Raw genomic sequence first — 72,089 nt, forward strand, 5'->3', positions numbered from 1 at the left:
TCAAGTTTTGCAATGTCGTCTGAACTAGGCAACTGTTTTGAAAGTTTCCAATACAGAAATCACTTATGATTACAAAAGGACTGAGGGCTAGGAGAGAATTGCATCACCAAGGCTTGGCGTACAACCATGCCACTGAGTCCTTACCAAAGCGTGGCATTCCCCCATCCAGCCTTAAACAGCTTGTGCTAATACCCAAATTCGAGCTGACACCTTGGGTAAGAGCCTGCCCTGACAGTTGGTAACAATAACCCCGTGGCAAGCTGGAGTCTCTGCCTTAGTAGAGTCAAAACACTCATGCATCAGGATGCATGCCAAGTGCCAGCCAACAGCACAGGAAAGAAAATCCTTCCACTGATTAGCTATTCCTAAATTGTCCACTTGAAGTGTTTCTTGCTCCTTTCTCCAAAGCTAGAGTGAAATGCAAGCTGTTGGAAAGGAGCGATGATCAGGCTGGCATGATGTGGTACCTCTTGTATACTTGTTTCGTGGTACTAGACATTCGGTGAGCGGAGATGATGGAGGCACACAGAAACAGTTCAGATGACTCAGCCCACTTGAAAGAGTTTTGCAACCTGCATACGCTCTCTGTTGCTAAAAGCCATCATGTGGTAGCAAATAAGCATCCCAAAATGGAGGTGCAGACCTCCTTTTGCTAATCCTTTTGCTAATGAGTAAGGTGACACAGTCGTGGGGCAGTAGGGACTTTGCAAGAGATGCTTCTAGAAGTGCTTCACTGCTGGTGTCCTCTGAGAGCTGCTTTCTTTAGAGGTGGTTTTAGAGTAGCTCATGGACTGCCTGCCACAGCAGTACCTCCAGGGTAGGCCCTGCTACCTGCAGTCTCTGCCCAGCTCAGCCTCAAGAAGGTTTTCCTCTCTAGCAGGCAGACCTTAAGCACAGACACCTCCAGGTCAATCACATTGAGTCAAAAAGCCAGTTGCTGTCCTGGATCTTGCATTTCATTCCCATCTTCAGTGCAAAGCTACATACTAAGGACAAGCCCTTTTTCCCACCTTCCACCAGGAGACAGGGAAAATGCCTGTTCCCTCTCCCCAAACCCTATCGCCTCCTTTTTTCCTGCTCCTGTGGGTTTTCTTAACAGCTTCACTTTGTTACAAACTCAGCTGCCGGGCCTGGTTCGGAGGGAGGCTTGTAACCTTTTCTAGGCCGGGTGTGGGCAGGCGGCCTGCCCCACTCCATGACATAAACATTGTGGTTTTCTTTTTATCAAGAGAGTGCTTGGTGCTTTTTTCCCTCCTAAACAATGAAGCCAGCTATTCCCAGAGGTGGTGGTGACAGCTAGCTGGAAGACCGCCTGGCCGTCGCTTTTGTGCCCAGCAGATAGAAGAGCACATCCCGTCAGCTTCATAAGGGCACGGGTCCTCAGGCAGCCGCCCTCTTGCCTGGCTGACTGGAGTCTGCCAGCAGCAGGCCTGGTCTACGTGGACATGGGTAGCCAAACCCTGGTTTTCAACACGTGTTTGGCCTTTGGTCTGGCAGTCACAAAACTAGTCAGGTGAAGAAGTCCCACTCTCTTGTGCTTTTCTGTATCACTATAAAATTCATGTTGTATGGTCCCACAGAGGTGTTTGCTATCTGAGTGAAGGTTTGGTGCAGCCGTGTCTCTGCTGGAGGTGGGCACCTTAATAATAATGAAAATCACCTTTATTTTGGAAAAAGCTCTCTGAAGAGGACCATTCCCCATATGTCTGCTGCAAATGGGTGCCTTCACCCCCCCAGGCTTTTCCTTGGAGTAGGCAGGACATGCTTTAAAATTGAGTTTAAAATTGGTTTCCAGTTTGCTATCTGGCTGGAAGCTGAGCTCCAGCTTGTTAGCTGGAGTAGAATAGGTGTGTGTAATGACGGTGCCGGCCTTTTTGAATGCAGCCTTTATGTGAGCAAATAAGGAATTTTATTTGCTGTGCCCAGTCAGTCCTCAATCTATTTGCGATTTAGCTTCTCACTCAGAAAGAATCCTATCGAGGCATCCAAATCCCCCGAAATGGGCCGTAGGCAGGGTCAGCTTAACTGTTCATATACAAAAAGCCCAGGTTGCTCAAGTGCAAATTCAGGCGCGGCTTTCCAAGTGCTCAGCACCCTTAGCTTAGGGAAACCTTTTAGACGAGATCCACACACCTTATTATGACAATTCAGGCCAGAGTTTCTGCAGGGATCAGTCTCCAGCTTGCTGGCTCTCAACCCTGGATAGTTATTTTGCTGCTTAGATGAGAACTGAGCAGATCTAACAATGTGGTCTTCAGCAAGCAATGAAAAATACCACGTTTCGGGGATTGCACATCATAGGCATCACAGCTCCCTGGTGCTTGCCAGACTGTAAGTAATCATGCCAGCAGCTAGCAAGCTGTCAGTTACTCGTGTAAGCTGCAAATCTATCAGGCATTGTTTATATTTCACAAGGGGATGGTTATTGAGAATATTCATTTTATTTGCCTTTAAAATGTGTGTATGTGCATGCACACGTGTGTGTGTGGCAGAAGGTCAAGATAATTTTAGAGACAGATTTTTCACTGGTATCCCTTATGAAGCTGGCCCTGGTGGAGTTAACAGCTTATCCTGTGAGCATGGCTGGAAAATGAGAAGAAGGCTCTTTCCCCAGGCTGAAGCTTGCATTATATCCTCCAAGCTCTGCTCCAGCTGCACAAACCTACCACCTAGCACTACGAACATGCTGAGGCAATATCTTTACTGCTGCAACATGTACATGGCTCTACTGTGCTTCTGGAAAAGACAATTGTTTTCCTATACCCCCAAACATAAGTCTGGGGTACAGGTCCCATAAATATTAATCCAAATGAGGAATGCCAGGGCCAGATCATATCCGTATCCAGCATTGTTTTCACTAGATCTGATACCCAGGCATTAGTCTGCATCATAAATTCAAACCCAAACTAATTTCCAAAGCAGCGTCAACCAATGTGCAGTGTGTGCAGGGGACTGAGGATCCACGCTGCTTCCTTCTCATTAGCTATGTACAGATGTGCACGGGCTGGTCCAGGTACGCTCATCAGTAAGGTGAGGGGGGGAGCATTTCAGAGACCACGGAGTCAAAATTATCATTTTTGTCATTCCTTCAGCAGTCGGGATCATGGGCAAGGATTCAGATGGCTGCTGTCTGGCAGAGTGAAAAATGCTAAGTCATTCAGTACACCTGGGCCAAAGTATTCAAGCTTCTAGATCCATCAGTATGATGCTTGCACGCTTTTTTTTCTTTGTCTCCAAAAAATATTTTGGAAAAAGTATGAAAATCTCATTAGAAGCAATAGGGCAGGCAGCAAGAGTAGTATGGCCTGGTGTGAAGTGATGCTGTTATCATTACACTTTCTGAGACAGAAAAACCCACTGAGCTGAAGGAGCTGCTGGGGGACTGGTCAGCAGTGTATTTTCTGCACTCTCTAGTAAAATTCATTTGCTGCGTTTTATTTTCTCAGGTGGTAACTGAATGGACAAAGTGGATCTTGAAACATCTTTAGGATTTTTAAAATCATACAGAAAGGTGCTTTCCAAATCAAGACTTAAGGCAGATTAAACATTCTCAGATGAATCACAGATTTCCATGCAAGCCCGCCTTCTCAGTAGAGTACAGGGGATTTTGTACTGATACCTCCTTCCATTAAGGATCCAATTTTCAATGTAGAAAAAAGGAGGTGAATCAATCCAACACACCCATAAAGCAAAAGCTTTTACCTAAAGCCTGACGCTGCAGCTGCAACCAGCAGTGTTTCACCCCAAATTGCCATCAGAATACCCCATGGGACTTGTAGGTCAGGTGTTTCAGATCACCTTTCTTCACCCTGGTCCAGGATGCTGCTCCTCCTGTGCATCCAGCCGTCCCCTTGCCCGGAGGCATCCTGCTCCTACCGACATTTCATAACCTTTTTTCTGAGCCCCAGACCCATTTCTGATTCACGCTTCGGTTGCTCTGCTCCAGGCTTGCAGAGGGCAGCAGAAAACATGCAATAACTAGGGAGGAGGAACACAGGCACAATCCACTCAATAATTAAGACTGGAGAAAAGCCCCTCAGCCCCGACTCGCTCAAGTTGGTTGTGTACACGAACACCAACTGCCTGGCCTCGGGCTCTCCCTATAATGGCAGGCCAACAGGAGTCAATGAGGCTGGCTCCTTTGATCCCAATTTCTCGACAGCTGTGCAAGTCATGGCCTTTAGAGCACTTGCTGCTGACTCACGATGAATCTCTGTGTGCTGGTGCTATAGAGCAGCCTTAGAGGGCAGAAATTAGGTTTGCATTTGCTTTCAGACCTTTGGAGCAGTATGAAGAGGCCTTTGTACAACCTGGAGCCAGGTTCATTGTGCTTGCATTCTGCTATAACATAAATTAACATTATTTGAGCATTATTTGCAAGAAATGACAATAAATTAAGGTACCAAATTTGTAATTAAGGGCCAGTGAGCTGGTTAATTAATCTTATATCTAATTAGCCCACACTAAATTACCCAGCTAGGACAATATATCTATTCGGTGAGCTCCATTAGCTGGCCCAACAACTATGCATATAAAAACCTTTGCTGTGCTGTTCAGAGCTCCTGGTGCCACACAGCTGCCCTTTGCCTCCCTGCCTGCCCTGATGCCCCACCTTCAGGGCTTCTTTCTGCTCAAAAACTCCTCTGGGCAGAGAGCACAGCTTTGATGTGGCTTAGATCCTCCTAGCACAAAGTTTGGGGGCTTCATGAAAGCAATCAGTTTTCCTCAAATTTAATGCAGGATGAATAGCGTGTTTAGCCTAATCGTTAGTCTACATAAGCAGCTTTAAATTATTATTTTTTTCCAAATTGGTTAGTTACATCATGTGCTAAAGAGTTGTGCAAGGGGCAAGTATGACCAGTTACTGGTATTTAGGCAGATTGCACTCAGAGAATTACTTCAGAGATGTTTTTTAACAGGTTGATGTGTCTTTCATTGGAATTACAGGCTCCACAGTATGCCACATAATATGAATTGCAAGTATTGAAATGTATTTTTATTTTTTTAAGGAAGGCTATGTAGGGCTGCACTTAGCAGGCGGGCAAGACCAGGCAACAGCTAAATGTCACAGAGGTACCTTTTTTTTTCAAGTAGCTCCTAAAGCTTATTTTCACAGGACCTGCCAATACAAAGAGGGATTTGTGACTGCAGTTGAGTTAAGGAGCATAAAAAGTACATGATGTCTCTATGAAAATTACAGCGTCTTAGCTGTGGTTGGCTTAAGGGTCGGCTTTATACAAAATGCTGTACAGCAGCCAAGCTGTGTCCTGAGGCTCTGTGTTAAAACACACAGCAAACAATGAGAACAGATAAAGCCTGTCCCAAGAGCTGCATGCATGACCACAAATGTGTTTTATGGCAGCTTAAGGATAGTGCTTTTATTAACCTACTAAGAGCTGCGGGGTGTATGTGGCCCTAAAAAGAGGGCACACACCCACTTGGGTTAAGACTGGGCTCTGGGAAAGCCAACAGGAGATTTGCCATTGGCCCCCATGAAGCCCTTTGTGTCCATCCCTCTTCTGATGACCATGGGCCGATGTCTCAGCTGGTGTAAAAACTTTGCTGTGTTTGCTGGGCTTCACTGATTGATTCCAGTTGAGGATGTACACCATCTTTCTTGGGCAGAAATGCACATGTGCACTAGTAAAACTCAAGGATAAAGCCCTAAAAGTCTCCTCAAAGAAGGCTCATAGAGGCCAATAAATGAACTGTGGTTTATTAGGCAACTTTAGAAATTCCCAGATAAAGCGAGATTGCCTTAAGCTGGTCCATCCACGGCAATCTGAGAGAAAACATATTAACTAGATCAACACGCCAATCTCTTGGCTGCTATTAATGGATACACCTCCATTAACTTCAATATTCTCTGGCAAAGAACCGGGGCCCTCGCATCAGATGCACTCGAGAGCATTGTCCATCTCACAGTTTGCAAAGTTCTTCATGATTATTTATGTGCAAAGCTTCACTGTCATGGAAGTCATGTGTAGAAACAGAGCTTTGCCAAAGTCTAGCAAACCCCTGCACCAAAGTAAGTTTGCACAAGAGAAGTATAATACAGAGTAAACAAAGCATGGCATGAGGCCATGGAGCTAAATGTTTCCAAAAGAGGTATCTTGTGGGGAGACAGAGGATAAGATGGTATGAAAGAAGATACAGAACTAGAGCAGAGTAAAGAAAAGGAGCCAAAGTTCTGCCTCGCTTTTCTTCCATTATTTCAAGCACACATTTGGAAATGATGGAGTCAGTTTGAAGATCATGAGATTAAAAATAATCCAGGTTCCTCATCTTTCTGAGATGATATTTTCTATTGTTTGTCTTTAGCCTGCTTTTGAACAAACCCTACATCTTGCACAATGACATGTCTTCAGGGTATATCTTTGAGAACAACGAGAAACATCATGAAATGAGCCAGAGCATGGTGTAGATGAAGACCATGGAGTACCTGTGTGTGGCTCAGAGGAGACCTAGCCACAGCAGAGAGACTGGGAAGAAACTGTGGGAGGAAGCCAAGAAGAAGCAGAAATCAGCAGATCTTCCAAGGGGAGGAAAACTTTAAAAAAAAAATAAATCTTAAGGCAGAAGGAAAGGTAGGTAGAAACCAGTGGAGGCCTGCATTGCCACTATTGTCTTCTAGGCCATATTATTGGACCAGTCCTTAGCAATGGGAGTAAACAGAAAGCTTCCACTGTATTTTCAGTAGTAAAAATGTATATTTCAGCAATACATTTTGTGAGCAGCTCTCCTCACCTGTTGAATTCAAATCCAATTCCACCAAGTATTGCCAAAAAAAAAAAAAATGAAGGCCAAAGTACATCACTGGGATCCAGCTGATAAACAAAGTCTCTTTGAGGCCATCAGACATTCAGAGACTGTAAGAATATACTCTTCCCAAAATAACCATATCACATCTTCGCCCATTCTTAAATTCATATATGAACCAGCCCTTTTGGAAATTCTTATAATGCTTGGTTATGCTTTGTTTACTCTCAAATTGGAAGAAAAAACAGTGCAATCGAAGTGGAATTCTAGCTGAGATGAAAACATGGAGACTAGACCGCCCATTCATGGTTTTCAAAGCAGTTTGGCAGATTCAAGGCATTGAGATAGATCTCTGGGAAAAAAAGATCTTATAACTAAAGCTGCAGTAAATTCAATACTGAATCTCTTCCCAGACTCGTGGACCCAGCGCTTCAGCCTTGGGTTTCTGTTCTTAGGGTCAATCCTAATTCCTTCACTTTCAGAGTCAACCCATTCCCCTTCTGGCTCTCCATCTAACCACTTCAATCCTCCTTGGGAATATAACCTTTTTTCTTTCTTTTTTTCTTTCTTTCTTTCTCTCTTTCTTTCTTTCTTTCTTTCTTTCTTTCTTTCTTTCTTTCTTTCTTTCTTTTTTTTTTTTTTTCAGAGACATGCATTGCTTGTGGAGCAATTCTCTGACTAGTTATAGAGCTGTAACAAATGGAAACCTACATATTGTTTTACTCGTTTAGGAGGCACAATTGATTTGCTTCCTTAAGAAAACAAATGCTGACATATCACTTCATTTATCCACAGTTTGGGACACTGAAATCTGTGGTAACTGATTTTTTTGCCCACTTTCAGAAATATTTTGCAATACATACACCTACTCATTAAATTAAAAAAAAAAATAATCCCAAACTCACCCACTTGAGAGATAAAAAAAAATCCATTGCAGTCCAAATCCACAACATGATAACAGGCTTTTAAACAAATAAGCACATTTCTTTAAAAGAATCCATATCTGCTAAATCACTTGTACAGCAGTGTGGTAAATCAGCCCACAGACTAAGTGATACTTGATAGAATAGACAAGCTGGATATAAAAGCTTAAGTTTCTCATATGCAGCCAGCACTAATGTTTGCAAAGCCAAGATCTGCTGTTTAACATTTTGAATGTGCTCTCCGGTTTGACTTTCTCGTTGTTGCAAGTGCCACATGTCAGCATTCCTTGGAGTCTGCATAATGTACATATATGCTGATCTTTAACCTCTGTGTCATCACCCAGACCAAAATCAATACAGGGATATGACACTGGTGGGACCGTTTGCCTATACTAGTTCAAACAAACAGATGGGCTGTTGTACGAGCATGGGGCCAAAGAAATATGGAATTGGTCAATGGGTTTTTATTTTTTTGAAGTGTGAAATGTAGCTCCCCAAAACATGACTCAGAGTGAGGTGGGTACAGCTTCATCATCAACAAAACCACAGAAGGTGCTGTAAACTTTGCACCTTGAGGCACAGCAAGACAGTTGTGTGCCTTTGGGCTTTGCTGTTTTCTGTCTCATTGTACAAATTCCCCCAGGATCCACATAAATATCAATCTCTTGGACTAAACTAGCTCATGAATAATAAAAGAAAGCAGCAATTACCCTCCACAGTGTCTGTAAATTGCCTTATCCTTGTCCTAAAGGACTGATTTAAATCAGATGGTAGGTGGGTGGAGGTAATATAAAATGGGGCTCCCAATGACACAGCAATGTGCGAGGCCATAGAGAGCTGCTTGCCAAAATTCAAGTATCTGTGGCCCTCAATCATCAATTGAGATACACAGGGTAAAGGTGGGAGCCTCAGTGTTTGGGTGAGCAGAGGCTCTGAGAAACCAGCAGAACCTGTGCAATGCCAGCCACAGGGAAGGGTAACTTCACTCCTCCTTGTATCTAGTCAGAGTTGCAAAATGTTCTGCCCTCTGCTTGTCCTGGGTCCCAATTTCTGCTGGGTCTGAGCTCCTGCTTTGGAGTAGTGCCCTTCACCTCCTTGTAGAGGTACTGGGGGGACCCAAGCACAAAGGTGCCTGGAGCATTAACCCTTGAAACATTTTCCAGTTGGAGCGCTACTGTCATTTCTCTCTCTGTATATATCTTCTTTTACCCCTACAGCAGTCCATGACTGAGACTCATGCAGGCACTTTCAACTGTAAAAATAAAAATAATTTTAGTTCACATTTTTAAAATATTTTTTTTTCTTTCCCCAAACAGAGTATAACTTCATAACACAGCCTAGCTAAAATTTATCTTTCATTCTATACTAGCACAACAGCTTAGAAAGATGGGATGAAAAAGGCAGACTGCATTTTAGGAATAGACCACTATTCCCAGGCAAACTGATCTTTAACAAAATATCATAATGAAATCAATATGTATTATTACACGTAATGAAGCAAAATGTATATTTTTACATATTAACTCTATTTGCTTTTACTCTTTACATGTAGTCATAAAAATATTTATTTTTTGTGCTTAGAATAACAAAATGAAAGCTCAGTGTTCAGGCTCTATCTGGCTGGCACTTATTATTCCCATATGTTAGGGCAACAACCAGATTGCTCTGCCAGTTAATTCTGTGACTCTTTCTCTGCCTTTTCATCTGATCCAGCAAAGCTTATTTTCATTGCAGATATTTTTGCAAAGAGGTGACTGATTGCCACTGGGCACAGTTAAAAATGAAAGGATCGATTAAGTTTATTCTTCTTGTGAGAAAAATGCACCTTTGCTCAGAACATTAGAATGCCTATCACTGCCATCTAAGGAGCAGTGATGAGGAAAAACAATGCTTTCAATATTTTTAAACAAGGCTCCCTGTTCTCAATAGCAGTGCTGTATTTGGACTTTTGCTCTGGCGAGAATTCTCACTCCCAACTCTGCTCACTGGAAATGATGGCAAAGCATCCTGTTGACTATAATGGAGCAGGGTCCAAAAAGAACAGGGCAACTCCTGAAGATAAAGACAATAAGATCAAGATTTTTATCCCTGATACATCTGTATCATCTACCATTTGTGTTTGCAAGGTCATTTGGTACTGTGGGTTTTTTTTAAGTGCATGACCAATCTGTCTGTTGGACTTTGGAAATGTACCACCACCATCAAAGGTCATCTGGAGCCAGAGAGCGGGTTCTGCAGAGGGAAAGGAAGTAGGAACATACGGTCTGTCATAATCTGAATTAAAGAGCATTTTCCTTCTTCAAAAAACAACTTCATGCACCTTTGCAAACATCAAGGGCCCAGTTTATCAGGCACATACTGCATTATTCCCCTAAAGAGGCAGTCTTAGGTATGCAGCTCTGCCAAGGCATTAACATAAAGTCAAAGCATCTTACCTATATTGTTACCTGCTGGAGGAGGATCATAACCAAAACAAGTCAGGCACCAAAGGCTCAGTGCTTTGGAGAACCATGGAATAGCACAGTTTTGACTGGCAGCAAACCTTTACGAGCAACTGGTCATCCTGGGGACCTTGCAGGAGTTAAGTGAATGTGGACAGAAGGGTTTTGCAAAATCTTGGCAGGGTCAGCCAGGTTGCGTTGAGCTCCATGCCACTGTGTTCAGATGCTCGCTGTGCCTCGCCCTACACACACAAGGCCAGCCCTGATAATTCTACACATTACCATGACAGCAACAGCGTAGCCCTGACCAACACCTGAGTCTGAAGCCCTTATTTCTTCTCCTGCGACCTTTGAAGAGTCCCCATGGTGGAGCCTGGAACAGCTTCTCAGCTTCCATGACCAGGGACACCCACACTTGTTGTACTGTCTGGTGGGATGAGACATGGACATGCACTAATGCCCACCACTGTGCTCCAGTCTGTCCATGGAGCTGTCAGGAGCCACGGTGCATGCTGGCCTGATCCCTGAGCCATTTGGGAGTCATGGTTATGGGACACGTGGCTATGGGATCCATGGCTACAGGATCATACCTTCCCCTCATTCCAGACATCATCTTGGGGAGTTTGGTGGAGCGTTGGAGCAGGAAAATCAACAGTGTCAGTATTTTGTGTACGTGGTTATGGACCAAGGGGAAACACCAAGGTCAGGTTTCCCAGACCTCCACAGACACCTCCTTGGAGCCCCCCTCTGAACATGCAAAGGGGAGCAAGAGCAGCGCATTGTAGCCTCCCACCCCAGCTGTGATGCTGTCATGAACTGCAAGCAGAAATTACCTCTTTATTTCCACCAGTGCCTCCACATGGCAAGTGCTGAGGAGACGTGGAGCAAGCTGGAGTCAGCGGGTGAGAAAGGGACAGAGAGGAGAGGGAGTTCACGGGAAAGAAAGTAAGCTGAATGCTTCCCATTGAAAGGTGTCATAACCACTGATAGAGTGAGGATATGATGCTTCAGATGTCAACAGCATACCACAGGATTCAAGAAAACCTGCACAGCTTCTCTGCTGCCAAACTGTTTATTCACAAAATAGTTTTTCTTCCTTGTTATCAGGTTAGTACAGACAGTTTTTGTACTGCTTGAGCTTCACTGACCAGATTTCATAGCAGCAGCTGCTCAGGCAGAATCAGGTATCCCAACATAAAGGGACCTTATGTACATATTTCATTCCCTTCCCCTGACAGAGTAACTATAGCTGTATAAGCAACTTTATACTGGCATAATTCATCCCCACTGGGGGTGTTATATCATGTTAGAGAGATTTAGATGGTTAATGTGATAAAACTTATGAATAGAGAAGCTAGTAGGATCTTGAATTAGTTTTTTTTACTCCTTGCACTCTACATGACTCACAGTAAGTCAGACTTGTAAGGATAACAAAATATAAATTGCTGAGGACTAAGTGTCTTTTCTGGTATGAATCAGTTTTTAACTACCTGCATGCTCAAACCTTCCACAACCACAGAAGTCTCGTACAAGGATAACAGGTTTGCATCTAAGCAATATATCCTCTACTGGCAAGCACTGCATATATGCCAAACTTTCTAAAGGAAACCAGTGATTGTGGATTCTTTTATACTTAAATGCCAGTCCTGAGAAAACTTATAAGGTATCATAAATGGGAACTGCTATTTGTAAAGCAAAGAGTGATAAGGGTGCAATCTATGGAAGATACGGATTATTCTGCAGAGGGCTCTTTTCTTATCTTCACGACATTCTTTGGGAAGAGAAGAGAGTAAAAAAAAAGTGCTGAGAAAGAGGGAAAAACATCTAACAGCCAATAGGGAATGGTGAAATAGAAAGGGTGAGAAAGGAGAGTCTTGGAAAGGGGCTGGAAAGGCAAAGACAACAAAGGGGGAAAACAGAGGAAGGCAAGGGGGAGGGGATGGAGAGGGGAGAATGTGTGAGACAAAGGGGAAAGAAAGGGAAGAAGAAATGAAAGTGAGAAGGGAAGAAAAGGCACAGTGCTGGGATGAATGCATTTTCTTCCTATTTATACATTTATATTCCAGTTAGTAGGTGTCTCTGAAGTCTGTGATTTATTATAATTTTTCCTTTTCAGTCTTGTGGAGGAAGGGGCAAAGGCCGGAGGGGGCTGAATTCTTTGCCTAGGGCACAGCTATTCCTCAGGCTGGCCCTGAATTCAGAAAAGTGCTAATGCTCCCCGGAGCTGGAATGCAATTAATTTTCTGTGGCACAATGTTCTAAACAAAGCATATTTGGGGAGGCTCAGGTTTGTGATTCTAGGCTACCCTCAGCCTATCTGTGCAAATAGGAGCTGCGACACCAGCTCTCACACCAGGTTATTATCTTACACTTGGGAAACCAGCACATTTGGGATTTTTGACCCAAAACTGTTTGTTTGCATGACATTTCTTTAAGTGAAGAGGGTGAGTATCACATTTTACCCACGTAAGTACTCCTCTCAGCATACTGGCCAGAGTCCACTCGAGTCCACAGCAAAACCTTCTCTGAATTACCTCCCACTGTTTTTTTTTTTGTTTTGTTTTGTTTTGTTTTAAAACTTCACAAAGGTCAAATTTGGGAGATCTTTTTTTAACAAACACCGAGCTGAGACACTGGATGATTTGGAATAATCAGTTTAAAACCACATGTGACATATAGCCATAGCAGCATACTTTTTCCGTGACAGCTTGTTGTGTGTCACAGGAACATTTGTCACTGATCACTCAATTATCCACAAATTACAGCTTAGCTTCATTCACACTATTTCCTGGTGAAAATCAGGGCAGTCTCTCAAAGCCAATAGGCCCCATCTCTATTCATACTATCACAATCAGTAGATTATTTAACCCACATTTATAAATATCTTAGCTTTAAGACACTTTGCAACTATCTTGCAGTAATTGGCAATGCTTTTTGGCTGCTACACGCTTCAGAAAACTTCAGCATTTTCTAGTAACAAACCTGTTATCTTCATGGGTGACCAGAATTTTCAAAGGGGGAAATTTTCAAAAACATCATTTTTTTTTCCCCCTCTGCTTCATTTGTGCTCTCTCTCTGAAGTTGGGCAGCTGGTCCTTGTACACATCTTGCATCTGCCTTGTTGGTGCAGCTGTTCCTTAGTTCTGGTGGATGGATGGGGACACGGGTGGGTGTCTGCATTGGGGGTATACCCACCTTACATGTGGGGATGCTTTGAGGAAAGTTGGAGTTATGAGACTCGTAGGTGGGTTTTGGCTTTGCTTCGTGCTTGGTCTGAGGTTCCTGCAAGCCTCAAGTAGATAGGCTGATATTGGCAGTGCCCTCCCATGGCCTTTTTGACCACCTCACGTTATGAATGAGTATACAGGATGGCTGGGGCTGGCAGGGACCTCTGGGTCCTTGGGCTCCATACAGAGCAGCCCCAGCTCTCTCAGCCTCTCCTCACAGCAGAGGTGCTCCAGGCTCTTCAGCATCTTGGCGGCCCTCCGCTGGGTTCTTTCCAGTATGTCCATGGCTCTCCTGTACGTGGAGGGGGGCAGAACTGGACCCAGTATTCCAGGTGCAGCCTCACCAATGCTGAGTGGAGGGGAAATAAAACAGGTCAGATTCAAACAATATGAGAAAGCACAAGCCTGCATCTTTTCCCAGGGCAAGAGGGCAAGCAAAGCCTCATGTCTGCTGCTTTTAGCAAAGGTAGCATTAACACATGTGAAAAGGGGCAATGGCATTATTCTGAGACCCTGGTTTGAAACCTCTGCAAAGCAGTAGCCAGTACCAGAAAATGTGTTGTTACTTCTGGACATCTATGCCACATTTTGCTGACTCAATTAGAAAAAAAGAAGAAATGTCTGAGTGCTGCAGGACTCAGCCGATTCCAAGTTCCATTGTTTAATAAATAATTGAAAATGGTTGTACCAGGGAAGTATGACTTCATAGTGTTTGAATAAGATATGTTACCCAGTGGAGGCTGATGGGAAGAAGATAAAATATGCTGAATACCATATATTTAGACTATTGTTTGTTGGTGAAATAATATTTCCTTGTGAGTCACTGACTTTGCTTGTGGATCAATACCGAGGTACGGAGGCTCTAAGTTGCACGTAGCGCAGCTTCCCCCTGGTTGACTCTTAGAAGAGAGGATTTGAATAATCTCTTTGCTGGCACAAACACACTGGCAAAAGCATAAGTTTTCAAACCGTGCTCTGTGTTGTGAAATCTGCTTTGAAAAAGGTGTAGCAGAAGCTAGACAGGCTGGGATTTTAGTTTGGGGAAGGGGCTGCGTGAGGGACAGAAGGGAACAAGCATCCTCATCTGGGAGATTGGAAGTGGAGCTCACCTGGTGCTCCCAGTGGGCACCCTCTGCTTCTTCTGCCACCAAATGTCACCCTAACATGTGCAGGGCTGAAGACCCAGGCCTGGGCTGTTGCCCTCTGCTGTCATCTCTGCTATAGCTGCTTAAATGGGACCAGGTGGCAATTGTCCCTGAACTCCAAATGGAGGGAGATTTTGCCCCTTGGGAAATCCAGCCTGCACCATTCCTGACATCAAGGCGATGCAAGAAGTCTTGGTATTGGACAGAGATCCCTTCCTGTCCTCTCCCAGGCACTGTACTACAGCTGCCAAGGTTGCAGATCTCTTTATATGGCTGCTTGCCCACCAAACCCCTTTCTTTTTCTTGGATCTACTAATATGGAGGCCAAAAGGCCCATAGGAGAGCTACCCCCAGTCATCACTGTGTGAAGGAACAGCTCCATGCCAGCTTGTGAACCAGTCTACATGCTCCTCTAGTCCAGGTAAAGGGATCAGTGCCTCTGTTTTGATTGTTGCTGGCATCCTGGCGATGCCCATCTCTGCCCCTGAGCAGGTCTCATGCAACCATTGCTGAAAGCAGGTGATTGGGGGGGAGGGCAGGTGGCAAATCTTTGACACGTGGCTCTTTTCTCTGGCTCAGCTTGGGTTTTGGCCTTAAGGTGCACAGTACATGGCATCATCTGGAGAGTGAGTGCAAAAGCTCTGAAAGAAGCAAAGGAAATCAGGCAGGGAGCCTCCATAAATCTATCAGAAAGTTAAATACTGTAAAATCTGCACGTTGTTTACCAGCTGTGCCTACAATGAAGACAGAAATAATCCTGGTAAAACATGACCTTTGATCAGCAAGGTGGAGAAATTAGGTCAAGCAGGTTTTTGCTTGGCTGAAAGCATAAGCTGGGGATGGACAGAAATAAAATTCTCTTCCAAAACCTGGTTAGTCTAATGACTGCGCAGAAGGCTGCTGTTCAGCCTCCTGCAGCCAACTTGCTGCACTTAGAAACCTTCCTTGCACCGAGCGCTGAATGCACGGGGGAAAACACATGCACAGGAAGGGAGCATGCCCCATGAGCTGGGTTTTGATGCTTGAATTACATTACAGGGCAGGGCTCTCCCGTGTGACCCTGGGGAAACCCTTCAGTCGGGGCAGACTCGGTTATCTCCGCCTGCCGAGCCGTGCTGTGGCTGTGGTACAAGGTGTGCCTGCCTCGAGTTTTGCAGAAGGGGTGTGCCAGGGTGTCACGGCTGGTGTTGCAGTTGCAAACCCAGGTCTGCGCGTGTGTTTTTCCTCCCTTTGCACCGGGGGTCACAGCACTGCAGTGGGGCCTCTGCTGAGCACCGTCTGTGCACCTCGGGCAAAGCACGGAGCCAGGGCTCTCCATGCTTTGGAAGGGAAAAGAGTTTAGCTCTGTGAAACAGGTCCTGGCTCTTTTATTTACAGGCATGTGAATATGTGAACATGTGTTCTTCTGAGACTGGCACCAGACCAGTGGCTCGTGGTGTCCCACCAGGATCCTGCACTCAGCCTGAGGTCGCCGGTGCTGGGTCTCAGCACCCTCCAAACCCCGTCTTAGAGCTGCTGAGGCTCAGGCAAGCATGTAAGGGAATGACGACGGAGCGCGCTCATCTATAATTAATGGGTAAAAGGATTCTCAGAAGAACATGTAATAAGAAAAATATGTCACCACAGAAAAGGCAGAGCTAGCTGGTCAGCGATTTCAGATGGGACCATCGATCTCTGCCTTCTCCCGCTTCTCTGTGCCCATGTGTTGGGGCCACTGACCTGAGCAAAGCGTCCCAGCCTGAAATGGGTGAAGAAGAGGTCTCTCCCTCCCTGGATATTATTTCAGTTTTGATGACGAATTTGCCAGACACCGAGCTTTCCCACAAACGGCCATTCAGCAGGGCCTGGAGACGGCGCGTGCACTCAGAGGGTTAAAGCAGCAAACGGGTGACACAATTTTACGCCTGTGGGCGGTTTGTTCCAAAGATCAGCTGCTCTCAAAGCAAAAGTAAACGCGCGGTGTTTATTATGAGTCACTTAAACAAGCAAATTATTAGTTGAATCTGATCTGCGGTTATGCGAGCTGTGACCTGAGGTGAAGGTTAATTATTTTTTCCCCCTAAAAAAAAAAGAAATATATACATATAATGTTTACCAAACTCCAAGGTGCTTTAGCAACTGCTGTAGGAAGATGTTTCCTGCACCTATCCCAGAGCCACTCAGCCTGGGTGGCTCCGCGCTGCTGCAGCTTACGGGGCTTGCTTTGTTAGAGAGGACACAGAGCTGCTTTTGCACACTGAGGGCCCAACCCAAAGCCCGCTGACATCCCCAGGAGCTTTTTCATTAACTTCAAGGGGCCTCGCGTGAATAGCTGCAGTTTGCAGTGGGTAGCAATCCCTCTGCCCTCCCCAATCCTGACCTCCCTGCAGAGCTGAGCACATCCAGAGCTCTCTCATCCCAGTGGCATGGCTACTCAGAAATTGCTGCCAGTTTTTCTCAGGGTGGCACCTAATATACAACCGGTGCTGCACAGCCACGCAGGGAGGCCGGGGTCTGTTCGGAGACCATGGGCAAAAAATTAGATCAGGAGCTAAGAGAGGTCAGCGGGGCATTTCCTTCCCCAGCCCCCTGCGGTGAATGTATTTCATCCTCTCCATTGAAAGGAAAGAAATAACCCCCTGAGAACGGAGCCTGGTGCCTGCCAAGCTCTGGGCTGTGGGAGCAGGATGCGCTGGGCTCCCTCCTGCCACCCAGCCTCCCCTGTCTTCAGCCCCAAGCCGTGGCCTCTGTGTCTCATTCAGGTATCTCTAGTGTCAGAAAAAAAAAAAAAAAAAGGAAAAAAAAAAAAAAAGCTTTGCCCTAAAAAGTCTTTAAAGGTTGTCTTAATGCTGCCCTGGTATGGGGGTGCTGCACAGAGGGGCGTGGAAGGAGCTGGAGGCTCTTGGGTGGCGGTGGCAACCTCAGGTGCCCCAAGGATGCTCCAGTACCAGCCTATGGCTGGTGTGAGAGCAGAGAGGATGGTCTATGGGCAGAGATGGTGCACGGGGCCTGGGCACCCCTCCAAGGGCTGGGGGGACCTGGCTCTCATCAGAGAGGTCATTGGAGAGCTGAAGTTATAGCACTGCAACAGGAGAGGAGGAAGAGGCCACATGAGCATATCCTATGTAGAAGACGTGAAATTTGACAGATCTGTCCTGACTGCACAAGTTTGCCTGACATTGCTTACCCTCCGTGCTCAATAAACAAACAACAATAAAACAATGTGGATGCTTTCTGCATAAGGTAATAGAGTATAGGTCTCTTGAGTCAAATCTGGAGGCAGTTTAACAAGGCTCCTTGGAGCAGTGGCTCTGTGTTGCTCTCTGTTTGTAGAGCACCATGGTGCTATTCACATGATTTTTAATGCAATAAAATTACACAATAATGCAATACAACAATAATAAATTAGAACAGAGATGGTTCTCAGCCATACCAAATGAGGAAAGGCAAGGTTTCACTCTTGCAATACCAGCTCATTCCATAACCCTAGGCAAACTGCTGGATTTTTAAAAACAGCTTTCCTTTTTTATTATTATTATTATTTTTTATTTTCTTTCAGCGTGCCTTTTTAAGGCACTCTGAAATCACAGTGCTCTTTGGGAAAGCAGCATCTTAACATCCCTCTGCTTCGCTTCCCTCACTAGTGAACGCAGCAGGGAATAACTCCACCAATGCACATGGGAGAAACAGACTCTGTGACAATGAGTGTAGTATGAAACTGGGGCTTTGCAATTCATTTTATGATGTCCAACAGGCAGGCCAGAGCAGGAAATAGGCACCAGCAATAGGCACTCCTGGGAGACCAGGTAAGACGTATGAGTTCCTACCAGCACAAAGCTGGTGATGAGTGGTCATAACGCACTTGCAACCCAGCTCCGGAGCAGCTCGCAGTCCTTTGGGCAGCCCTCTCCTCCTCATCCCAGGGCCTGACAGCTCTGTACTCTTCCTGCTTGCTTTCTGCCAGCAGCGTGAATTCCTCGCTGCGAGGGCTGGGGGCAGTGGGGAACCTGTCAAAACCCTGGCCTTCCCATTCAGAGAGATGCTCCCCCCCCCCACCCTCCCTCCTCTCCTTCTCCCTAAAATGTCTCTATCTCAAGGAAAAGCAGTTCAGCACATCGGCAGTCATGTTCAAATTCCAAGGCTAAGCACGCAGCCTGGGGGGGTAGGGGGGAGCAAAAAAAAAAAAAAATCAGGTGCTTCTCAAAAACAATCAACCTGATTCACATGCAGCTCAGCAGCTTTTTTGATGGCTCAATTCCAGATTTCACAGCTATTCAATAGTTCTCTTGTGTAGCTGATCCTTGTCTTAGAATTCAGCACAACTCAATCCATTTTCCCTTTTCTTTCTATAAACACCCCCTCCTCCTCTTCCCCTCCCTTCATTTTCTTGATTTACATCTCTAGGGAGATGGGAATGTGAGGGAGAAGCTTGTAGCCTTCCTTCCTGGGGGGCCTTGAACTGGTGTCCCCTGTCTCAGGTTCCCATTATCCTCGCTGTGCAAGCCGCAGCCCCTCTGCACTCCAGCCCTACTCAATTGGAATTTAAATGCTTCATGATTGTTGTCTCACAGAATAGGAAAGTGCTGCATTAAAGAGTAAATTACAGCAGACAAGTAACTGCCTTGGGAAGGAGTGTGAAAGGAGAGATGAGCCCAGCACAATGCCGGTTTGCTAAAGAGAGTTTTCCAAAGATGAAACAATCTTCCTGGGACAGTCTTATAGGGATAAATATGATGCAGCCAGCATGGATATGGGGCTTTGTCTGGGGCGAGAAGTGCAGTGTGCTCAGCCCGGAGCAGCCCCACAATATGCAGCTTGGACACAGATCTGAACTGTGCCCCGGAGCCAAGAGCGTGGCTGGATCTGGGCTTGATGTCCCGTCTCTTACATGGGATGGATCCGGGCAGCTTCACTGGGATGCAAACTACTAAGCAGTTTGCATGGAAGTGAACAGCAGAGGTTTCATCCTGTCCTTGGTTTTGCTGCTTTCTGAGCACTGGAAGAGTTTAAAGTTCACTTGCGGTGAGTCTCTCTATCAGTACCTATCCACGCAGAGACAACCTCAGAGGCCATCATCCTCTTTTTAGCCATGCTGTGGTGATGATCATTCGGTGCCTAAATACTCCAGTTTTGGCGTTGGAACCCTTTTTCCATTCCCTGCACAAAACAGAATGGAAAATAAGTCCCCAAGATGGTTCGATAGTTGTAGAGATACTTTACACACTTTCATGTGCTTTTACACGCTTCAGGTCCAAGCCAGTGTTTTTCCACTCAAAATGGACCCGCTGGAGTCAGCCTCAAAGCCCAAATGTTCTTGTGCTCTCTGAGAACAGGCATTGCTCCTCTTTCCTTGGGTTATGCTGTACTGGGCGTGCCTCACAGCTGGGCAAACAGAAACAAACCAGCTTCTCCAATACCAAGTCCGTGTATCTCCAATACCAGTGAGCAGCACACACAGCCCCTGCCTGGTGGGTTCCATTGTAAGCACGCATGGCAGACACAGACTGGATGAAGGATTAGAAAATTTGAGGAAAATATGAGAAAGTGATAAAAAGATGGTTATCATTCATCCAGAACATCTGAGGAAGGAGCAAAAATGAATGTCTCAGTGGCTCATCCACAGTGCCAAGATCTGGGACAGAGACCAGTCACACAACAAGGGAGCAAACTTCAAGTATTTGCCTCCTTAACATTTGGGCCACCTATAATATCAATAGAAAATTCATGAATTAAACCAGCCAGGTGGTGTAAAGGATAGTCACAAAATGCCCTAGGAAAGACATAATAACATTGCATGTTCACTGCAATAAAAGAACAAAATCAGGAGAGTTTTTCTCTCCTTTGCTCAACAGCATATGCCTTCCAAACTGTTTGTTGAATAAAGGTGCCATGGACACCCAGGAAAATAATGCACAAATATTACTAAGAAAATCAGAAAACAATGTCTGCACACATGCACACGTACCAGCACTCAGTCCTTCCCCCTCTGAGATCGCAGGCATATGCTTTCCCCAGAGCTGGCTCCGAGTGGCTCCTGTTTAATCACTCCCCTGGAACCACTGCAGCAAAGGCTGTGCCAGTGTGGTTTTTTTTGTTTTGTTTTTTTGTTTTTTGAAACTACATGTGAGAAATGCCCCTTGGCTCAATGTTGACAACTAACGTCTCAGTGCTGAAACACATTTTTGTAAGGTTGCTGTATTTTTTTTTTCTGCTGTCCGTTATGAAATAAGGTTTTTCAAATGGCTTTCAACCAGGACCCCGCCACCTCCCATGCCTTTGCATGTTGTGAACCCCACTATCCCAACAAAAAATGTTTCAAGGAATGAACACAGACCAGTGAAAATATTCCCAGTGAGAATATTCTGCAAATAATTTGGAAGAGGGACTACCTTTAGAGCCCACAACCAGCTACTCAGTGAAGCACTCCAAGATTTGCTGCAGTCCTGTGGAAGTGACAGTGTTTTGTCCTAACCCTGACCCTACACTTCATGTAAGACCCCAAGGGTCTTACAGGGAATAATTTAAGTAAATGTCTTGTGCTAATCAGGTGCTTTAGTCTTTGACTTACCAGGCTCGGCACTGTGTTGATTCAGGGCCTTGTGGCCCAAACCAAATGCCACTGAAAACAATAGGAAAACTGGGCTTTGGCTCAACGCACGCACAATGTGAAATGCTTTGGTCTGAGGGCTTCTGAGGACACCCAGTGTGTTGCCATCAGAGCCCTGGCATCCTACCCTGCCCTGCAGACCTGCTTCTTTCTGCAGCACGGGGGCTCTGGTACAAGGCCTCAGGTGAGGAGCGTTCCCCAGGCCACTGGTGAGCTGGGCCTCTCCTGAAGAGACACAGACCAGGAGACCCCACAGCGGCCAGGAGAACATCTAGGAGTGGGAACACACTAGAGAAGCCCTGCTCTCATTCTCTGCAGACATCTCCTGGCCTCTGCCAAAAACGAGAAACCAGCTGTCCACAGCTCAGGTCTCGCCATGAGCTGTGGACATACCCTTTCATTAGGTGAGACCTGGATGTGGGTCATGAGGACAGTTGCTCCAGCCTTTTGCCTACTAAAGACAAGCAATTAGCACAGGTAGCAATTAAACTGTCTCTGCCTCATGATTCCCACCAGCACAGAGAGCAAGAGCACTGGCAAAGAGCTGCCGCATCTCCAGTTGTGTCTGCCTCTCCCTTGCAGGCATATGCAAACACCAGGCTCCCAAGCACCAGCCCTCACTTTGAATTTCTCTGCTTTGGCTGCTTGTCTCCCAGCTCTTTAGCATGTCTTGAATGTGGCTTATTGTCTGCTAATAAAGAAAAGAGCACAGCTCTCCAGCAATGGCAAGAGCCCAGCTTTCGTGCCCTGCTGTGGAGCCAATTCCTGTCAGGCAAAGCAGCTATCACTGGAGGTTTTAAATAAACCAGTGCTCCCCCAAAAAGCCCTCCTGTTATATAATGCTCTCCCTCTCCTCCTTTTAATGAAAACAAGCAAGTAACTGTCTATTTTTACCACGGTAGGGACAGATCCAGCAGCCCTTGCTTGTACATGCCCGCCTGGAAATCAGTAGGAGTCCTGCATGCATGGGAAAGCGCTGCAGGACCAAGATCAGAAGTGGCTGACACAGGGCAGTGCTCCCCACTTCGGCTTGAGAAAGGCCAGGAAAACATGGGCCACAGCACAGTATACACATTTTGCAAGTGACATTTGGCATTAGCCAAAATATACATCAATACGATGAGGGATATAGCAACAGGCACATTCCTTCAGTACGCTATTACTGTAATATCCCAGTGCTTCCACACTAACTTGTTCCCAGGAAATTCCATCATCACTATTTCAAGCCTGTGGCTGTTCGAGCCACTTAGGATGATGGAAAATTACCCTGCTCAGGAAAATAAAATAACAAAAAAACCATGATTAAATTTACCTTTATCCTTGGTCTGCACAACATTAGTAATCTCTCACAAAACTTTTTTCAGTATAGGAAGATTCCAATTATATTCTTAATGAAGTATGAAAAATCAATTGAAAGGCAGGCTTTGTGTTTTTGCTGCCTACAAGAAATCCCTACAATGACATGTTTAGAAAAAAATGTTTATTAAAAGGGTTACTCTGCTCCAAAAGACATGACTGTATACAATGGAAGCATTGCCAGGCTCAATCAGACCTGATTCTGCTAAACCAGGTTGTTTGGCCGTTAGGTCCAACAACAGCCAGCACTGACTGCTCCTGAAGAAAGTAACTGTGGACTGACCTGCCTTTGAAAAAAAAAAAAAAAAAAATCATTCTCAACTCAGTAACTGGAGACAGCCTTGAATCATGAAGGTTCATGTCTCTTCCAAAAATCGTTGTGCATCCAGGCCTTATTCTCCAGCAGTTATGGATGAGAACAGTCACGTCCAATATATACATAGACATACATAAATACACTTAAACTTAACACTGCATAGATCTTGCTGTCAGTGATTTCACATGGCAGTAGTTTCACAGTCAAATAAATATCTCATTCTATAACACCTTAACTGATTAGCAATCACGGTACTAAAATGCTTAAATATACCTGAAAGGTAAAAGATTTTATTCTGCCACATCTATTTTATTTTAAAAACAAATGAAAAATTTGGCTTGGGTTTGGGATGCAGTGCCAAAATATGCAGTGTTTTTGCTTAAATACCCCAGTTCTGAAGTCTTCACTGTGTGTTAATAGGCTTGGAGTTCCCAAGGAGACAGGCTTCTTCTGCCCACCCTTGGGTGTGAAGGGGAACCTCAGTGGCACAACCCATGACCATACTTCTTGTGCTGTATCTTGAAACTGGCCTGTGGCTGTGGGCAGTGATCTGCACCACCATGGGGATCCTGCTGGTCTTCCAGGCTACAGCTCCCACCACTCACATCAGGCAGATGCATACAACCCTTGGGTTTACTGAACTTGGGGTTACCAGACAGAAATGTCCCCATTGGCCAAACAGCTTGGAGCAACTCACTACCTATTTTAGGATCCAACTCAGGTGAGGCTGAGCCACCTCTGGAAGAACTCTTTCACCACTTGCCAACAGAAGGAGCCCCAAGGACTAGCTTAGGTGTGAACACGTTTCAGGTGAGGTGGAGCTCACACGACACCACAGACCTATGTTAGCATCTTGTCCCACCTCCATCTCACCCACCTGCTGGGAAGATGAATAACAGTGGTTACCAAGAGTCTCTTACATTCTCTGTGTCAGCAGGCTTATCTTTCTTTTTTTAAAACAAAACAAAACAAAACAAAACAAAAACAAACAAAAAACCCATGCATGACTATTGTACTTGGAAAAAATAGAGCTGAAAACCCATTCCACCTATGTCATATGTCTCTGACCCTTCATGGACAGGATTCCTAAAGGATTTGCTGGGGTTCTGCTTTCACGTGGAGCCTCACGGACACATGAAACAGCTCTGAATGGAGATGCCCAATGCGTGTACCAACGCTGCAGACTACTGTGCCCAGAACACCTTTAAACACTGTCTAGGAGACTGACAATGACTACGGATATAAGGTCTGGAAGTCAGTGGCATCTTTTTTCCTGCTAGGATTTGTGTGTGCATTAATATGTTAATATAAACCCTGAAGGAAGCAGCTGATGCCTGGGAAATTAGAAGCTTTAGTTAGATATTAAGAGGCTTTAAATAAGGATGTGTGTATAAATCTGCTCAGTGAGTGTTTCTTTGGGTTCTGCTTTTTGCCTGGAGTGGGCCATGTGTGCTGTGTCTCCAAAACTCCCACTGTCCTGCCTTGCACCATTGTTCTGCTCTTATAGTGCACAATAATCATGCTTGGAAAAACAGCAGAGAAGTGGGAGAAATTAATTTACAAAGGAAATATTAACTAAATCTGAAATACACAGAATAATTTTCATACTGCACTGACAGTCAAGACAGCCCAAGACATTATTTGCTTATTATTGATGCTGAAATGACTCCGGTTACAGCTATAATTAAGATCATCTGAATAATTGCTTTTCTAGTGTGGTCACAGAACTAAAAACTCAAAATATAAAATGTAAGTTACAGTTGTTCTGAAACAGAACTGGCTTTGTTGTTTTTGTTTTCAGATTGAAATTAAATGGAAAAAAAATAATAATAAGAAAAAAAAAACAATTTGGTTGAAATTCACTCAGAGCAAAGACAAACGATTCAAAATCCAACCCCAAACCAAATGTTAATTTCCTGACACTATATTTAACTTTTAAAATAAAATAATAATAAAAAATACAGGTAGTCATCTAAATTATATTTTTCAAATTAGCTGTTTTGTTTTAAAAAATATCTGAACAACAATTTTTCAAATTTCTTTTCCCCAGCCAAAGCTATTCATTGACTGGGCTGACCTGAAGTTGCAAATATGGTCACCTAAGGCAACCAGCAACATTTTCCTGGCCTCCTAAACAATTCCTGTGCTTAGCCATGTATGACCTTCCCTCTCTCGTCCTGTGGACGCCATGATGTGAAGGATGAACTCTACTCCTGGCCGGGGCACTGCTGTGGATGGAGAACTAAAAGGGTGCTGTAAACATGACATTTTTACCATCCAGGCCAAATGCTGCTGAATATAGTGGGAGAATTGATTTTGCATTGATTTTGGTGCAGTCTGCATCAAGGTTATTATTCTGGAGGCTGCACCTTTGCTTTGCATGATGGTAACAAGATGTTTCTCTGCGGCTCCCAAAAATCACCTTTAACGCATTGTTGAAGTCTTCGTGGGCTCAGACCATGCTTTTGCCACCTCTCATGCTCATATTTCACTTCAGTCTGGATTAAAAAATAATTATTGACACAGGTGCATAACATAAGAGGAAACTGAGGAACAGAGGTTACAGGACTTGCCAAGGCTGGTGTTGGAAGCTGCAATCAGAGGTACAAATAATTGAGGTCGGCTTTCATTTCAGCAGCCATCTATATATCTTTTTATCACAAACCCTGAACATGGTTCCCCAGCCATAAACTGGGACTGAGTTATTGCCACTGTTAGAGGTGCATTTGCTTGTGAGTTACAATGAATTTTTTAAGGCAAAATTCAACACCTGATGGGGGAAAAAAAAAGTGGGTTTAGATGCACATTTTTACTTAAAGCTTCTCTCCATCAAACTGTCACCAAATCCTCTCTGCTCAGTGCTGTCAACTGATTACTTCAAGCCCTATATTACATTTCTTTTTCATATTTTATCCTTCTTCCTGTCTTCTGATTTATTGTCTTTAACCTTCGCAGACCCTTTCTGGCTAACTTGGAATATTGTATGCCTTAAATCTAAAGATTACAAAATGTTTGGAAGTGATTTAAGAATCTGAGTTATTACTCATTTCATGGGGTAGAAAATTGGGTCTTTTCTTTCTCTCCACATCAGAGGACATGCTGCTGGAGACAGACACTTAGCAGTGAGAGGAGACCCGCTTTTTAAGCAGGCCAGGGTCTCCGCTCTGCACAGTATGTGCATTAATAACCACAAAAGCAATAGTGCACTACATAATGAACATGTGGAAGCAGTTTTACTACTTGATAGGATCTCCGAGCCAAAGAAGAAGTTGTCTGATTTGTCAGCATCTGGGAAGCAGCTCCACTGAGACAGAACTGCATTAGTCCTAGCTATGTATCCAACCTTATTAAAGACTTATGCTTTAAGTCTGCCTCTAATAAAAACCTGCTTCGGTAGGAGTTGGTCTTCCTTGCCGTACACGAGTCACCTATTTTTAATGGAGGGTTAGTAGCGTTTGCTACTGAACTGCTAAATCACTTCAAGCTCTTAGCCCACCTGCTTATTTTTCCGTGACACAGAGGAGTTTGAGTTCAGCTGAGTTTTTTAAAAAGCAAGCAGCTGTGGTCTGTGTCAGAAAGACCCAGAGCAAGTCACCAGCGTGACCGCGGTGAAGATGCAGAGACAGGAGACCGGCGGTCCCCTCTCAAGTGGCCCAGATGATGACAGCTCCTCTGAAGGGAAAGAAACCTGGAAGTTAACTCTTACCCAAGACCCAGAGGGCTCTGTTAATTTGGTGCTTTGGGTATCTGGCTGTCAGGCGGGTTCCTGCCTTCCCCAGCAGTGTTTGAAGCCCACGGGAGGTAGCCAGAGGCAGAAGCACTGTGCGATGGTGGATGAAGCCATCTCTGGTATCTTGGCAGGCTTTCCAGCTGGTGTGGAAAACCATTCATTTAAGTGGGACTGCGCTGATTTATATTTACTGGAAATACAATCTGAGGCTATCCAGTGGAAGCCAGGTCTGATACACGTCAGTTTTGTGAGAGTTATTATTCCTCTGACACAGCCTGCTGCCTGCTTTTAGTTCCTCACAGAACTCATGTGTTCTTGGTTTACGCTTCATGACCAAACTGGCCTCAATCATTCAAGGCCAAAGACGAGATTAGAAAGATTGACATCTGCTAATGGCTGCTCGGCGGTTTGCCTGGGGTGCTTTATCAAACCTGTTTGCGGGCAATAACAGGCAGGAGAAGATTCCTAAAGGTCTCGGAGCTCTTGCAAACCTAATTCCTCTCTGCCAGTGCTTGAAGCCATTTCCCCACACCTCGGTTACCCCTGCTGTGCCAGGGCCTGGCCTCCGAGTACACCTTCCCCTCCCTGCTCCCAGGCAGCTCCCATGGGAAGCCTGGAAGCCGCAGGAGCTCCAGCTTGGAGGCTGATTAGTGCCAGCTTCTCAGCCAACAAGCGTGCGCCTTTCACATTCAAATATTGCATTGCTCCTCTGCAGACAAGGGACAGGAGCTGAGGGAAACACTGAGGACCCTTGTGGCGGCATCTGCCTGTGCCCCATTTATGTAAAGTTTACCAACAGCACTCCCTGTGAGGACTCCAGAGCATTTCTTTGCTCTGGGGATTACTTTGGAGATCCAGCTGGGAAAACCTACCTCCCTCCCCATCCCCTATGTGATGTCCTTTCAGACTTGGAGACCTCTCGAGTATTTTGCACGGTGTAAGGAGGTATTCTCCTCCAATGTGCTGGATTTTTTATTTATTTTTTAATGTGTCTGGTGGGAGAGCAGAGCTTGGTTTCTTTGCCTGGAGAGAGATGCTCTTCATGGCAGGAACTCAGCCAAAGTGAGTGGCCAGATACTGCACACCAGCATAGAGGCATGAGACTGGAAAAAAAAATCTGGCTGCTAAAAGGACATTGCAGTCAATTAAAATTAGACAAGGGAAACTATCACTTAGGGACCCTCAAGCATTTTTTTTTCCCTGAGGTCTCCATTTCTTGCCTCACTCTGGTTTGCTCAGGGCCTACTCTGCACAGACAGCAGTTTGTTTTTTGAGAATGGGCATCCTGCCCTCTGAGACCCATTACTTCTCTCCAAATTACAGGGATATAAGATTTACTCCAGGGCCCAGGGCTAAATGCAGACTCTGGCATAGAGGCAGATATCTGGGGGATGTTCTGGTGGCCTTGAGCTCTCCCAGGATCATCCCCACATGAGGAAGGCCCTGAAGAAGTCACAGGACACATGAACTGGGACCTTGGCCAGCAAAGCCAGGCACCCAAAGGGACCTATTTGTTAGGGAGAGGAGACAGGGAGATGTTACAGTAAAGGACCAAAATTCTCTTTTGACTCTATACCATAGACCATACAAATATCTTTAAATATATTCCTGGCAACCCCATCTAGGTATCCTTTTTTTTTTGAGCATGGGATTTGAACAAGATGACCTCCAGAGATCCCTTTCAACCCCAACCATCCTGTGATTCTGTGATCTTCTTATTTCCAATGTGAGTGTTGGATCTCTCCCAGCTGAGCGACCACAGGTGTCAGTGCTGATGACAGGAGACAAGACTTTCAGCAGGTCCTATCATTCAAGACAGAGCCAGCTCAAGGCTTCTCCACCATGAAGATATATGAAATTTGCAACCAGAAGCAGCTGTGGGAGGGAGGGAGCTGGGCTGAAAAGTGGGGCTGGAGGAACCCTGCCCCCCTGGGGCAGTGCTGTGCGGCAGGGACCATGCCTGCTGCTTGAAGGGATCAGTCTCTCTATCCTGGTGTCACCACCGTGCTTCAATCCCAGGGAGATGCACAGCTGTGGCTGACATGCACAATGTGTGAATGAGCAAAGGCCACTCTCTTCCCTGCTCCTTCTGCTTGCAACACTTAAATCAGAGAAGCAATAACAAGCCTCTGTCTCTTAAGATAAAAGGGATATCAGCTTTCACCGGGCTTTTCTCCAGTTGTCAGAAATCAGGTCAAGGGGCTGGGTTAAACAATCACTGCCTGGCCTTTCCTTCAAGGTAAGTGCAACTTAATTCTCTTGCTTTGCACCGCACTGCCTTCTCTCAGGTTACTTTTCATGATGGGGAGGGGGACTCAGAAGCTGCTTGGCCATACTGGTGGACATTGCCTGCCTCACACTACTATTTTTAGTCCAAGTTGGCACTCTGTCTCTGATTTTTAACATCTCACGTTAATGTTGGTAGAAAATAATATCCAGGTTTTGACAATACATAAATGACCTCTAGCTCATGTGAGGGTTTCCATCCTTATGAAGACCACTGTCAGTTATTACTGTGGAGTGCTATATGCAACTGTGCGGCTTGGAGGAACAAGGGCAAGTAAAGATTGTCTCACAGATTTACATCTCACTTCACTATACACTCAGAGTCCCGTTAGCCAGGATGAAATGAGATCCAGTTCTGAACCATCCCTTTTGGCTTCTGCAGCAACAGAAGGAAAGGCAAGGCAGTCAGCCTCCTCTTGGCAGGCTCAAGCCCATCTCCTGAACATTTGTTGTTCGGGGCAGGGGGAAACTGAGTCAAGTCATTCTCTCTCTCTCTCTCTCTCATTTGCAAAAAAGCTAAAATTGTCTGGAAATGAGATTCAGAAATGCAAGCACTCCTTCTGCAAGCCTTCATCAGTTCAGGAGCCCCAAATAGTTATTAGCAGGTGGCTCTTGTCTAGCCACAGATGAATCCCCCACCGGGATGATCAGGCCTGCAGCAGTTATGGGCAGGACAAGCCCAAAATATCTCACTGTTCCCCACTGCCCTGGCAAGATCAGTTCTTGAGCTAGGCATCTAAGACATCTTAGAGCTGGAGTGTAAGGTGTAGGCTCAGTCACTGGTTCTGTGAGAGGTATTAAACAGTACAAAGAGTCTGCAGGAAGCCACTGGTGAAGTGCAGTCTTCAGGAAACTCAGACTTGTTTTTGGATCAGATCTGTACCTGTCCATCTGGCAAGGCTGAAACTGATTCCAGCCTGGGGGATTATCCTAACCTCGCTCCAGTGGTTTTCAGTGTTGTTTTGAACTCAGGTTGGAGTGGAAGAAAATTAAGATGCAGAGAAGGGGAGATGCTGCTGGAGGAAGAAATGAAATGTCATTCTTCCCACCGTGATGCCTAGCTAGCCCTGGATAAACAAAGCCCAAGATGTACATATTGAGATTACATTTGTCTTATCTGTGATCAGACATTGCTGGAAACAGAACTTGTGAAACAACAGTGCGAGAATAACAGTTTTCACTGGTAAGGAACAAGCTGTTCTTGGAGTGTAGAGGGAGTTTTGACAGCCTTATCAACAAAAGGAGCCTGTTATAAATGCTGCCCGATTCTCACCCCATACAGTCCAGACCCATGGCGGGACCTGGCTATAGTTCAGCAGGAGAGAAGTGCCTCCACGTGTTTCCAAACTCCACCAGATGCATAACTGCATCTTCAGGCATGTAAATATCTTTAGCAGCCTGCCTATGCCTCCCTCCATACCTCATTTTTGTGTGTGATAAATAGAGTGTCCTACCTCAGGGCTGCTGAAGGAAGAAATGTGCTGAAGGCCGAAAGGTGCTCAGATGCCTGGGGTGCTGAGGAAGTCAGCAAGGAGGCCTGGATTTCTTCACCAGTCTTCTGGGAGATGGGGCAGACTCATCCATCTGCCTTGATCTGTGCCCCATGGTGAGGATCTGCATGCAGGGTCCCAAACAGCGAGCCCAAGGAGCCAACAGCAGCACCAGGACCTCACACATACAGAGGGAGAAACCCACGGGGCTGGGGAAGCATGGCAGCAAGTGCTTTTCAACACCATTGTGCCGTGGTGGAGGAGCTACCTCCTCGCCTGGATATGCACCAGGATGAGCTTCAGGCTCCCTTCTCCCACTTCTGCCTTGTGATGGGGAGCACGGGCCACATTTTCCCCTGCTGGTCTGAAGCTAGAGGTGCATAGAGCCCCTGCGGCATCGTTTATTAACATTACCAGCTCTGTATTAACTTCACCTTGACTGTGACCATTGCCTGGCTTGCTTTGAAGCACGCTACTGTTTTCCTGGCTTGCATTAGCAGCAGTGTCACCAAAGCGCGGTGTTACAGCAGCCCGAGCTGTCAGATGTGCCTGATTTGCTTTCAGCGCAGTGCCAGATGGGCACGAGGCTGCGCACGAGCAGATCCTGTTGCAAGACTGGAGTCCTGGGACATGCACGCGTGTGTGCGCATAAGGGTTCATGCATTCGGAGAAATAACGTTTCCCCTCCATCTGAGGCCAGCAGACTGAAATCCAAGCAAGCCTAAACTTCTTTACCATTGACGCCATAACAGCGTTTTGAGGTTTAGAAAAGGAGCGGAAAAAATGTGTTGCTGTAGTAAGGGGACTGTAATAAGATCTTAGCCTTGGAATAAGGCGCTTCTCGGTGAGGCAGCGAGCTCTGCAGCGCTTCCGCCTCCTCGAGATTTGTGAGGAGAGATGTGCCCCAAAGAATGCTAGTCATCCCGAGCGGGGAGAAAAACGTAGCCGAGGGTGAACGGAAAGACATCCAGGAAAAACAGGAGAGCAAGGATATTCTGTTCTCCTTTCACCTCCCTTAGCTCGAGCAGAAGTGTGTTGCTGCAGAGGCTGCTGGTAGCGCGGTTCAGGAGCTCACAGCAGCACTTAAAAAGACTCAAACTGCGTCAAGTAGAGGAGAATAAAGTGCTTGTACCGCAGACAACTGGTTGTCCTGATCTGCGCCCGCTTTTCTCTGGCCTGTAGGGACCAGAGTTGCATGGGTGTGAAGCCAGGGCTGAGGCTGCCTCCCACAGCTCAGCAGCTCCTGGATCCATTGCAACACAACTCCAGGTGGGGCCATGGGGGCTGGTGACGCAGCAGAGGATGATGACACTACAAAAGGCAGGGAGGCTCCAAATAGCTTCTCGTTCACTCCTCCAAGTCTGGCCAGGGGAATATTTGTTCCAAAAGAGGTTTCTTTTGATTGCACTTCAGAGCACAAAGTCTGCAGCTGTCCTTAGTACTCAAGAAGAGCTACTAAAGGCAATAAAAGGTCCTCACCATGTTTCCCATTCTTAAATAGTCCTGGGTAGTCTGGGCTGTCATGTTCAGTGATGTCAAAGCTGACTTACCACACAGGTAGATCAAAGAGAAACATCAGTTCTAGGCTTAATATAGATCAAAAATGGAAAGATCTAATGTTACAAATTATCATAGAAGGAATAGAGGGAAGAACAACTTTTTTTTTCCATGATAAATCCATAGTGTGCCAGCACTTTTGCACAGTCTTGATCTCCCTGTCTCAGAAAAAAATAGTGGAGAAGATACAGAGAGGGCGATAGGCATTGTCAAAGGTCTGGGCTACTCTGTACACAGAATAATTTCAGCAGGACTCTTTATCCAGAAAATGCAAAAATGGAGATAGGTTATGGAGTTAAGTGGGATGGAGATGATGAGAACTGAACAATTGTTCATCATCCACCCACCATGAGGGGACCACATGAAACTGGCTGGGGCATGTTGAAAGCAGACTGAGGTGGTGGTCCTGCACTCAGTGAGTACCTGAGCTCTGGAGCTCCTTGTCAGGAGACACTGGGTGCTGAGAGGTTATGTGGGTTTTAAGTCCATTGGCCAGTATTTTCTCACAGAAGAGAAATTCATGAGAACTGTTAAATGCCAGAAGATCAACACTGGATTCAGGAACCAGAAAGAAAAGATAGAAAGGGAAAGAATGAAAAAGAAAGAAAGAAGGGTCTAGTCTTGTTAGGTGGTTAGGTGTAGCTAAAAAAATAGATAGAAAGGAATAAGAAAATGGAGGGAATTTCTTGTGTTTCAGAATAACAGGTGCCTGGGGAATGAAGTCAGGCTGGTGGGAGAAAACGTTCTACATGAATCTATACACAAAGGTACTCCAGCAAGTATTGTCTGCTGAAGACGGTGTCTCCAGGTGCTTGCAGGGCAGCAGCCTGGTGTCTAAAGAAAATGCTGTAGCAGTAATTCAGTGAATTCTTCAGAGGAGCTTGTGATGCTCTGACTGCATATGAGCGTGTTGTCTAGGAGCAGAATACTGGCAAGGAGGTTGAGAAGGGTGCAAATTTTTGTTCAGCTCTAAACTGAAATTCTTCTGAAGTTTGTTCCTGAGATGATGTAACCACTTCTCAGGGATTTGAGTCCAGCTATTCAGCAGAAAGGAGCGTTATGAGCCAGAGCCTCCTCTAGCTTATCATCAGAGTGAAGCCAACACTCCAGGCACAGCGCAACTGGGACCACTGTGTTGTTCCTTGGAAATCGGCCAGGTCTGCAGCTGAGACATTATCAAAACACATTGCGTGTGAGCAAGTATTAGCCTGAATCTCTGTGATTATAAAGAAAGCTGAATCTTGAGTTTCATCACAAAAACATACATTTCATTGGGGCTAATCAAGTTGATGGGCTGAGACCTCAGCGCCTGGGATCCTGACTGTGTGGGTAGCTACCACAGGACAGATGTACGATAGGCACGCAGTGAGATGTGTATCAGCACAGCTCATCCCACCACGCCAAGCCACATTATTGATGGGAATTGCACTAGTTGCTGATTGAGTTGTTTCTGTGATTAAAAATCCAGGAAAAGCTCAAGAAGTTTAGTCTTGCTGCATGTTAGCCTTCTAAAACTCAGGTGGCTGGTCCTAGCTGCTTCCCTAGGAACTTTCTACAGGCATAGGGGGGTAAGGCATTTCCAGGGAATGACTGATTTCACCTATCTTTGAAGCTGTTTTAAGATGGAAATGCTCATCTGGACTCAGAGGCATCTGAGACAACAAGTTTAGACTCGAATCCCACTTTCAGACGATTAACATTAGATGAGATAAATTCCTTATGAGGGTTCTCGAATTTTAATTCTTTCTTCAAATCTATTGCTGACAGCTCAAATATTTCCCTGCAAGGTTTCTTTTCCCTACAGTTTAAGGGAAAAAGTTCACTGTTCCAACTTAGTGGAGACTTGAGCAGGTGAGGATTTGTACAGTAAATCCTTATTCGAATTTCAATTAAATTTCAAGTAAAGTAGCTAAAATCAGGTAGTAATAAAATGATGACAGACACTTTTTCACCAGTGATGGGGTGTTGCACATTACAGAACTTATTTTTCTCAAGTTCTTTTTTTTTTTTTTTTTTGTAATTGTATTATTAAGTCTCTGTTCTTATGGGATATGAGGGATAAAATTTAATGGAAATTCCATAGCATTCGCAATAGCTAAATCGGAAAAAGAAGTCACTGTAACTGTGAGGGACTTACTAACTGCTGGCCTGATCCTGCCACCCAGTGTGCATGATATTTGCTTGCCTGAATGAGCCCATTAATCTCAGTAGAGCTGCTTACATGCAGAAACATTGCAAGTTCACATCAGCCTTCAGAACCATGGTATGCATTCGATGCATTCAGCTGCCGGTTCTGCAAAGGGGAATCAGGACAGATCTTCTGATGGGGAATATGGATTTTTTTCATTACTGGATTTCACTATGTTTGTTTATCTATTTTTCCAGAAATGCATGTTCTCACACATTCATCAACTATGAGACTGGATATAAATACAAACCAAGGGATAATTCTAATGGTTAGTGAGATTTTTAATTAACATCTGGAAAGTATTTTGAACAATTTCTCATGAAAGATATGCAACCTAGAGCAGAGAGTGTAGCAGAAAAGCTGAATTTTATTCCCCTTCTCTGTCTTGAATGAGACATTTTTGTCTCTTGAAACAAGTGGATGAGAAAACGAATCCTTAGGCAATAGATTTCCACTCATCGCCAACAGAACATGTTCATCTACTGTTAGATGTACAAAGTACCTGTATTTTGTTTATTGGCCCCTTGCAGAAACTGGTCGTGCATGTCTGGAGTAAATCACTTGTAAATCAAACATAACAAACTAAGAAAGCAATCTATAGGGTTTCTTAAAATAATCTCTGTTGTATATGTGCAAATATATAAACTTTGCAGCTCTTGCAGGGGTGTAGCTGGGGACAGAATGTTACCCTTTGAGTTTGGGTGGTTTTGTGAAACACATTTTAAAAAGCCCACAATATGCCTCCTAGAGTCATAAGTCAGCGGTTGGGTGACTGGTTTGAATTAAGACAACGAACAAAGACAAACGAAACATAATCCTGCACGTCTGTACATTCTGGAGGCTTTCCTCTTCATTTGGTGTCAGTACTGAACCAAAAGTATTTAGAGAGGCAATATTATTGAACACAACAAATAGGAAGCAAAGCATAATTTTTGTTAGGGGTAAGTCATCCCTTAGGCAGAAGCATTCCATCAGTCTTACTGCATTTCACTGCACTGAATTATGGTTAATTTGTGGTCGGAAAAAATAGAGGCACTGTGGTTACTGCAAATTATATACTGTGTTTCCAGTTTAAAGGGAAACAAAAGGCATGTGTTGTAAATATAAACTTTTTTCTCCAATTTTAAAAACAAAAATCCATTTGGATGCTTAGTTCAGGCTCTATTCAGCGTCTATAGTAACTATGCTCTTTCAATGCTCATTTAGGAAGTATTTCTCTAGTGGGAAAATAAAAATCAGTATGGTTGAATAATTGGCAACTATGAGTTAACTGTATTCTGGTGTCTAGCTCTATACAATGGTAACAATATTTGCTCCCTAATGGTACAACTAGAAAAAGAACATTTTTGTTTTGAGCAATGACAATTATTAGCCATTAGAAGAAAATACCAACACAAATGTTGGATTCTCCCATCATTTGGGATCTCTAGCTCAGCACTGTAGCTTTTTCCAAAGGATATATGCCAAACATTAGAGCTTGAGGCAGGAATTGCTTGTTAAGACTTGTTTCTTAGGAAGTAGGCTAAATGATCCAAATGGTGGTTTTAACCTTAAGATTTTTGGCTTAGGGACTGCCATTTGGGACACAGTTTTTGTTTTGTTGGGCCTTGACCATGGGAACCTCCTTAGCAGAGATATGCAGTTTTGATGATGTCTGCTGTACATTTTGCTTTCAAAAACTTGCATTATTCTGCAAATCACTGAGCCTTGAATATTGCCTACTGTTCATTTCAGAAAGAAAACCAGTTAGTCAGAAATGAAAGGTTCCCTCTTGTCACTGATGCAATATTTCTGGAAAAGAAAGCTCCATTCTCCAAGGCTGCTTGCTAGCTTGAGTAACATGCTGAGGACCTCCAAACCCAAAGGTCCATATTTTTGGGAATTAAACCAAGAAGAAATCTGGGTAGCCTGGTATTGAGGAAGGCAGAGGTCCTCTGTGGACGCAGGAGACGTGATGGAGGATTTTGTACTGCTGGAACTACTGATTGCAGGACTGAGAAGAATGCTTTATACAGCCACAAAGCTGAACCTGCCTCTTCCTGCTTCCAGAAGTGACCTTGAAGTAGAATTTTTGGACATCATAAGCCTTTCCCCCTGCAACAGTGTCATGCAATTTTGTGTAGCTCTTTGTTACCCAGGGCTGTAATCAATGTATCGGTTTATTTGGGAGAATGTGCTCGTGTTATATTGATAGGTCTGTAGTTAGGCATTAATGGCAGTGATTACTACTGGTTCAGCCAGGGCTAGAAACAATGGAAAAATCTCATGATAAACTCTCAAAACTTGGCTGCAATTTTGCAAGCACAAGTAGTTTTGGAACTTTAGATAAGCTTCCAAAGGTTTAGATCCAGGTCCAAACAAAACGCAAACGCTAAAATTATGAGGCTTGTGCATCACTAACACATACTCCCATATTTACTTCCATGAGGAAATACTAAACATTTTATGGATTTTTCATGCCCCAGTTGGTTCTCTACACTGGCTGGGATTTCTGTAGCCTGCCTTTGCAGCTATATAGACATCAATAAAGATGAATAAAGCTGGGCAGTCAGATTCTAATTTATGCTGATCGTTTGGATAGCTCAGGGCACTTCAGCACACATGCTTAGCCAGTGACCTTTCACACTTGCCTTCTAGATCAAAGCATTTTATTCGTCCACTTCCAAGAAAATCACAAAGACAAAATTCCCATTCAGCATGCCTTTATTAATCTACAAAGGGCCAAATCCTGACGCCTTTAATCTGCTCCTATTAGTCACCGCAATGATTTAAAGAGCAGAGCGTTGCCTTCAGAGGGCTGGGCCCAAAATCAATATGGAGAAAGGCCAAACTCTCTGTAGATATAAATGAAGACAGGACCGCTGAGTTCAGACGGGATCTCACTGTCTCCATACTCCCTTGCTTCCAAGACATTTGTCTGTGAATCTGATAAATCCTCGGCAAAAGTTAAATTTCCCTTGTGCATTTTTCACTTTGCTGCTTTCTGCTGAACGCTGACTGTCTCCTTGCAGACGTTTGCTGTGCTGGGTCTTGCTTGCTTCGGGAAACTCACTGGGTGGCCCTCGGAGAGATGCACCAGGATAGGCAGGTGCTCCATGCTTCACAGGATCTAGATGCACAGTACCTAGTCTAGATTTCTGATTTCTTCATAGCTAAGTACATTCAGACAATTTCTACAAGTGCTCGTGCAAAAGGATCTGTTCTGTAATCCGTCGGTGCAATCTGTTCGGGTCTCTTGAGGCTGTAACAGGCGAACTCCCTCAAAACTTGCTTCCAATTCACAACTGTGTCAATGAAAGGAGAATCAGGGCATCTGATACACACACATGAGAATAAAAAGCATCCCTGACAACTACGGATTGGTCACAACTTCAGTTTTCCTCCTCCTGATTAATTTTCATACTTCTGAAAAGACAAACTTCTGTTCACTCCTTATGGTTTATGTTTGCTTGTGTTTGATACTATTTAAATGTGCTTTAAAAAATCAAGCAAGCTCAATTTCTTGCTGGTGCTGAGCTTCCTTTTCAGGCTATGTTCTCACTCTGACTAAATCCTTGTTAAAAAAAGTATGCACAATGCAACTAACTATTTTTTATTTTAGATTTTTCATCAGTTTTAACAGCAGTTAACACATTACTGTAAGGATAAAAAGGTTGATTAAAAAATTGTAACGAATATATTTTCTTTAACAGAATATTAGTTTTTCAGTAGAGCACCTTTTCACAATAGATCCTTCTTTACATAGAAAAATCTGTTAGTAAAATACTCACATGAATTTAAGTAGAAATGAAAACTAAATATTGCAGCTATTACTTGGAACACAGGACAAATCTGATTCTGCTGAAAATATCAGGACTTTTCCCGGTGAGTATACTTTTCAGGACAGATAAAGGAATATCTCTTTTATGTCTGTTTCACCTGGCACACAATATGCCAGCTGAAAACCAATTAATGGTTAGTGATAATTATCCGAGATTGAAATTTCTGCCTATATTCATTTTTAATGAAGGGTTTGAAATATTAAAAGCAAGGAAATAGGCAGATCAGACGACAGATTCATAACCCAGCTGTGATGCCACAGACAGGATTAATAAAATGAAGACGAATACATGTTTTTAATGAGCTAGGACAGAGCTAATATGTTAATGAAACACCAGTTTTAGACACCTGACCATAGAGAATTTCCTTTTTCCTGCTAGAATTTGGATCAAGGTTGAATTGCGGGTGTTTTTCACACACTTTAGAGAACTGGATACCAAGAGGAGGATCTCTTGGTGCACTGCTGCCATGCATCTCTTTGGGAGCAGGGATGTTTTCCTGCAGACCCTCAGAGACCACTGACCTCAGCACATGCTCTGGGAGCTCTGAGGGTGGTCGTTTTACATGTTCAGAGCTCCTCTAGGAGGTCTGAAATGGCTCTGAAGGGTGTGAAAAAAATAAAAATGTACAAGGTAGAAATGCACGTTGGTACAAATGATGCCATAGGAAACTGCCGGAGTCTCAGCGAGTCAACATATGCGCAGGCATGTTGAGCTGAAAGGCTGTTATTTCATCCTGAGCTCGCACGCTTGTGCCTGGCTTTTGGAAACATACTCACTGTGTACAAGCTCGGCCATACATAGGTTTTGCATCACTTTGCAGGCTCTGTAGTCCTTTGTGCTTCTGTGTCTCAGTTCCCCACATGGTGTCTGCAGGACACCTGTAGGATTAAGGTATGCTGTCACCTGGACCTGGGTACCCATATCCTGAATATTGGTAATATAAAATGTGCTTGGATCAATAATTGCTGCTATCACATTTACACTTAGACCAATAATCTCAAAAACGTTTGTTTAAAACAAAACAAAGAGAAGCCCGAGGGGTATTTCGAGATCTCTGACCACTCTGAGAGTTTTGTAGGTGCAGTCAGAGCCCCTGCAAGCAGAAGGATATTTGTAACCACCAGCTAACTGCATCACTCCGCCCTTTTTCTTGCCATCTCTCTCTCTATATATGTCTTCAGGAAAGGTGCAGCAGTGCTAAGAAAGAGTATTTCTGGTGCAGCCACATGAATTTGCTACAGGGTCTTGACAAACTGCTTCTCCAGCCTGAGTCCCACTCAAATTCACAGGGACTTGCTGACACACAACTCCAGTTTCTGAACTGCTCTGGGTGCCTCACTGCCAGATCGCCTGCTTCAGACAAGTGCTAAAAAGGACCGCGTTACTATCCCCAGCCCAGGCCAAAGCATCTGGCAACACAATGAGTGATTTTTCAGCCTGCTGGCCTGGCTCACACAATTTGAGTCTTAATTCAGCTTCTCCTGGCAGGACTCTCACACTGTTGCCTGCCTGTGGATGTGTGTCAGCTGGATGCCTCGTTCCTGTGGAGGATGAAATGGAGCCAGGCACCAAGCAGATTTTTCATCTTTGAACACCACCTTTCTTTGTTTTACTTGTAACTGTTTTCATGTTATGGCTTACTCACCTGAGGGACAGTGTGATGATGCTAATCGCTAGGAATGACACAAAAGAGTTCATTAGTAGTGAGCCTCTGAAAACCGAGACCTGTAGATCCTTGGAAAGAAAAGGGCCTTGAGGAATCTTGCAGTGAAGTCGTCAATGGGTGTCCCTTACAAACAACTCCTGGCATCAGAAAACTATTGGGGGGAATTTCTGCAGAGACAAGAGTCTCAGCTGTCTTCTAGACTGCCCCCATTTAAATGATGAAATCTGCCTCTGATGTTAAATAAATAAATAAATATGAGGAAAACTGTGTCTGAGAAATTTATACCTATGTAACGCTTATCAACCATACAGAAAATTACACCTGTGCAGTTTATGGGGTAAAAGCATCACCTTTAACTTTGTTGGCAAGCTGGAGTTAGAGTGGGAATGCACAGTGCTGTCAAGTGCAGGAGTCCTGCTGCACTGCCAGGCGGTGTTACCAACCGAGGAGATTTTCCATGAATACTGGAGTTTCCCAGCAGACAGGTGTTCAGCTGGCTGCAGCAGCAATCAAAGGGGACGTCCTACAGGAGGGAAAAAGCCTTTTATGCTCTCATGATTCATGAAAGATGAACAGAGTAACGAGACCAATGCTGGTATTGCAGACATCTTTCCAATTTCTGTCTGATGTTCATGTGCTTCAAAGATGCTGTGCACTCTGCTGACAGGACATGCTGCTGCAAACTGGAATGGAGGACACATGTCCCTGGGCTTTATCTAACATCTAACCTTGCTTTGATGTTATCTCTGAAGGGAAAGGTCAGGGAAAATTGCTATCTTTTCCCAACAAATTGAGCAGATAAGCAAAGTCCTGCAATAATAGTTGGCAAAGAAGATTGCCTCTTTAAAGTCAGCTTGCTGCAGCAGGGATCAGCCACTGGCTTTGGCAGGTCTGCAGGAGCCAAACTGATGAGGACTGGGCTGAGCAGCTCTGAGAGCTGCAGAGCTGATGGGAGCCCAGGGCCAGCTGGCTGAATAACTGAAACACTGGAGACCCCAAAATCCATGAACTGGAGAAGAGCAAAGGGGAAGAGAGAAAGAAAGGGCCTACATCTTCTCCCCCAGGGACCTGGTGGCTTCTTTCCAGCTCTTTGATGCCACATAGCAAACACGTCCACGGGGCTCCCTGTGCTGCACCCCAGCACTCTGTGGTCGCTGTGGTCATCTCACACCACGTCCTCCCCGTCCCTCCCCATCCTCGCGTGACACAGCGCCGATGACATTGCCACACCACACGATGCAGCCTGTTGGCAGGGGGCACGCTCATGTCACACGGCTGGCACGCTGCAACGAGCCCCACTTTTCTGTACCATTTGCTTTCCAAACCGGTGAGGACATGCAGTGTGCCAAGCAACAAGGGAAGATGCAGGAATGGCGTGATTGAAAATGTTAAGTAATCACCAGGAAGTTAAATGAGCTAGTTTCCAGGGGAAGTTAAAGGATGAGTTTGTGTGTGTGTGTATATATATAATATATTTATATTTATAGTCATATACATGTTTATATACATATTTGTATGCACCAAGATAGAAGATGAGGATGGTTTTAGAACAGAATTTGCAAACTTTCAACATTTCCTCTGGTACGATATTTCCTCGGATAACGTGCAACTGATGTGTGGGGGTTGCTCCACATCTATTTCCTATTGCAGACAGAGCTATTACTTAGGTAATCAATATTTAATCTCTATTAAGGGGAGTCATTTTTAAGCCTGCTTTAAAAAGTGCATCTGCAGCACTGGGTATAAATCACGGCCCTGCAGAGCTGTGCTGGGCTCAGGATATTTTCCTGTATCTCGAAGGAGGAACAGCCCTTTGCATGGGGAGGGAAGGAAAAAGAAGGAAAGAAACCGGAGAAGCTTGGATAGGTCTGCCTATTTCAGGCAATGGAGTGAGTCCAAAATAGCACAGGCTTGATTCACACCCTGGTTTTTGTAATGGTGATAGAGAACATGGGCAAAAGGTATCAGCATCTGTCCTGCCGTGAGTCAGCAGCTGCAGCAGAGCTGCCTGCAGCCATCCCTCTCCTCCGCTCCCAGAAAGGCAGCTTGGGCAAAGCTGAAATGTTTTGCCGAGATACATTGGTTTGTAACAGGAAGGGCTGGGGATAGACCGATAGAGACAGGCTCAGCTGCTGAAGGCTACTCTACTGGCTGGGAATGCAGAGAATCAGATTTAATCCTTTCTCTGCCTAATTTGGAGTGATCTGGGATGAAAGTGCTGCTCTGGGTGAAGGAGGGCAGGAATTTGAATCTGTTCTGGTGGGACCTGCGTAGAAAGTTTCTTATTCAAAGCACAGTTTCAAAGCAGCCTCAGCAGACTTAGTCCCCACCACGAAGCACACCAAGGGACAAAGGGTGAGCACCCCAGCCTCACTGGTTGCCAGTGGTCAGACTGGTCCCAGTTTAGGCAGTGACTGTGGTGGTGTGAGCTCAGGGTGTTTGTCCCTGCTTCCCACCCCAGCCCTGACTCTGTGACCCCCCCAGGGAGAGGAAGGACTCCCAGCCTTTCAAAAGACATTCATGATCGTATAACCACATAGTTTTTATGCTGAAATACCCTTTTTTTTTTTCTCTAAGAGCTATACAGATAGGTGAATTCAGTAGGAACTGGATGGGGTAAGTTTCCTGGCTTTGAAGTGACAGCAGTGCCAGTTTTAGCAGTATCTGAATAAATCAGGACAAGAGCAAGGGTGAGACACATACCTGTGTGCCCAGCACTGAAACATACCTGATGCACCAATTTTCCTACCTTTCACAATGATATAAACCTGTGACTGCTCTCCCCAGCTGCTAACTGGTCTCATAGAAATACATACAGGATTGGGACACCTTTAACAGCACAGAGACATTTTGTTTAGATATGATTTGGCTAAAGATTTTGAGAAAACATTTAAGTATTAGGCATAAAAACAATAAAAAAAATTTTAAAAAAAGCATGGGGGGGGTTAGATTTATTCTGAGATTTATCAGAATTATCAGAAATAAAGCCTGAGTCAACACAGCTTCATTATTTGCAGTCGTGGTTCAAGGCCAGCAGAATGCATCAGCCGCACAAAGGGCATGCCGGCCCAAGGCTGCTGAAAGTTAATATTGTGCAATATTTCTGCAGATGTGCAATAACAAGCTATTCCCAAAACCAAGGCTCAGTTCAGCAGAGATCGAAATCAGCAGAAAGAATGAGCACAGAACAGCATCAGAAGGCACCAAGTAATCCACCCATGACAAAAAAAAAAAAAAAAAAAAAAAAAAAGGCATGTATTCTCTTGGTTTCGTTTGCTCCAGGGCTCTGCTTTCTGGCTGTTCACACCAAACACATGGTGGCTTGCTTCTAGGCTCCTGCTTGGATTTCAGCACTTTGCAACACACAAAAATAAATAAATAAATAAATAAAATCTGGGTGTGACTGAGGGAATAATTTATCCCAGGATCTGCTCCCAACAGACAGTGCAGATGTGCCAGAGTTGGCTCTGGTTTATAAATGGCCAGCACGCAGGTTTTTCTTCTCCAAAGGGAGCTACTTCTCCAAGGCATTGTCTTCCATGGTTGGATGCCTCTCATGTTTGATGTGAATCAAAAACAGTGTCTTATTTCAAGACTAATGCAGTACACTTACAGGTTTCAGCAGCCAGAAAGGGCCAGTCCACTCTATTAATGAACCCAAAGACTTCTGCCGTGATAGCTCAATGCCTGACAATATGTGTCTGATTATCTTCTGTCTGATTGCAGTGCTTGACAAGAGCCACAGGAGAATATTTAAGAAAGCAAATGCTCATGAAATAAATTATGCATAGGAAAAGCTTCAACTTGCCTTGATAGCAGGTGTTTTTTGCTCCGGTTTGTAGGAGTTTGCACTCCCTCTGAAAAGGAGTACTTTGGCTCATAGCCTCTGTGGATGTTCTCTGTAAGTAATGGGTAAGTCTTTTCGGAATTTGTCTAAAATAAGATGGTTTCACCTGTTTGTCATGCTGGAGAGAAGATGTGAAAACAACCCCCCCACCCCGATATGTTAGCCACCTTTTTTTGATGTTATCCTGGAAAGCATGAAGATAGAGAGGATGACACTGGTTTAAGAACTTGATGAAAATATATATATATATATATATATATATATATTGAATAAAGCTCTGGCGATGGAAAATACTTGCAGAAGTCATGGATAATGGGTGAAGACTGAAATCTTCACAAGTCCTTTAGATTTTTCAATATCAAAAATTCCTTCTGTGTGTGACTTAAGACTGAAGGCTGGCTCGTATTTCACAAAGATTGTTTGTCCCCACCTTCTCCACGCCGTTTGTTTTAAATTCAGGGTTCTGTGTTGGGACGCTTTATTTATGGTCGCAGTATTATGATAGGTCTTGGCAACATCTCCTCCTACAAATGATAAATATTTGTAAAATGGTTTGAGTTGTATACACAGAGATACTAGATTAATAGATGCAACACAGCAGAAGCTGAGCTTTTCCAGTCGTGTCTGTTCAGTGCTTTTGTGCTGATGCACAGCCTTGCTCCAGAATTTACTGTTTCAAGCTTCTGCTCCAGACAGGGTTGTACATTACCATTTCAATGGTTTAGTTTTAATTAACCATTTTCCCAAGGAAGATTCCAAATAATAAAAATGGAGACCAGGGATATCAATTTCCAGGTTTTGTAGTATTATGCAACTCTCTGCCTATTTTTACAGGGTTTTATTATGTTTTCCAACTTTACTTAATCCCATCTAAATGATACATATATATTTTTTTTTCAGCCCTAAATCTTAAGTGACTCTCTCTAAAAGCTGTGTAATGCCCAATATGTTTTGTTCCCATTTGAGGGTTTACCTTATTTCAGACAAAAAAGCAATTTCAGTGAAGCTGAAATGTATGGTTTTGGTTTCAGGACTACCTCTCTCTGACATAAAACTACTAAGCCTTTATTGAAATATATATGATTCTACCATAAACGCCCCTTTTATAGAATGCACCTGGTGAATATAATAGAAAACATATTTGTTTCATATAAGAAACCGAGCAACTGTTCTGTAATAATATATAGTCTATTTGATATTTAAAAGGTCATAATTTTACACAAAGAAAAGAAAAATGCAGGCACAGTAAAAAGTAACATCAGAAAATTTAGCTGCACATCTCACACATCTGCTTTTGTATTATGTTGATAGGACCAGCTGACTTACGTACAACACGCTGTAATAAAAGAAAGCGAGATTGAAGTAATGTCTCTATACCTCACTGGCCGTCAGATTTAGCATTTCCAAGTCCGTAAAAACCTAACCTCCCAGTCCCTTGGGAGGTAAAAATGCGATTCCCGTTTTTTCAGGCAGGGAGAACTGAGGCATGGGATGGATAAACACATTTGCAAATGCCACACAGGGAGCCCAGAGGAGAGCTGGAGCAAGCCAGGTCTGCTGAGTGTGAGATCAATTTCAAAGAGCCTCGTCTGAATGGTTGCACATAACATAGTACATCTTAGGATCTCCAGTGAACCACATGCTACCTGAGAGCTCAGGAGTGTGAACTGCTCCATAGGAGAATACAAACCTCCTTTTATGTGTGAAGTGAGACCCATGAGATGCAACATCTCCAGTAACATCTCGAGATACGCAGCACTGGCAAGGAGAACCCAGGTCACCTGCATTCCTGGAGCAGATACAGAGGATCACCCTCCCTCCAGCTGAACAACACAAGGAGGTCACAACCACCTCTGAGACTTCCCTGACCCAATTTGTACATAAAGAAACACAGTTTTATAGTAAACGTACCACAGCTGGATCTCTGCCTTTTTATCATCTCATTGTACAAGCACCAGCAAAGCACAGGGTCCATAATATCACATATTCAGAATATCCAGCATAGTGGTGGATCAAAGTACTTCATGGATTTTGTTCTTGAAGCCCTGGTTTCTGCATTCATGTGACTGTGAGACAATCTTTCATTTCATTTGTGAAGGATTCTGAAACCTTTATAATAGAGAGATGAGGCTGTGTGTTTGTATATAAAAGTGTATTTTATATATGCATAAAAATGTATTTATGTTTATATAAAAATGTATATATATGTTATTTATATAAGTGTGTGTTGTAGATTTATACATGTATATAAATATCTGTAAATCTGATTTTCATTATTTGGAGGGCTGAGAGGTTGTATTTGATTTCTTGGAATTGATTCTACCGTAAAAAGTATCTGTGCTGTTCAAGGAGAATGCCTGCCTGTCTGTGTGTCTGTCTGCCTCTCTGTCCTTCAGTTTAGCTTTCTCACAGACTTTCCTATGCAGGTGGAGTAACCCAGGGGATGATGGCTTTAGGCAGTTTGAGCCTCCTTTTACTAAGACCAATGGTGAAATTCCCACTTGGACATGCCCTTAATGCCTGACGGATGACCTATGCCAGAACCAAAAATTTCAGGAGCCACAGAACTTATTACTCAGAAACCAGTATTTCACTTGGCTTCTCAGCAGAGTCCAGTGTCTAAGCTCCACTCCTGGGGTTCCTTGTACTGCTGGGGAGATCTGGGTGCTCACAGTGCATCCCAGGAGACATCCCTGCCTTGGGGGAAAATGTCCCCCCATGCAAAAAAAAAAAAAAAAAAAAATCTATAGGGAACAGATTTTTCTAGTGAGTAGTGATGTTACTCACTTTTCAAGGGCTTTCAAAGGCTCTTTCAGGGTTCTTGTGTTGAACAGTGCTGGGAAAATAGGTGGCACTCTCCAGTCATGTCAGAAGGTGTTGACACCTTGGTCTGGGCAGGCACATGCACTGCTTTCTTCTTCACCAAAACCCTTTTTTGAAAGGCAGTGACATAACTTCAGCACGGGGCTGAAGCTTCTTCCCTATCTGAAACTCTGGGAATGAACAATTCTTCATATCTTGAAAAAATATCTCTATATCTTGAAAAGAAAAAGATGTGGGACAAATCCTCTAAGGATGAAAGGATCTGAATGTACTTTTCCCCCATCCTAAAGGACTGCCCTACTCTGTAGGCACTGAGGGAAGCAGCAGGCACTGCTATGTTCTTGGTGGATATTGATACCCTTGGTGCACCTTTTGTGTTTAAATTGCCTCTTAAGCATTTAAATTAGCTTAATAGCCCTTGGCTTGTAATTCCAAAGTCTGAATCTCAAAATCCTCACTCATACTAAAACTTGTATTTGAAGAGGGAATTTGTAATTTTTAGAGGAAAAAAGGAAGGAAGGAAGGAAGGAAGGAAGGAAGGAAGGAAGGAAGGAAGGAAGGAAGGAAGGAAGGAAGGAAGGAAGGAAGGAAGGAAGGAAGGAAGGAAGGAAGGAAGGAAGGAAGGAAGGAAGGAAGGAAGGAAGGAAGGAAGGAAGGAAGGAAGGAAGGAAGGAAGGAAGGAAGGAAGGAAGGAAGGAAGGAAGGAAGGAAGGAAGGAAGGAAGGAAGGAAGGAAGGAAGGAAGGAAGGAAGGAAAGAAGGAAGGAAGGAAGGAAGGAAGGAAGGAAGGGTAGACCCATGAAGACGTGTGATTTCTGATCTCTTTTTATCATCCCCAGAGCTGTGCATATCAGCCATAGCAAACATTGCCTTCGTTGGGCTACTTTCTGATTAAGATCTGGATGCACGAGCAAAGAGATATTTTCATTGCAGTTTTACATTCCTCTTTGAAATCTCTTGGTGCTTGCTTTCATCCTTGAACTTTCCAGTTCCTTTCCATGCAAATATTCCACATTTCCAAAACCAGATTACTGAGAAAATTATGCTCTTTGGATAAAAGTCCTTGCATATAGCAATGGCAGAAAAAATATGAAAGAACAGTTTGTGTTAATATTTGAAGCAGAATGAGATTGTCAGGGATGGACTCCTGGGTTCAATATTTCAATGTTCAACACTGTTGCTGTGTAAACCACTCAACAACTCTGTGTCTCATTTTATATCTCAATGAATGCACGCATAAAATATTACTATTTCTCTCATTTTTTTTTTAACTGAACTTTGGCTGTGCATTACACCACACCAAACACAGTTCCTACTCATGGGAAATACAATCTGTCAAGTGGTATTGTTCATTTAGACAAAGCCCTGGCTGTGCAGGTGATATAGGCATGAGCAAGTACTGCATCTTCCTGTTTCTTCTTTAAAGAGCACAGTTGGAGAAATACAGGGATAATAATGAAAATATCAGCATTGTTATCACAGTCTGGACCCCCCTTGAGGAATATATGCAGCTCCTAAAACGTAAGGAAATGTTAGGATCAGCAGGGAAAGATGGGGCTGGGTTTCTCAAGACTACGTGACTTGCCCAACGTCATGTAGAAAGCCTATAGCAGAGCAGAGATGTGGACCCACAAGTGTAGGCTGCTGTCTTCACCCTCCCTGAGTTGCAGAAGCTGTGTACTATATAAGATGACGGCTGGCTGAAGTGAAGACAGCAGTCTGTCCATTGCACCAGGGCATCAGGTTTGCCACAAGACCTGGAAAGGTGTCAGAGTTAACAGCATCACTGCAAAATGAGAGCAGAGCTGAGTGTCCCCCTCAACAGCCCCATGGCACAGTGTTATGTGGGGAGGGGGGCTCTTGTAGGCGATGTGCAACATTGCCAGCTTTGTATGAGCCAGGATTTGGAGCAAGCTTTTTCTCTTCCCCTGCCCCATTTAGTAGCAACAATTAATTTGGCTGAGCAAAGAAGATATTGGTTCCCCTCTTTTTTTAAAACAACAACAACAAAAAACACTTCTTAAACTTTAAGAAGTTTTTGACTTCATTACCTTTGACTCCAAAAATACAATAAGTAACAGTCTGATGTGGTTCATCAAATATGTTAAGGTTGTTTACAACTTTTACCAAAAAAAACTGTTTTCCTTCAATCGAGACACTTTGTTTTCTCAAAGAAAAAAAACAACCATCAGAGCCAAGCTCCCGACAAAAGGTGTGTCCCCAGAAACTGATTGCTCTGTGGAAAAAAGGTTGATGGGGATGGTGACATCCCTGCACACTGGCCAGGCATCCCTCTGCCCAGATCCTGGCCTGCTCAGGCTCTTCCCTCCAGCTGCTCTTCATTTTCCTTCCCTCTTGCCAGCCAATTTATCTCCCTCCCCTCCGTATCTCTGCCCCTTCCTTTGTTTTTCCTTTCAGCTAATCCCTTCCTGCTTTTCCCCTGGCCCCTTCTGTGCTACATATACACACACTGTTCTATCCAGGAAAGTTAATTTAGATTAAGGGAAGGGGTGGATTTGAGAAAGAATAGCTCTCACTGAAAAACTCCACGTGGAGATGCCCTAATTCTGGAATAAAAGGGTTTTCCAATGAACACGATCCTTTGTATGTAGCAAATTAAACCAATTCAGTTTGAAATAATTCTACTAGGATTGTGAGTGCTCATCTGATTATGCCCAGATTTAATTGGGAACATCTCCTCATGCCAAATTCACCATAAAGACAAGATCCTGTTCCCCTCCCAGACGTGCATGGGTACCCCTCCCAAACCATTCAAAGAAAGCAGTACATCTGCCACCCAACCAGCCATGAAGAAATTGGGGAGCTAACACACTATTTGCAAGCCAAACTCTGTTCACTCTTCTGCAGTACTCCTTTGTCTGTTTAGACTGCCAACTCCAGGGTGAGAAAACTTTCCCCTCTATTTTTTATGTGGTGCCTGGCACTGAAAGATCCCAGCCTTTATTGTATGGTCAGAGCACAGGAAACAAAGGAATCAGCAGAAAGAGTTGTGCTTTCACATGTGCCTCCCGGTCCTATGTAAACTCAAGTCCCTTTGACATCTGCAGGACAACAGTTTTCACCCCACCCAAACTTAGGAACTGGACTTAGCCAGAGGTGCCCTCCCCAGTAACCTTGGAGGAATGGGCTCCTCCAGAGAAAGAGTTCAGGGCAGAAACCAGAACATGGCCCGTGGTAGAGCTTCCCCCAGTTACTAACGGAGCCATAGGATCAACCACCTCAGTTAGGTGCCTCAGGTTGGGTTTCTGAGTATGCCCACAGACACTTCCTCACAGCTGAGGGGAAATTTTATGAAGCACAATGAAAACAGTGGAAGGGCCACGGGTACAGTTGGGGTGGGAAGCAAACAAGCCTGGAATGTTTCAGGAAGAAGTCAGGGAGAGGCACAAAAGCTGGACTGAGCAAATCCAGCTGGACTAAATAAGTTTGCAGGCAGTGAAGGGCACCAGAGCTGCTTGGTGGCTCCAGAACTGGGCATGCCACATTTACGGTGGTGTTGGGATGCAGACTTTCATCTTCCTGATCCCAAGCTAGACATCTTTCCCATTGTGTTGGTTCATTTGCCCATGTGTTTTGAATGAGGAGACATTCTCAGGTAATGGGTTCTCTTGTGGTCACTCATTGTGCTACTTGCACTGACACAGAATGTGTTCATTCAATGCCAGAGGCAACACACACAACGAGGGGACGTGGCCCACTGTGCAAGCAGTGGGGATGATGTCTGGGGTGCCTGAAGAGCTTTGATGATCTGCAAGATCAACTGCTGCCAACCTCAGCTTTCAAGGTGACAACATTGGAATGGTTCTTTGTCTTTCCTGTTAATTTGGTGTTATGATCCCTGATATTAAGATTTCCACCTAGGAATGTTTTGTTCATGTATCTGAGAGTAACACCAAAAAACTCTGATTACCCATAGATGACAATTGCTACTTGTTTACATAGGAAGCACCCCCACACAAATAGTAGGACATTCTCCCAGCCCTGTAAATCTATTTTCTGAACTTTTTGTGTGACACTGGTTACAGCCTGCTCCATGACTACTCTCCAAAGTTCAGCAGAAGAGTACTAAGCCTGAAAAGCTGGATGAAAAGTTGGCCAAAAGTTGGGAAAACCACCAAAGCTCCAGATTTAATGAGGGGGACAGGAAATGACCTGTGGCATCAACAACCATTGACATTAATTTCGGCTGAAAAAAGATACCAGCAGCCAAATACCCACGCAAGCTCATTTCCTCTCCCCCAGATGTCGCAGGCTCCTGCTCAGCTGAAACGGAGTTCAGGGCTGTGGTGAGATGCTTTGGTCACATCTATGCTTGTAAACATGATTCTCATCTCAGCGTCTCAGAGCTCAGTCCCAAAGGCTGTGGATTTGCCCTGTACAGCTGAGGCAAAATGAAGCCAATATTTTACTGAAAAAAAAAGTCCATGCGAACACATGTTTAGGAGTAGGATTGTGACTGTCCAAAACTCGGAAGATGTGTGCCAAGTCCTACAGTCATTACTTGCCGCTATTAAGACAGGGAAATTTGTGAGCAATTCAGCTGTGATTCTGAACAGTGCCCTGGTTTTGTGTGGGTAACCAGTGACCAGTCCAGTATGGCTGTTACCAGTGTAATGCAAACATTCAAGGTGTTATGACCCAGGTTATTTAAATAGTATAGTTATCTATCTATAGATCAACCATCCCCTTGTTTTTGTCTTTAAGGAGATTTCATACAAAAATATGATGTGCTTGAGCTAAGGGAGCTGTGGGGGGTTCCTCCCAGCTAGCCATGAAGCCCACAAAGTCCCTCCATCTTTCCTTATGCAATAGACACTAGGATCTCTTGTCCTTGGTCCAAAAGAAGTCTACGGATGTCTGATACTGGCTTTTCCCTTGGTCTAGGCTCTCATAAAGCTTCCACAGATGTTTGCCTTGGGGTCACAGCCTCTTCTCAAGGAGCTCATTTCAAGCAGCTCTCTCACAGCAAGTTGCAAGCGCGGGCTGCTACGCTGAGCTGACAGAAAGCTATTTTTATTATTTGGAGGGTGACTTTCTCATGCATTAAAATATATGACTGAACTTGTTTATGTTTTGTGATGGAAAGGGATAAAATCATCTATGCAGTTTCTCCTGCTTGGTTACATATTTGTACTAAACAGGTGCTTTGGAAAATCCCACCCTGAAACCGGAGCTGGAAAGTTAACAGCTAATCTCCGGGGACCAGTCTTCAGCTGGGGTCAACTCTACATGTTCTGGCTCAGGATTTGTCCCACAAAGGGTGGTGACCATGAGGCAGAGGTCCAGAAAAGGAGATACCCCTGCCACCAGGACCTCCTGAGCTACCAGAAGGGTTAGCAGGTCCCATGCCAAGCCTGGAGCAGGAGGGAAATCAGGTGCATTTTTATTTCTGAAAAAAAATTTAAAGGAAAAAAAAATTGCAATTATTCTCCTGCTTTGGATGGCAGAAGCTGCTTCATCACCCCAAAACAGCTTGGTGGTTTCTGGGGCTGCTGTCCATCCCTGTCAACAGCATGTTTTCTGCTGGGAAAGAGAGAGAAATGGGAGAGGCTGGTCTGGGGTTGGGAGAGGTCACTCGTCTAAGTCTTGTTCTTAATTCCTGTCCTGCTGCAGACTTCCTGTGTGTCTGCAAAAGCAGATCTAGCCAAGGAACAAGGCACCTCTAATACCATCCTTTAGTGGATGATGTCTCAGCTTCCCCTCTGTGAACTAACTGGGTGAGAGCTCTCCAGTCCCCCATGTTGGCAGTGAGGAAGGCAAAAGCAGAGGCATCCCAATTTTCAAAGTATTCTGCGTGTGCTTTTTTCCCTTATTTCTGGTAGAAAGTAATTTTAAAAGGCAGCTTTGTTTTCCCCTCCACGCAGTTTCACACTTTAAATTTCTTTCTTCTATTTTTTTTTTTTCAGTAGGTTTAAATGAACAGCAGTTTTCTCTAAGGGTTTAAAAATGTTTTTCATCCTTTTTCCAACAGCAGAAGGAGTAGGGTGAGGGAGTAATGAGCAGAAAAAAAATGTAGCAATTAGAAAGGAATGAAGAAAAGAGGAAAGGGAAGAAAAAATCTAAATCACTTAAAAAAACAGCTTTTTAAAAAGCCTCACCTTTTTTTTTTTTTTTGTAAAAATTAAAAAACATAATTGACAAATATTTTTCTGCAAAATATTTCTGTTTGGGTGAATCATGTCTAAAGTATTCTTGTAGCCAGAAACATTTCTTCTATCCTTATTTAGTTCTGTATCAAATAAACATGAGCTGGGACATGGGGGACCACTTTGATAGAAGGTGTTTACTGAAATCCATGTACTGCCTAAATTCCAACCCAAATCTGTTTTAGACTTACGCAAACTGAGAGAAAACTGCAAAGTGTTTGCCTTTCACCTATCACAGCTGTTAATCCCTCTTTTCTTTTGCTGACAAAAGAATAAAGGTTCTGTCTGTGGCCCTGGGAGGCATCAGGCTGACAAACCCTCCCTTATCCCAGTTTTTATTTCTGTGGGGTGATCCAGCCCCCTCGATGCTCAGGTATTGCTGGCTGGGCTTTCTAAGGACTAGGAGCACGTGGCGGTGCCTCCCCCGTCCGGCTCCCGGCAGCACCCATGCTGCTATTAGCCTTTTCAGCTGCCACTGAAATGTGAAATTTAAGCTATTTGGGTGGGAAGCGGGCGCTGGTCCTAAGCCCATGGGCTCATCCATCCCAAGTCAGCCCTGCCCCCTGCTCCCTGCGGCTGCTGGGCTGTGAGCAATCTCACAGCTGCCCAGAGCCCGGGGAGGCATCTTTGTCCTCAGTCTCCCTGAAATCATGTTTCTTCCATGAATGTGCATGGTAGCCCCATGGCAAAGAGTTCCCCCTTTTCACTGCACACTGGGGAAAACGGCTTTTCTTTTGTTTCTCTATTTCTCTGAACTCGCCACTAACTAGTTTCATCTGACGTCCCTTAGCTCGTGTCAGAGGAGACAACGAACACTCATTTCTATTCATATTTTCCAGCCTAATCATGATCTCTATCATATCCCCTTCAGCAGTGTCTTTCCCAGCCTGAAGAATCTGAGTCCATTTAATTGTGCTCCTAGTCTGTTTGAGAGCTGAATTAATCTGTTTAATTATCTGTTTAGTCTATACTTAACCTATTGTTAGGGTTCGGTGGCCAGGAGCCACCCTGGCGTCTGGTCTGTGCTGCAGTGCTTTATAGGACCCACCAAGAAGGAGATCCTCATGTCCTGTGGCATTTCAGACACCAAAGCCCACCCCCGAACTGCCGTCTAAGGGTGCAGGTCCTACTCGTCCATTCGACAGGCAGGCTCAAACGGCTGTTTTCCTCGTTGACTTTTATAACAGGAATAACAAAAAATGATGAGTCCGTGCCTGTGGGTCCTTCCTGCCCCATCTGATGGGAGCGGAGGGAGGAAAATGGTCTTGTGAAGCAGTGTAGAGCCGGGGCTGCAGCAGAACAGGGAGCAGACCCATGCAGGATGCCCTCTCCTTGCTCTCTGGTCATTTCTGTCATTTTTTTGCATCCCTCCAGGATCAACATCTCACAGTCTTGTAGGTGACTCCAGTGTGCGGTGAGTCTTCCCTGGTGCTGTGGGCAAGCGAGGTATATCAGCACGAGAAGCTCAGAGTACAGCACCAGACCACACCGCTACTTGTTTTTTCTTCCCTAAGTAATTAATTCAGTCTCGGCCGTTTATGATCACATTAAGTGCCATGCACTAACGAACGGCGGAGGAAAGCCTTATTGGAGCAGAGGGCTCAGCATCCGACAGAAGCTTGGCAGGATGAAGCCCCTAAGTGGCTGCCTTTCAGCCACGACCCAGTTTATTCAGCCCGCGAAACGTATTCCAGAAACGCACGCCTGCAGATGTCTCGCACACACATTGCCTTACCGGTCATCATAAAAAACTGCTTATGCTTTCTTTTCATCTACACCAGATGGTGGCTGTGACACTGGGGCCTGTCTTTTCTCCGTGCCATCCACACAGACCTTGACGGAGTGAAGAAGAAAGGTACTTCTACCTTGGGGTAGCACTGCCAAACCCGTCCCGAAGACCCCACACCCTGCTCCTGCTAATTGCACCAGCGTTGTCTTGCAGCATGAGCTGTTCCAGCTATCTGTTTTCTTTCAAAGTGTATTTGTTTTACATCTGACATGTTTATATATGTTAACTGTTTGCTATAGATATCTGTCAGCTTCAACTGGCACCCCCCCCCCCAAAAAAAAAAAAAAAGGTAAAAGAAAAAGAAAAAGAGGGGCTGGCTCTGTGCCAAAGGTATGTTTCTTAAAAGCACTTCGCTTTTTGTCACATGATTTTGCATAGAAAGAGAAACGAGGAGAGGAGGGAGGGCAGACTGACAAGGAGCATTATGTTTTGAATACTGTGAAAGAATTTCATACAAAAATGCACCATGCTTTTCAGATATTAGCCTAAGAGCCATAAAAAGTTATTTTATAGTCCCAGAAATGATACACAAACATTGGTATACTGTTTGTCATAAAAACCGCTCTAAAGAGGGAATCACGCATTATGATTTTCAAATATGACATTTATGAGCTGCCTTTGATTGTTACCAGAATGTCTTTTAATGAAAGAGAAAATGTGTGTGTGTGCATATGTGTATGCATGTGTGCGTATGTACAATAAGGGGATGTGTCACTGAGAAAGAGACATCTAAAAAAAATGCTCTTCACTTACTTTTCATCTTTCTCCCTTCCAAAAAACAGAGCACAGCCCCCCCTGCTAGTGAAAGGAAAGGCAGAAGCATCCATTTTTTCATATTCTGTGAACAATCAGCACAATTTCCTGGGATCTTTTTCCCCTAGCTTTCCTTTCAAGCAAGAATACGGGCTGGCGCTGTGCAATGTCCTCTTCCCTCTGAGAGGCAACTGCACCCCTTCAGGATGAAGGTGAAGAGACATGAATCTGTACCCCTGCCAAAGACATTTGCTCAGGTCTCTCTTTAATGATGTTTAAAAAGGGTTTAAATTGGAATTACATGACACTTATGCCTTCTGCTAGTCCTTACCCACGGTGCCTAAATGCTCACAGCAATGGGATTCATTGCCTCCCAGGCAGATTTCACTGTGTGAGTTGATCAGATTTGCCAGGATGAGACCTTTTTTTCACTTTCTACTGGACCATTCCAACATTCTCCTGGTCCAAAAGACATGTGGGAGTGGGATCATGACTTGCCCTACACACTTTGCTCCAGTCAAGCTCTTGCTTTTGAACATGCCTGAAGATTTATTTCCAGGAGCAGCAACTTTGTCTCCATGAGAGCTAGGATGCCCTGCACTATTTTCCGGAGCAAGCTGGTTTTCATGCTTTTGTTATTTTACTGCATGGGACTGCTTCTCACAGAACAGAAAACCACCAAGCCTTTGCAGGCAGACTCGTCCTTCCTTCATTTATGAACAGGCAGGGCTGCAAGCAAGCTAATGACCCAAAAACAGACAAAAATTAATGCTGCTTGGGCACAGAACCATATAAATGCACACTTGCAGTGTCTGACCCACTAGTAGCGGGTGCTTGAGCTGAAATTGGACCCGTTTAAAAGAAATGATCGAAGACTTTGTGTCTGCAGTTATGGAGTGAGGGGTCCAGATGCCTGGGATCTGTTTGTGCCTGTTATTTGCAGCACACTGATTTATTAGCAGGACTCTGGACACAGACCATACTGGGCAACCCTTTCTTAGATCTTGGGCTACAGATAGCAGGGAAGGCAGACAGACTGTTTGCAAGGAAATCAAAAGCACTTTGAGTCTTAACTGCTGCATGAATCATCTCACAAAATGAATACAGTACAGCAAACTGTTGCCCTGCAGACAAATTTCATACAAAATGACTGTATAAGCACCAGTGTTTATACACTAGGCTGATGTGGGTTGAAGGGCTGTTTAAAATGGCTGTGGCTAGTTATGTAATTATTTGAGAACAGTAGAGCACAATACGTGAATATAAACATTGAAGAAGACTGTATGAGTTCACTGGATGCTTACGTGAGTCCGTCATCTTTAATACAAATGTCTCTCTTCGAATATAAACTGTGTACTCCACGGCCAAGAAATCATAGGTGTCCAGTTGTGTCTGATGGGGGAAAAGAAGATGGACAGGCAGTGGAAAAACAACTAATCTAGGTGTGAAAGAACTGCTGGGCATTTGGTGTTTGCTTGCTTCAAAGACAGCTCTTTGGACAACGCCTTAATGTCCAGATGTTCAGCTACCAGGTTTGTGTCCAACTCTGCAGATCTAGTTTGTCCTGGTGTATAAGATCAGCCCTATAGCAGTGTATGGGAATAATCAGGATGTGAAGTAAGCGGAGCTCGTAATGGATGTGTGAAAGTTAAAGATGGGTGAACCGTGAGCTTCATGAACTTCACAATGTACTCATGGATGATATACATGTAATGCATCTTTAAAGTAGCTTGTGACAGGTCTACTCTAGTAACTTATCTGACAAGTAGGTTGTTTCTTCCATTTAATGTGATATCACCCAAAATGGCAAAAATTATTATGTGAAATCTTTTGGAAACATAATAACTAAGAAAGATATTCTTGTATTTAATGAAGCTGACTGCCCTGGCAGACAGAGTTTCTTTTCAACCAGACATACTTCTGGTTAAACACCCAATCCCTCACCATGTTATTTCTTCATCAATAAAATAAAGATATACCACAAATGCATTTTTTCTTATAGTTTTCTTTTCAGACTGGAAATTCTTCAGGAAGAAACTTTGTGTTTTCACAGCACCTGACAGGTGGAGTCATGTTTGCCAGTAAACCTCCATGCTATAAAGATCAATAAGTACACAGCACAATTTTCTTCTGCCCCCTCTCTAGCTGAAATCATATATTTTTGTTTTGTTTTCTTTTGTTTTAAATGCAAAAATGAGTAATTTGGCTGAAAAAAAAAAAAAAGAAGAAAAAAGGAGTTTTCCCAAAGGCAGGCCCTATGTTTCTGCATGGTATGCTATGTATAAAAGGGAGCTTGCCATTCCACAAAGCGAGAGGTTATGGTTTAAATAATGATAACAGTAGCACAGCTTCTCCTCTTCTTCAAACTGAAGTATGCTATAGTCCAACACTGGTGCAATGCCTGGCAGATCTGAACCTATGTGGGAGCTGAGATGTACCACTGAGCACTAATAAGGCATTTGCTCCAACATAGTCAGGGTCTGCCTGGAATAATCACCTTAGAATTGGTACTTTCTTGATCAGGGCTTGCATTTGTTAGTGAGTTTATCTGTCTCAAGCAGTGAATGAAGCAGAATAGTTGTAAGAAGGAAGAAAACAAGAAAGTAAAAAGAGGTGGTTTGGGGACTGATACAGCAATTTCTTTCTTTCTTCTCCTTTTTTATTATTATTATTATTATTTTATTTATTTTACAGTGCAATAAGTAACTGTTAAGCGTAGAAACCAGAGAAGAGTGGCAACTGCATCATCAAACTGGTGGTATCTGTACAAGTGACAGGTGAAGCTGGGAATTAGGCTCCCTACCCACTTTTCCTATGGCTGGTTTGCTGTCACAGAAATTCATAGTCAAAGAGACCTTACACCATTAGGAGGAACTTTAGCATTTCCAAAGGAAAAAAAAATATCCCGCCAGGAGAAAACATCCAGAGTATGAACTGGCTTGTCTTGTGTCTGGCTGAGGGTATCGAGGTTTATCTATTCAGCGATGAGCTGCTGTTTTCAGAGTAATAAGCAGCCACCTGACACCCAGTGACAATAACAAGGCTGTCTTCGCAGTCTACACACCGTGGAGACAATCTCAGAGCTTTCCCCAGCAAAAATGGTCTTGACACGACTTCACTGCACGAAAAAGTTCAGAAGGTTTTGTTTTTACTCCAAGGCAGATCCAAAACACATTTTGAAACCTTGAAAGTTGTCGTAAAATTGATTCATTGTCTTCCTGCCAGCTCCAGTCAGCTGGTTGTCTGCAGATTAAAACACGAGTTGAGTTGCTGTAAAACACCCAAAACAGAGGAAAGCACGATTTTGTTTGCAGTGACCCAAACTTCTAAAACTCTTCTTGAAATGAAAACCCACCAGGGACTGTTCTCAATTAATGGGACATTTGTGAGCGCAAACAAACATTGACAGGCTGGGGCTATCCCTAATCTGCGCTGTAGCGGGGCAGCTGCTTTGAATTCGGTTACATTAAAGTGGCTGAAGGTAGAGGATGGAAATGCAAAGATCCTACTATGCAGGGGGCACACGGCCGCCGGGACCGCTACAAGTCGGCCATGCAGCTAAAGGTCTGCCCGTGAGGGGCCTTTGTCCTCAGCCTGTGCCAGGGCAGAGGATTGCAATCTGCCCTTTGCAGCACAACACATCGCAGCAGGACAACTGGGTTTGGCCTCTTCGTGAGATCCCAGAGGACATCCTCATGCTGACATCTGGGAGCAGTCTCTCTTCAAGGCTTTTTCTTTTTTTTCATAGATTTTTCAATATCCTTATCCATCACACAGCTCAGAGCCAGCCTTATCCTGTCCATAATGTCGGCTTTTTTATTTTTTTCCTCCCTCCAACTGGGAACTGAGCACGAAATTTTGGGACTCCCATGACCCTTACAGTACTTTTAATATGCTGGGGCTTCAGCTGATTTCTCAAGGCTTTAAGCCAGAGTTATTGAGAGCGATGTAAATCCCTGAGAATAGAGCTGATGATTCTGCAGGAATGGGGAGCGTTACCCTCATTTTCACACAGGTTTCTAAAACAAAGATTGCCATATGCTTGGAGCTGAATGAGTCTGTTGTTACTCAGAGAGGGACCTTGCTTCCAAGGCTTACACCATGTTTTCTTAAATTTTCGAAGGACAAAACCTGGCTATTTTAATGAACCTAACTCAATAATTCCTAATCCCAAAGTTAAACACTAACGGTGAGGCTCAGAAACTGGCCTCCCAAGTTTCAAAACACAAGTCATGACCAGAACCCATTGGTAAACATTCCTGAAAATAAGTTTTGTTTTGTTTTCCCCCTCATGCTCTACTGCACCTTGGAAAAACTAACTCACTTCTAATATTAATCCTAGTGTAAACAGATTAGAAGCTCCCCTTCCCCCTGCCCTGCAAAAAGTGGTGCCTGTGAAAAGGCCCTTTTTCACATCACTGAAACCTGAACACTTGTCTATTTTATGGATTCTTTAAAAACAAACTATCTCCTATTTTGAAGCAGCAGAAATTTTTTCACAGGGTATAGGAAGGGTAATTTCTTCTCTTAATTAAAAAAAATTTGTGACATTAGGAAAGAAATAGGAAATCCAGCCCTTTTCCTCCTGAAATGAGCAGGTGCCAAGTACCCAGTCAGAGCTATCACACTATTCCTTTTGCAGCATCAGTGTAAAATCACAGCCCATTAGGAGCACCTTCAATGAGTGCTGAGGAAGTGTGGTTTCAGCCACAGACATCTGAGCTATGGCTTGATTCCTCATTATTCATTAACACCAAGGTGCTATTTCACTAGCTTCTATGGGCTCTGGATTTGGCATTTTTCTGTGCTCACCTGCCCTCGTTGCGACACTAATGCTGATGGAAAGAGGCAGCATTCATCCCTGCAGATCTTGTACCCAAATTCTGGTGTCATGCATGCCATGCATTTCCATCCAAGTGCAGTGTGACTCCCGTGGCCTTTAATGTATTTAATTCCTATGGCCAAGAGGGGGGTGCTGCTAGGGTTCTGGCTGGGCTCCAGCTGATGGGTGGTGAGCAATTGCATCATGCATCACCTGCTACGTATATTCCTTTATCATAATTAATGTTATAATTATTTTCCCTTCCTTTTCTGTCCTATTTAACTGTCTTTATCTCAATCCGTCTGTTTTTCCTTTTTTTTTTCTTTTTCTTTTTTTTTTCTGATTCTTTCCCCCATCCTAGTTTGTGTGGTGGGGGAAATCAGCAAAAGACTGTCTGGCGCTTAGCTGCCTGCAGGGTTAAACCACAACAGCCATTTCCGAGCAGCAAGCCCCCTGATTTTATTGCTGAGTAGGGTGTCCTGTGGTGTGGGACACCCCTTGGGACAGCCTGGGACAGCTGCCCTGGTTGTGTCTCCCCCAGCCCCTGCTGCACCCCCAGCCCATTCTCCAGGGGCAGGGAAGTCCTTGGCTCTGGGTGAGCTCTGCAGCGACTGAATCTTCACCCTGCTATCAGCATTATTCTCATCTTAAATCCAAAACACGGCACCATACCAGCTACTCAGAAGAAAATGAATTCTATCCCAGCTGAAACCAGGACACTTGGCTTGGTACATTTACTCCAGGTATAAGATGAGGTATTATTAGGAAAATACAACAAAAATAACTATATCACATTGAAAATATTGGCAGAGAAAGTTTCTGGGAAGAAGCTGAAGTTGCTGGAGGGAGCACTGACTTGCCTGTGTTGATCAGATTCCCCTCAAGTTAGCTAACGTGCCTCCCTGCATTGCACGTGACTGTTAGAAATCTCAGATAACAGCATGTGCTCCAGATTTACAGCCAAAAATGGACATCTTGGGATATGGGGAACTGCAGTTTATGAACATTTGGTTTTATGTTGGGTCAGACAGAGTTAAAGACAATCTTGGAGCATAGATTGGGCCATCTGTTATCAAGGGAATGGCTGATCAGAAAGTGTTTGTACTTTAACACTTCAGGCTCAACTCCTGCGAGCACCAATGCTTGGAACTGGCTTTCTTTGTGCATGTGAAGATGTTGTTCACAGATATAAACTTTGGAACTTGGGTGTCTTTGAATTAGGAAGGTGGCTATGCAAGGCAAGGCACTGAGGCAGGAAAAGCAAAGAAGGAAAGAAAGAAGGGAAGTGAGAAAGAGGAGAAAAGAAAGACAGAGAAAGAGATGGATGGGTGGAAAGATATCCGTTACAGGAGAAAATGCTGCCAAGGCATCAGAAGTCTTGCCAGACTCTGGGAGGTGCCAGACTGTCCCCCAGGGCCAGAATAAAGGCCAATATTTGTGGGTCTCACCTCCTCCTCCTGATTCCACGTGCTGAGCACAACAACACCATTTGCAGGAGAATAACTCAACGTGCATGTGTGTGTCATTGCCTGACAGTGATTACTTATTTCCAGAATGCATTAAATGGAGTTTCTTCAGAGTTATGGCATCGAGCGTAAAATCTCCTAGCACACAACAGCCTCTGAGGGAGGGGTACTAACCCTCCACTCTTCTGTAACGTCTGCAGCTCCAGCAGCTCAAAAGGCCTTTGAAAAGATGGTGAGGTTTGTTATACCTACAAGGTTATTGGACGTGGAGGAATAAATACCCAATTTAAAGAAGTGTCACAACAGAAGAGCCATGAATATTCTTCTTGTGAGTAGGTTTTCACAACAGATTTTCTGCTGGAAAGCCAAGAACTAGGAAACAGACTTCAAAAATTTTCCCTCCCTGCAGGGCCTGACTTTCCCCATGTTTCATCTACTATGCAATTCAGGACAATATCTAACTCATCACGAACATGTGCTTAAGTGTCTTAATATGTGGAAGCATCATACTACGCAGAGATGGCTTTAATCACGCTAGTGCTTTCACGCATACAAGGACTCCCATATGATTTTATATAGTTTTACCCTTGCTAAACATTACGGCCCATAGAGCTCTCTCTGCTTTCTCTCTCCATGTAATGTTGCAGATTTTATAAATATTGCACAACTGAAATGATTGATGAAATTGCTACTCAGCATCAATAAATTATAGTACAACAAATAACATTAACCACATAGTAATCCACTCTGTGTTGTTTTATAAATCTTCCATAGAGGAATTCCCAGACTCTACTCCATGTACCATTAGATGTACATGAGTCCCTTCAACAAGGTACATGGCATGATCTAGAGCTGGGAGATGCTGTTTCTGGTGGTGGTTATCAGCCAAAGACCTTTTAGTTAAGACACAGCACCCATAATCTCTTTTCTCACCCTCACCCTTGTATTGAAAGCAGCAGTACACTCCTGGGCCTCTCTTTCAATTGACAGCCACTGGGTCGTGTTCTAAAAGGTACTAGAATTACTGTATGTCTTTCCCTTAAAAAGAAAGAATATTGCAATGGAATTTGGGAGGAAAACACCCTAAAGACCATTAGGTGACTGTGCCTCCTTCAACCGTCTGCATCTATTTGGCTTTAAATAAGGGCTGCTATTTCAGTTTTCCAAGAGACCTCTGCAGGACCACAGGGCAGCCCTGTTTTGAAGGCTAACATGAGCCCTTCTCTACAGCTGTGTGAACTATTTCTATGGGACCAATGAATGTTAAGTCCAAACCTTGAAGAATAGGAAAACATCTGGTGATGTGAATCCTTACTGTTGTTCACTACTTGCTCCTCACTTAAAAGGAGTTAGAAACATGTTTTAATCCTTTGGGCTATGTAAAGCAGTGGTCAAACGCCTAGCAACTAGACACATAAAAGTGCAGTAAATGGTGGAAACAACTTACAAGCAGAAAAACTGATTTAATAACCTCACTGCATTCCCTTTTCCATGCACCATAAAAGTGTAGGTGGTTGGGAGCTGAGTGAAGCCATGCTTATGGGCAGGGAGAGAACAGAACTGTGTGGACCTTTGACAAGTTTAAGATTAATAAAAACTCTGCATCAGCTACACAGATACCTGTAATGAACGTCATTAAAGTCCAAGGACACTTGGCACTCTCAAGATCCCTGCATATTGCAAGGACACATTTTAATTGAGGTCACCCTCAACACAATGAAGAGGCAGCAACTGCTGTGCCAGTGTGTGGGTAAGGATGTGTGTATGTGTAAGCATATATGTGTGATTAGCTGCGTGCCTGCAGACCCAGAAGGCTCAATCTCATGGACAATCAGAGCCCAAAATGTTCCCATCCATAATGTAGTCAGCCTGATGGATCCCCAAGACTCCTCTCTTTGTCCACTGCAATGGCTCTCCCAGCTTTTTTTTTTTTTTAATCCACTTCTGCCTCCTTACCATTATATTTATGGATGAGAAAAGTATGGCTAATATAACACCAAGGGTGCTAAAGCCAAGAATGCTCTATTAAATCCTGTGTCAGGTCTTCTTTTAAAGCTGTTTTACAGAACCAGCTTTAGGAAAGATATTTTAGATACCTATTTACAGGCTGAGGCTCTTTAAAGGTGTAAATGGTCCCACAGCTTTCCTGGAAGAACAAGGCAGACATTAAATATTCCACAAAGATAAGCAATCTGGCTTTGCATGCTGGATTAGTGTTTTTATGGTTTCCACACATCTTTAATCTCCTGTGCAGAGGCATGACTCATGCTTTTTTATTGAAGAAGTGCATATTATTACAGTGGTGCAGTCTTATGCTAAAATCACTTTCACAAGGGAGTGGAGCATGGGAATGTGTAAGAAGCTTTTATCCAGGCAGTTTTTATTTCCTTCTCTGAATAAGCTGCATCATGGCCTCTAAGGATATGATCTGGAGGTCTAGACAATAGCAGGGATACTTCTTCCTCCTCCAGTCCGTCCTTTTTTAACCAGACAGCCATTTTGCTCACATCTAACTTCAGAGTCTGAAGAAGAACATACCTAGTCATTACCTCAGTCATTAATATACCAAGTCTTTAATATACCAAGTTATACCTCTGCTAACGTGCTGGAGCTCTCACCACTGCAAAGCAGACAACAGGACTCTGGCATATCTGATTTAATGGTGAATATTGCTCCAAAACCATCAGCAGGCCGATGCCTGCTCTTCATGACCTGCCATCCCTTTGCAGCTCGCTCGTCCCTGGTGAAAAATTGCTGCGTGCTCTGCACCAGCTGTTCCCTGTCCCAAAATATGACTGCTGGACACCAGAGGCTGAAGCATTTTCTGTCAATGGCTAAACACATTTAAAGGCAAGATAAATGATGGATCAGTGGAATTAAATTTAGGCTGGGGCTGCTCACAGGACCGAAAGCTAACAGATGGCATATCTCTGGAGAACCAGCTCTTTTGCCAATAGCTTTTAACTAACTATGAGGGCCTTATTTTTAAGGGAGACAAAGTATTTTGGTCAAGGAGGGACTTCTGTGAAGCACAGCAAAGGTTCTGTGTCATTCTGAAGTTTAAACACACAGACAGACCCCCATATCAGCTGGCTGTGAAACCAGCACAGCCCTACTGCCTCCAGGATCATTAGTTCTTAGCCACATTAATACAAAGGTTCACAGGATTCACGGGATTTCAGACCACCAAGTAGTTATATCTCTTTGTGTGTGGTAAAGTGATATTTGTTTGAATATTAAAACTCTTCTGTGAATAGAAGGTCTTATTGCTAAGATCGTCTACTGTGAAAGAAGAAAACTATGTAAGTGAAATTGAAACCTTTCTACTCTCGGTGCTTTTTTTGCTAAAATAGATAAACCACAAATCTTTCTTATGAACTTGTTTCTGAGCAAGGCAGTTCTCTCACAATGCCAGAAACATGAGACTGGACTTGAGTCGGAGTTCAAGAGGTAAAAGAAGACAACTCTACAGCTGCACATGGCCCTTGACCATACAAAGTGTGAAGGGATGCACATATCCACACTCCTGATGCTGTAGTGACAGCTATTTCCCATTGATCCCAGGCACAAGACCTCTGCATGGACCTCAGTTTAGTTGCGTTTTCTGAATTTCATTTTCATTTTAAATCATTTTTAACAGGCACATAGAGATTCACAAAAAAAAGTTTGCCTTCAGGCTTTCTGTCCTTCTCTGAGTCTTCTATATCCCAGCTATATTCTCCAGGGGGGCTGAGGGAGAATTTACGTTTGTTTGGAAGAGAAATGAAGATTACAGATTTTTAAAGCAGTGTTTATCCCACCGTCACTCTAAGGGGAAACAAACACATACATCAAACACATTGACGTTTGGATATTCATCCCTCTACAAAATGACTGTAACAGCTCTTCAACAGATGTGCTTATAATTAATGAACTTTGAAATGCCAAGACTGATTTAATACTGCTTAATACTGACAGTTGCTCAGAAGGAGACATGCAGGTGTGCACGGATAGTGGAACTTTGATTTAGTTGTAGAAGAACTTTAAAAAATCAGACCCAGCAGGAAAAAAAAATTTGTCCAAAGTCCAAAACTTCCCCCAGACTTTTTATGATTCAAGCAGACAGCAGGTACCTTATCGATTTCCATGAACATCATACAAAAACTTGTGGGGTTTGCACAAATTTGACACCAGCTGCAGCTGTATCTGGGCAGAAGCTCACTTCAGATCACACTCTCCAGCCCAAACTCAAGAACTGGAAATCCACAAAAACTCATGAGATTTCTTGCTGTGGAGGAGTCCCCCAGAGCCAAGGATTAGCCCCAGAGAAGCTTTAGAAAGACTGGTACTAATGCTATGACCATCCAACACAGACAGTTACAAACTGTAGGAGAATATGCTGATTGCATTTCCTATTCCTGGAAGTTTCATGGCTTAGAGGAGGCTTTGAAAAAATTTGGAACTGTCACTTTTTTGGGTGGCTATCCCTTCTGAGTGAAGACATCCAGACATACTTGTGGTGGCAGAGATCATATGGGCATGGAACCAGCAGTTCATTCCTGTTTGTCTCAGTATGAAGTTAGGTGCCCAAATAAGCATCAGGAGCCCAAGCACTCTATTGGGTTTGGATCTCAGCACTTACAAGAGATCTGCTTTCTTTCAAGTTAAGTTCCAGTTGGTTTGGCACAGCAATAACTGGGGTTATATACTGCCCTGAACATATCTCTGTCTAGGAAGCTCAACCTTTAGTATCCTATTTCCAACACCTCAATAACATATTCTTTTATTAAAGGTTTGGGAGGAAGGGAGAGTTATTTTTTTTATATCACTTTTCTGGTGACATTTGAAAGTTTATTTCCAGATGAAACTAATCTGGATAAATATATGTTTATATACGTATAATGTATCTTGATATGCCTCATATTTTGCAAACTCTTGGTCCACCTTCAATGGCCTGGATGCATGTGATACACGGGTGAGATCCATGTTACAGCATGTAACCTGGTGCCTTTGTCCCACTTGTCAAATATCAGGTGATATTTTTTTCCATAATTATTTTTTCAAAGTTATTTTTAATAAATTAACAGTTGTTTCTCTCAGTCTTTGATCCTCAGCACCCAGTGCACATTGACTAGCTTTGTGAATTTGCCCAAAAAAATGATGGCATCCTCCTTTGTTTTCTGCTTCTACTTGCAATTATAACCAGCTTGAATATCTGAATATGGGAAAGGACACATCAGGTCCACCAATCTGTATGCGTGGCTGTTTAGGAAAGCAAACACAAAAAAAGCGTGACTACTCTGGATTAACACAATGTAGGACTTTGTCCAGTTACAAGAGAAACTTGGCACATTTCCCTATCTCAGCTGATCTTCTGCTAGCCTTTCTGAAGAACGCTATGGACCAGGTCCCATTTTCTAGATGAAAAGATAGGGAAAAGTATTCTAAATATGCTGGCTGTGAAAACTGAAATGGTGTAAGATTTGCCTGGTTTTTAGCTTTGTTTGAAACGTAACTCATTTTCCCTCAAGGGCTTGCTCCAGCTCCCACCCTTCTCCAGAAAATATGGTTGGACCAATCTCTAGTGAAGTTGGACAGTTTATGGCTCTGCATCAGTTCTGTGCAGAACTCTGTGACTTCAGAAGGTTTTGACATGAAACCAGATGAAGAATTTGCTCAGTCCCAAAACTTAGCATGCAATTCAGAGGGGGAACCCATGTGGAATTGAAACTAGAGCAAATGGTTTAGTAATCCTCTTCAAAGAGAAACAGCCAAGCAGAGCAGTGGTTCTGTTAATGGTTTGAGGAAGCTGTGTTGATTAATGACCTCAGACTATTTACAAACAAAAAGAACTGGAAATGAGTTCAAAAGGGGTATCACATTCCTGTCACTCAAGGGATTGCAACTAAAATATGGACACGTTGACAATTGCATGACTTGGATATGAAGATCTTTCATTGATTTTAATATACATTAGTGTGTTATTACAAACAGGAATTATGCCACGTAGAGAAGTTTTACAATGTCCTAACAATATTTTCAGAACACAGCAATAACTCTAAGGGAGTAGTTGTAGTACTTGAAAATATACTGTACTAGGCTGGTGTGTTTTTTTTTTTTTATCAGTTTGTTCCAATTTTTGGCTTTTGCTTCCCAGAATTTACTTAGAAATGACCATACTACTTCTGGCTTTAGGACTTTTAAATGTGGTTTGTGGAATAACCAATAAAGAAATGCAATTAACCAATTACAGTGTTGAACACATGGCAAATCATGTAAGAAACCTCAAGCCCCCAGATAATACTAAGGAGTAATGTATGAGCAATCTGTTCACTTCTGGGAATCTTTACTTCTAAAAGTAGTAGATCTAGAACTGGTCCTTGCACTTCTTGCACTTGCACTTCTAGTCATTTCCTTTTTTCTTCTTTGTTTTCCTTTTGGTTGTAAACTTTTGTTTCTGAACTGCTGTGAAATCTAATGGATGGGTATCACTTTATGCCAACATGGATCCTGGTCACTTCTGTGCCTAATGAATGACCTACTTGCTTTAGCTTTCACACCCACTCCTTGCTTTGCACAACTCAATTTGGACACTTGAAATGAGAAGTTATAGGTGGAACTAGAATAAAAGAAAAGTTGTCAGTAAACCACCAAAAGCATGGAGGGATGTTAGTGAGACTACAGGAGAGGGGAGAGATGGCTAGTAGGTAAGTCTGAAATCTAAGCAGACTTCAGTTCTGAAACACTGTGTTGCTTCTTGCACTTTATCCCTTTGAAACAATATGTTCTGCAAACTCCATTTTGTTGCCATTTGTTAATCTTGGCAGAGAAATCCAGTCTTTGAGTAATTTGCATGAAAGGTGAATTACTCATAATGGACAACTCTTTCTACCTTCTATGAAGGTGTCATGGGTTCTTAGGGATCAGCAGCAAGGATCAAGCAGCAGACCAGTAACATTCATGTGCCTGTGCTTAAGTTACTGACCAATGCCCTGAAGAAGTGATCAGTTGAAATGTAAAATTGTGCTTTTTCTACATTTTTTTCCTGTCCTGGGCCATGTGGGCACATAGTATTGATGAAGAATCCAGCCTCCATGTGGCTGTGGTTCATTTGACAACACAGATGGAAATTAATTTTTTAAGGCTTAAGGAAATGTCCAAATAAAACAAAATGACAGCACCAAAAATTCATGATAAATTGAGTCATAGCATAGCTAAACAAAAGTCTGTGTTGTTAAATTTAATTTGCAGTCTGTCTGCATGGTATTTTAATTGCTTAAATTTTAAAATATACATATTCATGTATACGTTGAATATTTGAGATCCAGTATTAAGCTATCTCAGCAATATAATTCCAAATCCCCAGTGGTTTGATTCTGGTATTTAATGTATGCATATTTAGGCTATTGTAAATTATTCTAGCCTGTTGATTAAGTGGTGTCTTGGTCATGAACCACAGCTGTGTGCAAGAGCAGTGGATATGCAAAGGTTCAGTCTTCTTTAATTACACAAATATAAGCACGACAGGGTCCAGTGGTTGCAAGCTGAAGTCAGGAAAAAAAGTTGAATAGGAAATAAAATGTAAATTTTTTACACTGAGAATAATTAAATATTGGGACAGTTTCCTGCAGATTGTGGTAAGTTCTGTGTTCTCAGAAATGGATCTCTTTCTGAAAGAAACACTGTGACTCAGCTCTCAGATGTTGGCTCTAAGTGAGGAACCACATGAAGACAAATTTCTGAATGGTAAATGCTGCTTTTCCTCTGAATTTCATTTCATGTGCAATTGCTCTGCATGAGAATTACCAGATGATGAGGAACTACCACTAACAATATCAAGGAACCAAATTCTCTCTTTGCTGCAACCTTTCTCCTGGAAAGACTTGTTCAGGAACAGTTGAGGGCACATCTGAGGTACCAGTGATAAGACAAAAGAATCTTGTTGCAGGTGAAAGCACCAGGAGAAGCTGAAACTATGTGAAACAATCTTCACGTCAGGGAGCAGAGGAGAGAAATTTCTGGGAGCCTCCAAAGAGGAAATGAGAAAAAATCAGGGGGTTCTGGTCCATATAAGGTATTCAATTATAAGATGGAAACATTTCTCATTATGTGGAAATAATTTAATCATTTTTGTGGTTTCTGAAGTCACCAGAGTTCCGCGAGGGGTTTAACGCCTCGTAACTCACAGGGTGTGCGTGTGCCGCTGTTCTCCACGTGCACCTTGCTCCATCAGGCTGTTTGGAGGATGCTTTTGGGAGGAGGCTTGGCCTTAGTCCGTAGGGAACGTGCCTCACTGTGTGCCTCCACAACCACATCAAGGAGAGGCTGATCCCTGATGGGCTGCACTGGATGGGCCACATCAGCACTGGCTCTTGGTCAACTGGATCTCAGTGTCACGCAGCAGCATCCGCTGTTCCCTTGGCTGGAGTTACATTACACATAGGAACACTGGGCTTAAAAACACTTTTAGCTAAGTTATGGTGCTTGAAGTCTCTATGGCACAAGTGATGGTGAATCTACAAAGATTTGGGCACAGGTGAGGGGAGTTAAATATGTACTGCAGGCTGAGACGTCTGTGCAACCTAAAACAGCACTGGGAACTCCTAGAAATCAAAAGCTGATCTAAGAAGTTCCTGACCCATCTAGTTCCAGCAATGGAGGGGGAAATGAAAGCCCAAATAATGAGCAGATTGCAGATTCAGGGCCAGACCTAGCGTGTTATGCATCATTTAGTTCAGTGGCTGAAAAATAATTTCATGCTTTTGTCAGTCTTGAGCTCTTGACTGTAATGGTTTAGCTGCAGGTATGGAATGGAGTAACCCAAGAACTGCTCTAATGTGACGTGAATGCAGAAAGTTATCAAACAGGAGATGTTTCTAAGACAGAGGGATAACCTGGCCTTGCCCTGCACCAAAGGAAAAGACACAAAGACCACTATATACTGATATATGGCTCCTAAGCATTGAGATGTCTCCAGCACAGTGTGGATTATATGCAAAATTCAGGGCAACTGAGAAACTGTGATAAGTGGTTGCTCTCACCTACGTGAGTATCAGGTTTTCCTTTGGTTTAGAATTCATTTTTTTAATGCTTAATGACGGAGGGATCACAGTCATTTTTTCCAACCTTTTTATCATTCAGTCTGGCCAGCTTTCAATGAAAGCTTGTTAACTGAGTTTGATAAGGGGAATTCCCACAGCCTTTATCTCACAAACAGAATAGCAATTCCCATTGAGAAAGCCCTGAGGGATCATATTCCTGACTGCTGCTTTTTAGCAGCTTTTGTAGTTGTCTGCACAATTCAGATAAACAATGCACTTTAACTCTGGTGGTTACCAACGTACTTCTGAGAAGTGGGGGTACAGTTACATTTAAAAAAAAACAAAAAACAAAAAAAACAGGAGTTTTAGTTTTAGTTATAAACACCCTAAATCCTGTTTTCCGCTACCGTTCTTATTAATTTATTGCTAACTGAAACTGTGAGAAATTCGTAAGTTCACCAAGTGGTGCTAAGTTAGCTAAGAGGAAGCAATGTATATTGCTATAGACCGACTACCTGATGATGTTTTATGAAACAGTTTTGAAGTGTTTCTGACGTGCTGCATCATTTCGGTGTTTACTGTTTTTTGGCTGACAGCCTCGCATGCTGTTTAGTGCAAACCATCATGATCTGCAACTGTTTTACCAAAGAAACATCTTTTGCTGGAGGAGAGTGCTGATCAAGTCTAGGATTTTAGTGACATGGGTAAATACCACTTGAACACCTTCTCTATAGGTAGGATAAATGAATTTATTTGATTAATTTCAAATCCACCTGAAAATAACAAAATGAAATGCCAGGGAGCATTTTACTGTGAAGGAATTGAAAATGGGGAGAAGAGAAAAAAATACAAACAGGGTGAAAAATAGGGCAGAAACAAAAATGAGCAGAAAAAAAAAATATGTTCCAGTGATAAAATGCAGCACATGTGAATGTGAGTGTGTATGACATCTTTAACAACTTCCTTAGTTTTGGAAGAGTCTTTCTACTATTAATTCAAAAGAAAATCTAATATTTAGCAAGGAGAACATCACCCCTCCCTGCCACGACATAAAAATAGCTCAAAATTTACAAGGAGGGAAGTTCTGTAAACTCTGTCTACAAGAATGAAGTAAAAAAATAGGGATACACTTATTCTCTGGGATTTGTCCATTGCTCATACTGAAATAGTTTGCATCTTAGGGCATGCATGTGCTTAATCTTCAACACACCCTGAGAGTCCTGACTTGGAGGCTCAGTAATGAAAGGGGGACAAGTATAAGCCAGACCTGCACAGCCAGACTCCCGTCAGACATCCCTGCTCTGCAGCATGCTTGCAGGTGGAAAGCAAACGTGGTTTAACCTGACACGAGGGGGTCCGCACAGCTCAGGTCCATTTGCGTCTCATCACATCACGAGGCTGTTGAGCAGTCCGTGGATCAACCAGGATGCAAACGCTCAGGTTCACGCTCACTAAGACAGCTGCCAGATGTCAAATATTTCTGAAAATCGAGGTGCCTAGATGGGCGTCCATCTATTGCCAGTTGCTTCAAGGTTACCGCTGCTTCAAGGGGTACTTATCTAGCTGCATGTTCCTTAAGTTGCATACAGGCAACATAAAGCTCATGCTGGTGAATTCATTTCCCATTAGATCTAATTACTTCTTGTGACCTCTTTTCATGGAATTCTCTGCTTTCAACAAAGACCATTTTTGATCCCATGGGTCAAAATCCTAGATCAATAGAGCCTTTATCATTCGCGCTGCTCCAGGTGCTGCCTGGCAGGGACAAAACCATCCTCTGACTGCCTGCACTGTGCCTGGAAAAGAGGGGTTGTGGGGCTGTTGTGCCTGAGCTGGAACACCCAGGGGATGCAGCACCATGCACAGGGCAGGCTGCAGCCACTCATCCCTGGTTTCTTGCTCTTTAGTGCTC

The 72,089-nt window shown here is 43.7% G+C and overlaps 1 long non-coding RNA gene across 1 annotated transcript; it reads left to right on the plus strand.

Moving 5' to 3' along the window:
• The first annotated feature begins 27,224 nt into the window (after positions 1-27,224).
• Positions 27,225-36,966, plus strand: LOC308195132. The gene is made up of 3 exons (XR_013951285.1): positions 27,225-28,722; positions 34,202-34,272; positions 35,739-36,966. It is a non-coding gene; the product is annotated as an uncharacterized lncRNA (long non-coding RNA).
• The last annotated feature ends 35,123 nt before the right edge of the window (positions 36,967-72,089 follow it).

This window comes from Anser brachyrhynchus, assembly GCF_964034855.1.
Source record: "Anser brachyrhynchus genome assembly, chromosome: 4".
NCBI lineage: Eukaryota > Metazoa > Chordata > Aves > Anseriformes > Anatidae > Anser > Anser brachyrhynchus.